The sequence below is a fragment of the Somniosus microcephalus genome, chromosome 33, assembly GCF_052327205.1.
Source record: "Somniosus microcephalus isolate GS21.2 chromosome 33, FLI_Smic_1.0, whole genome shotgun sequence".
Taxonomy (NCBI): domain Eukaryota; kingdom Metazoa; phylum Chordata; class Chondrichthyes; order Squaliformes; family Somniosidae; genus Somniosus; species Somniosus microcephalus.
The window spans coordinates 34,990,582-35,059,205 of record NC_141019.1 but is presented as its reverse complement, the minus strand read 5'-3'; the positions used below and the strand labels follow the sequence as shown (position 1 = coordinate 35,059,205).

The following is a 68,624-nucleotide window of genomic DNA, read 5'->3' as shown; positions in this document are numbered from 1 at the left end:
TCCAATCGCTCCCCCCCCTCCAATCGCCTCCCCCCCCCTCCTCAATCGGCCCCCCCCCTCCAATCGCTCCCCCCTTCCTCCAATCGCTCCCCTCCCTCCTCCAATCGCTCCCCCCCCCTCCAATCGCTCCCCCCTCCTCCAATCGCTCCCCCCCCTCCAATCGCTCCCCCTCCTCCAATCGCTCCCCCCCTCCAATCGCTCCCCCCCTCCTCCAATCGCTCCCCCCCCCTCCAATCGCTCCCCCCTCCTCCAATCGCTCCCCCCTCCTCCAATCGCTCCCCCCCCCTCAATCGCTCCCCCCCCTCCAATCGCTCCCCCCCCTCCAATCGCTCCCCACCCCTCCAATCGCTCCCCCCCTCCTCCAATCGCCCCCCCCATCGCCCCCCTCCTCCAATCGCCCCCCCCTCCTCCAATCGCCCCCCCTCCTCCAATCGCCTCCCCCCCTCCTCCAATCGCTCCCCCCCCTCCTCCAATCGCTCCCCCCCTCCTCCAATCGCTCCCCCCTCCTCCAATCGCTCCCCCCTCCTCCAATCGCCCCCCCCTCCTCCAATCGCTCCACCCCCCTCCTCCAATCGCCCCCTCCATCGCCCCCCCCTCCAATCGCTCCCCCCCCTCCAATCGCTCCCCCCCTCCTCCAATCGCTCCCCCCTCCTCCAATCGCCCCCCCCTCCTCCAATCGCTCCCCCCCCCCTCCTCCATCGCTCCCCCCCCTCCAATCGCCCCCCCTCCTCCAATCGCTCCCCCACCTCCAATCGCTCCCCCCCCTCCAATCGCTCCCCCCCCTCCAATCGCTCCCCCCCTCCTCCAATCGCTCCCCCCCCTCCAATCGCCCCCCCCCTCCAATCGCTCCCCCCCCTCCAATCGCTCCCCCCCTCCTCCAATCGCCCCCCCCCTCCAATCGCCCCCCCCCCTCCAATCGCTCCCCCCCCCTCCAATCGCTCCCCCCCTCCTCCAATCGCCCCCCCCTCCTCCAATCGTCCCCCCCCCTCCAATCGCTCCCCCCCTCCTCCAATCGCTCCCCCCTCCTCCAATCGCTCCCCCCCTCCTCCAATCGCCTCCCCCCTCCTCCAATCGCTCCCCCCTCCTCCAATCGCTCCCCCCTCCTCCAATCGCTCCCCCCTCCTCCAATCGCTCCCCCCCTCCTCCAATCGCTCCCCCCCTCCTCCAATCGCTCCCCCCCCCTCCAATCGCCTCCCCCCTCCTCCAATCGCCCCCCCTCCTCCAATCGCCTCCCCCCTCCTCCAATCGCCCCCCCTCCTCCAATCGCCCCCCCTCCTCCAATCGCCCCCCTCCTCCAATCGCCTCCCCCTCCTCCAATCGCTCCCCCCCTCCTCCAATCGCTCCCCCCCTCCTCCAATCGCCCCCCCTCCTCCAATCGCTCCCCCCTCCTCCAATCGCCCCCCCTCCTCCAATCGCCCCCCCTCCTCCAATCGCCCCCCCTCCTCCAATCGCCCCCCCCTCCTCCAATCGCCGCCCCCCTCCTCCAATCGCCCCCCCTCCTCCAATCGCCCCCCCTCCTCCAATCGCCCCCCCCTCCTCCAATCGCCCCCCCCTCCTCCAATCGCCCCCCCTCCTCCAATCGCCCCCCCTCCTCCAATCGCCCCCCCTCCTCCAATCGCCCCCCCTCCTCCATCGCCCCCACCTCCTCCAATCGCCCCCCCTCCTCCAATCGCCCCCCCTCCTCCAATCGCCCCCCCTCCTCCAATCGCCCCCCCCTCCTCCAATCGCCCCCCCTCCTCCAATCGCCCCCCCTCCTCCAATCGCCCCCCCTCCTCCAATCGCCCCCCCCTCCTCCAATCGCCCCCCCTCCTCCAATCGCCCCCCCTCCTCCAATCGCCCCCCCCTCCTCCAATCGCCCCCCTCACTCGCCCTCCTCCAATCGCCCCCTCCTCACGCCCCTCCAATCGCCCCTCGCCCCCCTCCTCCAATCGCCCCCCCCCCATCGCCCCCTCCTCCAATCGCCCCCTCACGCCCTCCTCCAATCGCCCCCCCTCCTCCAATCGCCCCCCTCCTCCAATCGCCCCCCCCTCCTCCAATCGCCCCCCTCTCCTCGCCCTCCTCCAATCGCCCCCCCCTCCTCCAATCGCCCCCCCTCCTCCAATCGCCCCCCCTCCTCCAATCGCCCCCCCTCCTCCAATCGCCCCTCGCCCCTCCTCCAATCGCCCCCCTCCTCCAATCGCCCCCCCTCCTCCAATCGCCCCCCCTCCTCCAATCGCCCCCCCCTCCTCCAATCGCCCCCCCCTCCTCCAATCGCCCCCCCTCCTCCAATCGCCCCCCCTCCTCCAATCGCCCCCCTCCTCCAATCGCCCCCCCCTCCTCCAATCGCCCCCCCTCCTCCAATCGCCCCCCCTCCTCCAATCGCCCCCCCTCCTCCAATCGCCCCCCCTCCTCCAATCGCCCCCCCCTCCTCCAATCGCCCCCCCTCCTCCAATCGCCCCCCCTCCTCCAATCGCCCCCCCTCCTCCAATCGCCCCCCCTCCTCCAATCGCCCCCCCTCCTCCAATCGCCCCCCCTCCTCCAATCGCCCCCCCTCCTCCAATCGCCCCCCCTCCTCCAATCGCCCCCCCTCCTCCAATCGCCCCCCTCCTCCAATCGCCCCCCCTCCTCCAATCGCCCCTCCACGCCCCTCCTCCAATCGCCCCCCCCTCCTCCAATCGCACCCCTCCTCTCCTCCAATCGCCCCCCCTCCTCCAATCGCCCCCCCTCCTCCAATCGCCCCCCCTCCTCCAATCGCCCCCCCCTCCTCCAATCGCCCCCCCTCCTCCAATCGCCCCCCCTCCTCCAATCGCCCCCCCCTCCTCCAATCGCCCCCCCTCCTCCAATCGCCCCCCCTCCTCCAATCGCCCCCCCCTCCTCCAATCGCCCCCCCCTCCTCCAATCGCCCCCCCTCCTCCAATCGCCCCCCCCCTCCTCCAATCGCCCCCCCTCCTCCAATCGCCCCCCCTCCTCCAATCGCCCCCCCTCCTCCAATCGCCCCCCCCTCCTCCAATCGCCCCCCCCTCCTCCAATCGCCCCCCCCTCCTCCAATCGCCCCCCCCTCCTCCAATCGCCCCCCCCTCCTCCCAATCGCCCCCCCTCCTCCAATCGCCCCCCCTCCTCCAATCGCCCCCCCTCCTCCAATCGCCCCCCCTCCTCCAATCGCCCCCCCCTCCTCCAATCGCCCCCCCTCCTCCAATCGCCCCCCCCTCCTCCAATCGCCCCCCTCCTCCAATCGCCCCCCCTCCTCCAATCGCCCCCTCCTCCAATCGCCCCCCCTCCTCCAATCGCCCCCCCCTCCTCCAATCGCCCCCCCTCCTCCAATCGCCCCCCCTCCTCCAATCGCCCCCCCCTCCTCCAATCGCCCCCCCCTCCTCCAATCGCCCCCCCCTCCTCCAATCGCCCCCCCCTCCTCCAATCGCCCCCCCCCTCCTCCAATCTCTCCCATGCCCCCCTCCTCCAATCGCCCCCCCTCCTCCAATCGCCCCCCCTCCTCCAATCGCCCCCCCTCCTCCATCGCCCCATCCTCCATCGCCCCCCCTCCTCCAATCGCCCCCCCCCTCCCTCCAATCGCCCCCCCCTCCTCCAATCGCCCCCCCCTCCTCCAATCGCCCCCCCCTCCTCCAATCGCCCCCCCCCTCCTCCAATCGCCCCCCCCCTCCTCCAATCGCCTCCCCCCCTCCTCCAATCGCCCCCCTCCTCAATCGCCCCCCCTCCCTCCAATCGCCCCCCCCCCTCCTCCAATCGCCCCCCCCTCCTCCAATCGCCCCCCCCCTCCTCCAATCGCCCCCCCCCTCCTCCAATCGCCCCCCCCTCCTCCAATCGCCCCCCCCTCCTCCAATCGCCCCCCTCCATCGCCCCCTCCTCCAATCGCCCCCCCCTCCTCCAATCGCCCCCCTCCTCCAATCGCCCCCCCCTCCTCCAATCGCCCCCCCCTCCTCCAATCGCCCCCCCCTCCTCCAATCGCCCCCCCTCCTCCAATCGCCCCCCCCTCCTCCAATCGCCCCCCTCCTCCAATCGCCCCCCCTCCTCCAATCGCCCCCCCCTCCTCCAATCGCCCCCCCCTCCTCCAATCGCCCCCCCCTCCTCCAATCGCCCCCCCTCCTCCAATCGCCCCCCCCTCCTCCAATCGCCCCCCCTCCTCCAATCGCCCCCCCTCCTCCAATCGCCCCCCCCTCCTCCAATCGCCCCCCCTCCCTCCTCCAATCGCCCCCCCCTCCTCCAATCGCCCCCCCTCCTCCAATCGCCCCCCCTCCTCCAATCGCCCCCCCTCCCTCCAATCGCCCCCCCCCTCCTCCAATCGCCCCCCCCTCCTCCAATCGCCCCCCCTCCTCCAATCGCCCCCCCCTCCTCCAATCGCCCCCCCTCCTCCAATCGCCCCCCCTCCTCCAATCGCCCCCCCTCCTCCAATCGCCCCCCCTCCTCGCAATCGCCCCCCCCTCCTCCAATCGCCCCCCCTCATCGCCCCTCCTCCAATCGCCCCCCCTCAATGCCCCCCTCCTCCAATCGCCCCCCCTCCTCCAATCGCCCCCCCTCCTCCAATCGCCCCCCCTCCTCCAATCGCCCCCCCGCTCCTCCAATCGCCCCCCCCTCCTCCAATCGCCCCCCCTCCTCCAATCGCCCCCCCTCCTCCAATCGCCCCCCCCTCCTCCAATCGCCCCCTCCTCCTCGCTCTCAATCGCCCCCCCTCCTCCAATCGCCCCCCCTCCTCAATCGCCCCCCCTCCTCCAATCGCCCCCCCCTCCTCCAATCGCCCCCCCCTCCTCCAATCGCCCCCCTCCTCCAATCGCCCCCCCTCCTCCAATCGCCCCCCCTCCTCCAATCGCCCCCCCTCCTCCAATCGCCCCCTCCTCCAATCGCCCCCTCCTCCAATCGCCCCCCCTCCTCCAATCGCCCCCCCTCCTCCAATCGCCCCCCCTCCTCCAATCGCCCCCCCCCTCCTCCAATCGCCCCCCCCTCCTCCAATCGCCCCCCCCTCCTCCAATCGCCCCCCCCCTCCTCCAATCGCCCCCCCCCTCCTCCAATCGCCCCCCCCTCCTCCAATCGCCCCCCCCTCCTCCAATCGCCCCCCCTCCTCAATCGCCCCCCCCTCCTCCAATCGCCCCCCCCTCCTCCAATCGCCCCCCCTCTCCAATCGCCCCCCCCTCCTCCAATCGCCCCCCCCCTCTCCTCCAATCGCCCCCCCCCCTCCTCCCAATCGCCCCCCCTCCTCCAATCGCCCCCCCCTCCTCCAATCGCCCCCCCCCTCCTCCAATCGCCCCCCCCTCCTCCAATCGCCCCGCCCCCCCTCCTCCAATCGCCCCCCCCTCCTCCAATCGCCCCCTCCCTCGCCCCTCCTCCAATCGCCCCCCCCTCCTCCAATCGCCCCCCCTCCCACTCCTCCAATCGCCCCCCCCTCCTCCAATCGCCCCCCCCTCCTCCAATCGCCCCCCCCTCCTCCAATCGCCCCCCCCTCCTCCAATCGCCCCCCCTCCTCCAATCGCCCCCCCCTCCTCCAATCGCCCCCCCCTCCTCCAATCGCCCCCCTCCTCCAATCGCCCCCCCCAATCGCCCCTCCTCCAATCGCGCCCCCCCTCCTCCAATCGCGCCCCCCTCCTCCAATCGCCCCCCTCCCTCCTCCAATCGCCCCCCTCCTCCAATCGCCCCCCTCCTCCAATCGCCCCCCCCTCCTCCAATCGCCCCCCCCTCCTCCAATCGCCCCCCCTCCTCCTAATCGCCCCCCCTCCTCCAATCGCGCCCCCCCCCCTCCAATCGCGCCCCCCCCTCCAATCGCCCCCCCCTCCTCCAATCGCCCCCCCCCCCTCCAATCGCGCCCCCCCCCCCCCCCTCCAATCAAATTCAAATCGCTTTATTGGCATGACAAGGTACATCTTATGTTGCCAAAGCATCGAGAAACATTCATGGTTGTACACAAAAATACAGATCTATCCATACGGTGTACAAACAGATATATCCCTGAGTGTATAAATATACATTCATATAATTTGTATATACTCTTCTTATATTTAGTGGTTGTCCCTCTGTTTATGGAAAGCTGTAACATAGTGTGCCGCTAAGGTTACACAATTTCTCTCTTCCCCTAGTAGGTATGGGAGTTTTTGGTCGTCATTCAAATTTCTGAATTCCGGGCATATTTTTGTGAATTTTGGGTAGAACTTCTCCCTTATGCCCTGATATTTTCTACAAGCTGTGAGGAAGTGCATCTCTGTCTCCACCACTCCCTGACTGCAGTGAGAGCATATCCTGTCCTCTCTTGGTAGCCGGGTCTGCCCGTGTCTACCTTTTTCGATCGCCAGGCTATGTTCACTAAGTCTGTACATTGTCAAGGTTTTTCTCAGTTTGCTATCCTTTACCCTGGTCAGGTAATCAGCCATGTTGTATTGCCTGTTTAGGGCCAAGTAGCAATTGAGTTTGCTTTGGGTTTTTGTTGTTTCTGCCCCTCCTCCAGCCCCTACAACCCTCCCTATCCCTGTAACCTCCTCCAGCCCCTACAACCCTCCCTATCTCTGTAACCTCCTCCAGCCCCCCCTCCCTATCCCTGTAACCTCCTCCAGCCCCTACAACCCTCCCTATCTCTGTAATCTCCTCCAGCCCCCCTCCCTATCTCTGTAACCTCCTCCAGCCCCCTACAACCCTCCCTATCTCTGTAACCTCCTCCAGCCCCTACAACCCTCCCTATCTCTGTAATCTCCTCCAGCCCCCCTCCCTATCTCTGTAACCTCCTCCAGCCACCTACCACCCTCCCTATCTCTGTAACCTCCTCCAGCCCCTACCACCCTCCCTATCTCTGTAACCTCCTCCAGCCCCTACCACACTCCCTATCTCTGTAACCTCCTCCAGCCCCCTTCCACCCTCGCTAGCTCTGTAACCTCCTCCAGCCCCCTACCACCCTCCCTCTCTCTGTAACCTCCTCGAGGCCCGTACAATCCTCCTATCTCTGTCACCTCCAGCCCCATAACCCTCCGAGATCTCTGCGCTCCTCCAATTCTGGCCTCTTGCACATCCCCCGATTTTAATCACTCCACCATTAGCGCTGGAATTCCCTCCCTAAACTTCGCCACCTCTCTCTCCTGCTTTAAGAAGCTCTTTAAAACCTCCCTCTTTGACCAAGCTTTTAATCACCTGTCCTAATATCTCCTTATGGGGCTCAGTCTCGAGCTTTGTCTGATCTACGCTCCTGTGAAGCACCTTGGGATGTTTTACTGTGTTAAAGGCGCTATATAAATGGAGGAGGGGGGGAGGGAGTTGTAACAAAGTGCTTGTTAAACCCTATTTGGTTGACAGAGATGGCGGTTTTACTTTCTGTTTTGTTCTGACTGGGGCATGTTTATCTTGATGTCGAGTGACTGTTCTTTGTGGTGTTTTCAATCCCAGCTGAACTAAGGACAGCCAGCCAGTCAGTCCGTCCAGAATTGTGCGCGATTTCTTCTTTCACGTAACGCCTGATTGCAATTGTGTCTCTCGGAATTAGTCCAGCTGTTGTAATGCAAGCGGGGCGTTGGGTTTAATCTGCGAACATGCTGATTATTTAAAGCAGGACTATGCGCTCTCTGTCATTTTTGATCGCGTAGGCAGATGTCATTATGTGTGTGTCTGGTTTCTTATCCTGCTAACCTGTCGATAAGGCCCTGCTCCCCCCCTCCCAGCCCCAGAGCCAGAAGCTGTGTGTGCCTGGCTTCACTGAATCGTCAAGTTCTTATCCTGTGGAGCGATTAAAGGGACGAAGGGCAGCACCTCTATCCGATGCTGCTGATTCACCGCACGGAACAGTGTTGAAAAAGAAAGATCTGCTTTTACACAGCGCCGTTGTTAAGGAAGTGGTATCAGGGCACTTAGAAAACCATAACATGATTAGACAGAGTCAACATGGTTTTCTGAAAGGGAAATCGTGTTTGACAAAATTGATATTTTTTTGAGGATGTATCTAGCAGGGTAGATAAAGGGGAACCAGTGGATGTAGTATATTTGGATTTCCAAAAGGCATTCGATAAGGTGCCGCATAAAAGGTTATTACACAAGATTAGGGCTTATGGGGTTGGGGGTAATATAGTAGCATGGATAGAGGATTGGTTACCGGACAGAAAACAGAGCAGGGATAAATTGATCTTTTTCAGGTTGGCAGGCTGTAACTAGTGGGGTGCTGCAAGGATCAGTGCTGGGGCCTCAGCTATTTACAATCTATATTAATGACCTAGATGAAGGGACCGAGTGTACTGTGTCCAAGTTTGCTGACAATACAAAGCTAGGTGGGACAGTAAGCTGTGAGGAGAACACAAAGTCTGCAAAGGGATATAGATAGACTGAGTGAGTGGGCAGTAAGGTGGCAGATGGAGTGTAATGTAGGGAAATGTGAGGTTATTCACTTCGGTAGGAAGAATAGAACAACAGAATATTTTTTAAATGGCGAGAAACTTTCAAATGTTGGTGTTCAGCGAGATTTGGGTGTCCTCGTGCAAGAAACACAGAAAGCTAGCATGCAGGTACAGCAAGCAGTAAGGAAGGCAAATGGCATGTTGGCCTTTATTGCAAGGGGGTTGGAGTATAAGAGTGAGGAAGTCTTGCTCCAATTGTACAGGGCCTTGGTGAGACCACACCTGGAGTACTGCGCACAGTTCTGGTCTCCTTATCTAAGGAAGGATATACTTGCCTTGGAGGCGGTGCAACGAAGGTTCACTAGATTGGTTCCTGGGCTGAGAGGGTAGTAGCGAGTTCCACATTCTCACCACTCTCTTGGTAAAGAAGTTTCTCCTGAATTCCCCATTGGATTTATTAGTGACTATCTTATATTGATGGCCCCTAGTTCTGGTCTCCCCACAAGTGGAAACACCTTCTGTATGTCTACCCTATCGAACCCCCTTCATAATTTTAAAGACCTCTATCAGGTCGTGCCCCTCAGCCTTCTCCTTCCTAGATAGGCGGTTATATTTATCGGCCTTTCCTGATAGATATAACCTCTCAGTTCTGGTGACACTCTAGTAAATCTTTTATTGCACCTGCTCCAGTGCCCCTGTATCCTTTTTATATAATATGGAGACCAGAACCGTGCGCAGTGCTCCCAGTGAGAGTTTGGGCGCAAAGCTCTTCTGTAGAATTGCGTGGCGATCAAAAGGTTATGAGGGGGGAGTTCATGGGGCGGAGAGGCTGAATTGGAAGGGCGAGAGAGCTGGTGCCCGTGTCTCGGCCAGTCGAGCCTGAGAATGGTTTAGTGTTTCTACCTTTATGTGGCCAGACTTTGACACGCCTGCAGTTGCTGGGAAATCCCCAAGTCCTGTCCATTGAATTAAAAAAAAAAGTGGCCAGAACTAGCAGAGCACGTTTAAGCTCGAGAAAACAGGATTGGGTAACAAGTGCGGGGCGAGGTGAACCATTTAAAGGGGGGCTGGACCAGCGAGCAAGAGGGAGCTGGGGTTTATCAACAGTCTGTAACAGCTCCATCCCCCGAATCAACTAAACACACAGCGCGAGTCGGTTAGAAGATCCATCCCGTGCTATTTTTGGTGAAACACTATTCTTCCTTCTCGTGTGTTCCTGCCTTTAGAAACGACCTTTATAAAGGGGGGAAAGAAGGAGAATGTTTATTAACGCAGCGAGTTGTTGTGATCTGGAACGCGCTGCCTGAAAGGGCGGTGGGAGCAGATTCAATAACTTTCAAAAGGGGGAATTGGAGAAATACTTGAATAGGAGACTGAAGTAAAAAAAACTCACTACGCACTTGGTTCGAGTATAAAGCAAGGCTTTAATCAACTTGTTTCAGAACATGGAGGTCTAGTTGTACTTCACTAGTTCCTTGTCTTACAAAATGTCCGTGGACAAGCTGGGGCCGACGCCCGAGTATTTATACTCCTTGGACAGCGCCACCAGCTGGCCGTCCAGCGTTATTTCACAAGTAGTTTCTTGATGAATGATGAGATTTATAACAGAGACATTTACAGAGCTGTGGGGAAAGAGCAGGGGAGTGGGACTAATTGGCACAGGCACGATGGGCCGAATGGCCTCCTGTGCTCTAGGATTCTAACCAACGTTCAGTAGAAGTTCAGCACAACTTCTGTACTTTTTCAATGCTATCCCTCCAGAAATGGACCCCAGTGTGTGCTTGCTTTGTGTTTTTAAATGGTCTTATTAACCTGCGTCACTACTGTTAGTGATTTGTACCTCTGGCTCCCTCTGTTCCTCTACCCCACTTCGACACTTATTTTCCAAGGAGTATGTGGCCTTCTTATTCTGACGACCAAATGTAGCACCTCACGCTTGCCTATATTGTGAAAGGGGTTCGATAGGGTGGATGTAGAGATGATGTGTCCACTTGCGAGTGGGGGGGAGACTAGAACTAGGGGCCATCGATACAAGACGGTCACTAATAAATCCAGAACGGAAATGAGGGGGAAATTGCTTCACCCAGGGAATGGTGAGAATGCGGAACTCGCCACCACAGGATGTGGTTGAGGCGAATACCATAGATGCTTTCAAAAGGAAACTAGGCGAGTCTGAGAGAGATGCTGAAAGGCAGATGGAATGGGAGGCGACCCCTATGAGGAGTAGTTGAAGCGACTAGCGTAGATGCATTTAAGGGGAATAGAAGGATAGGGGTAGGAGGAGGCGGCTCGAGTACAGGAACAAGGATGTCTTGCTGCAGTTGTACAGGGCCTTGGTGAGACCACACCTTGAGTATTGTGTGCAGTATCGGTCGCCTTATCTGAGGAAGGATGTTCTTACCATGGAGGGAGTGCAGCGAAGATTCACCAGACTGATACCTGGGATGGCAGGAATGACGTATGAGGAGAGATTGGGTCGATTGGGCTTATACTCACTGGAGTTTAGAAGAATGAGAGGGGATCTCATCGAAACTTATAAAATTCTAACAGGACTAGACAGACTAGATGCAGGAAGGATGTTTCTGATGGCAGGGAGTCCAGAACCAGGGGTCACAGTCTAAGGATAAGGGGTAAGCCATTTAGGACTGAGATGAGGAGGAATTTCTTTACCCAGAGAGTGGTGAACCTGTGGAATTCTCTACCACAGAATGCAGTGGAGGCCAATTCATTAAATGTATTCAAGAAGGAGTTAGATATATTTCTTCAGGCTAAAGGGATCAAGGGATATGGGGAGAAAGCAGGGACAGGGTACTGAGTTTGGATGATCAGCCACGATCTCATTAAATGGCGGAGCAGGCTCGAGGGGCCGAATGGCCTACTCCTGCTCCTATCTTCTATGTTTCTATGTAATAATAAACGTTGGCCCGGGACCCTGGGGAGAAACTCCTCCGCTGTGTGTCCGTCCGATGACACACTTGTAAGCTCAGTCGTACTCTCTCGGGGTGTCTCTTGCCATTCTGTTTTAAATCTGGTGCCCCCACATTAAATGAAAATTGATGAGTGTTTTTTGAGGTTGTATCTAGCAGAATAGATAAGGGGGAACCAGTGGATGTGGTGTATTTAGATTTTCAGAAGGCATTCGATAAGGTGCCCGCGCAAGAGGTTATTAAACAAAATTGGGGCTCATGGGATTGGGGGGTAATATACTAGCATGGATTGAGGATTGGTTAACGAACAGAAAACAGTAGGAATAAACAGGTCATTTTCGGGTTGGCAGGCTGTAACTAGTGGGGTCGGACCGCAAGGATCAGTGCTTGGGCCTCAGCTATTCACAATCTACATCAATGATTTGGATGAGGGGACCAAATGTAATATATCCAAGTTTGCTGATGATACAAAGCTGGGTGGGAATGTAAGTTGTGAGGAGGATGCAAGGAGGCTTCAGGGGGATATAGACAGGCTAAGTGAGTGGGCAAGAACATGGCAAATGGAATATAATGTGGAGAAATGTGAAGTTATCCACTTTGGTAGGAAAAATAGAAAAGCAGAGTGTTTTTTAAACGGTGAGAGATTGGGAAATGTTGGTGTTCAGAGGGACCTGGGTGTCCTTGTACACGAATCACTGAAAGTTAACATGTAGGTACAGCAAGCAGTTAGGAAAGCAAATGGTATGTTGGCCTTTATTACAAGAGGATTGGAGTATAAGAGTAAAGACGTCTTACTGCAATTATATAGGGCCCTGGTGAGATCACACCTGGAGTATTGTGGACAGTTTTGGTCTCCTTACCTAAGGAAGGATATACTTGCCATAGAGGGAGTGCAACGAAGGTTCACCAGACTGGTTCCTGGGAGGAGAGCGTTGTCCTATGAGGAGAGATTGAGTAGACTAGGCCTATATTCTCTAGAGTTTAGAAGAATGAGAGGTGATCTCATTGAAACATACAAGATTCTGAGGGGGATTGACAGGGTAGATGCTGAGAGGCTGTTTCCCCCCCCTGGCTGGAGAGTCTAGAACCAGGGGTCACAGTCTCAGGATAAGGGGTCGGCCATTTAGGACTGAGATGAGGAATTTCTTCACCCAGAGGGCGGTGAATCTTTGGAATTCTCTGCCCCAGAGGGCTGTGGAGGCTCAGTCGTCGAGTATATTCAAGCTGAGATCGATAGATTTTTGGACTCTCGGGGAATCGAGGGATATGGGGATTGGGCGGGAAAGTGGAGTTGAGGTCGATGATCAGCCAGGATCTTATTGAATGGCGGAGCAGGCTCGAGGGGCCGAATGGCTGACTCCTGCTCCTAGTTCTTGTGCAATCTTGCACAGAGCCTGTGCTTTTTAACCAGTGCAAGGGTTAGCGTGGCAGCTGTGTGCTTTATGAAGCTGGTTTGGGGGGGGGGTGCGGGGGGTCCTTAGGTGTTCACACCCCCTCTCCCTCCACCCCCCCCCGCCCCACATTGTGTGAAAGCTTGGAAAAGACACTCTAACGTTTCATTGACATTGTCAGTCATGCCAGGGTGGTTTGAGTTTTGCTGATTTAAAGTTACTGTTTGGTGTAATGTTTAACCGTGCGGATTACTGTAGTGCAAGCAACCTTTGAAACTCGTGACATTTTCAGCCTCCTTGATAAATCAGTCTTTGCGAGACTGCACCCTGTTTCTTTGCGATACGATGACGGACAGGAGAAGACCCTCCATGTCTGTCCCACACAATCCACACGCTCCACAACCTCACGATCATCTCCCGGGAGAAGCAATAAATCAGATTTAAAACCCAGGGCTAATTTCATAGAATGACACAGCACCGGAGGCGGCCATTCGGCCCATCGTGCCTCTGCCAGCTCATTGAAAGAGCTCTCCAATTAGTCCTGCCCCCCCGCCCCCCCCCCACCCTGCTCTTTCCCCCGGAGCCCTGCAAGTTTTTTCCCCCTTCGGGTATTGATCCAATCTCTCTTTTGAAAGTTACTATTGAATCTGCTCCCACCCGCCCTTTCAGGCAGCGCGTTCCAGATCACAACAACTCGCTGCGTTAAAAACAAAATTGGGTCTCTCTTGTCACCTCTGTAGGGCGGAGTGGGGGGGGGGTGATATCTGGGAAACTCCTCTCTGGCCTCTGCCCGTTGCCCAAGTTGTTAATGCACTCAGTAAAGTGGATATGTTGAAACATGTAGCATTGAGTTAATTATTGCCATTAGATTGTGGGACATTTGAGAGGTTACTCCTGCTCCCCTGTGATGCCCTGACCCTCACGTGTTGCTCTGATGGGCGGTGAAATGTACCGCCAGCACGTGGTAATCATTCGGTTTTTCACAATATTTAAAAAAAAAACACAGCTATAGATAATCTGAAGCAATGGACAGAAAATGCTGGAAAGTCTTGCTGTAATTGTACTGGATTTTGGTGGGACCACACCGGGAGTACTGTGCACAGTTTTGGTCTCTTTATTTAAGGAAGGATATACTTGCCTTGGAGGCGGTGCAACGAAGGTTCACTAGATTGATTCCTGCGATGAGAGGCTGTCCTATGAGGAGAGATTGTGTAGAATGGGCCTGTACTCTCTGGAGTTCAGGTGATCTCATTGAAATGTATAAGATACCGAAGGGGGATTGACAGGGTAGATGCTGAGAGGCTGTTTCCCCCCTGGCTGGGGAGTCTCGAACCAGGGGTCACAGTCTCAGGATAAGGGGTCGGCCATTTAGGACTGAGATGAGGAGGAATTTCTTCACTCAGAGGGCGGTGAATCTTTGGAATTCTCTACCCCAGAGGGCTGTGGAGGCTCAGTCGTTGAGTATATTCAAGGCTGAGATCGATAGATTTTTGGACTCTCGGGGAATCGAGGGATATGGGGATCGGGCGGGAAGGTGGAGTTGAGGTCGATGATCAGCCGTGATCTCATTGAATGGCGGAGCAGGCTCGAGGAGCCGTATGGCCTGCTCCTGCTCGAAGGAAAGGAAACCCGGGATGTGTAAGAAGGCAGAATTGGAGGAGCGCAGAGATCTGAGGGCCGGAGGAGAGGCCATGGAGGGATTTGAACAGGAGGATGAGAATTTTACAGTTGAAGTATTGCCGGACCGGGGGCCAGTGTAGGTCAGCGAGCCCAGAGCGGGGAGTGATGGGTGAACGGGACTCGGTGCGAGTTAGGACACGGGGGCCAGCAGAGTTCGGGATGAGCTGGAGTTTACGGAGGGTGGAATGTGGGATGGCCTGCCAGGAGAGAGTTGGAATAGTCGAGTCTGGAGGTAACAAAGGCGGCGGGTGAGCTGAGGCAGGGGGTGGAGACAGGTGATGTTACGGAGGCTGGAAGGTGACCGCACGCTGAAACGTGCAACCCTGGTGTGAAGGACTGTCTGCAGGTATGTCACCACAACACGGACCAGTTTGAGGTAATGAATCAAGAGTATCTCACAGGGAGCATTGTTACACAACAATGGAGCACTTGGGCTCGAGCTCAGTCTGCTGCGAGCGAGCTGCACCCAGTGGCAATGTGACGTGCGCTCTGCGTTCCATCGCTCCACCGTGTTGGTTTATTCCACTGCGGACAAAGTACTGGACCCGCCTTCAACTGCAGCCTTGTGGCCTGAATGGACCGTACTTGTAATGTTTTAGATTGGTTGCTTTGTGAGTCCCGCGTGACGTGCGCTGGGCGGCGGTTTAATTCCAACTTGCATACAATGACCGACCGGGGAGATTTGTTGGATGTGAAAAGGTTGCCAAACTATTCGGCCATATGTTCCGTCTGTTTAGCGCTGGCGGTGGGGGAGGGGAGGGGAGCGGAGAGGGTGTGGCACCGATCTCAGTTGTGCTGTTGGGGGGTGAGGGGGCCACTGGGACGGGGAAACGAGGGCTAGAGATTGCCCGGGGTTGGTGGGGAGTGCTGTGGGGGCAAGTGAACTACAGGGCCAGTCAGTGTTAAACAGTTGGTGGTAGGATGAGTGCGGCTCCAACAACATTGAAGAAGCTCGACACTATCCTGGATGAAGCAGCCCCGCTTGATTGGCACCCCATTCACCACCTTAAACACTCACTCCCTCCACCACCGGCGCACCGTGGCTGCAGTGTGAACCATCTACAAGATGCACTGCAGCAACTCGCCAAGGCTTCTTCGGCAGCACCTCCCAAACCCGCGACCTCTTCCACCTGGAAGGACAAGGGCAGCAGGCGTGTGGAAACACCGCCACCTCCAAGTTCCCCTCCAAGTCACACACACCATCCTGACTTGGAAGTATATCGCCGTTCCTTCATCGTCGCTGGGTCAAAATCCTGGAACTCCCTCCCTAACAGGTGTCCTGGGGCCAATATTTATCCCTCAATCAACATCACTAAAAAACAGATGATCTGGTCATTATTTCATTGGTATTTGTGGGAGCTTGCTGTGTGCAAATTAGCTGCTGCGTTTCCTGCATTACAACAGTGACTATACTTCAAAAAAAAAAGTACTTCATTGGCTGTAAAGCGCGTTGGGACGTCCTGAGGTGGTGAAAGGCGCTGGAGAAATGCAGGTCTTGCTGTCTTTCAAAGAGCCGGCACAGGCCCAATGGGCCGAATGGCCTCCTCCTGTGCTGTGTCGTTGTAATGAGGCGGAAGTGCCACTTGGCACTGTTCCAGGTCGCGGGGTGTCTGGCTTGGTAAAGCCACGTAACCGTTAACAAGAGTTTTGATTTTTGAAGCAACTCCCAGCGCGCCCGGTGCAGCTGAGCCCCACTCTGGGGATCTGTGCGGCCGCTGTTGTTTCAGTGAGGGAGGGGGAAGTGGGCGGGCGTTGTACACGTGTTCTGCAGCAGCGGGCTGCTCGGCTGAAAGGGAATCTGCGAGGAGACGGAAAGCAGCCGGAGGCCGAGGGTGAAACCTCGAGCAGGAGTGTGGCGTCGATCCTTGCGGGCGGCTAGTCCTGTATGTATTAGATCTTCGCTGTTTAATGTTGGCTAGTCAAAGCCCCGGTTTGATGAATGTGACAGCTTGCTTTCTCACACCGTTCTGCAATTCTGCCTCTGACTGAAACAGCTGACTGTGCTGTGCGGGGAATTCTAGGGCAACAGTCGAATCGTAGAACAACACAGCAGAGCGAGGAGGCCATTCAGCCCCCTGTGCCTGTGGTAGAGCTCTCCAATTGCTCCCACTCTTTTCCCCCCCCCCCCCCCCAGCTCTTTCCCCCGTAGCCCTGTGAATTTTTCCCCTTCAAGTAATTCTCCAATTCCACCTTTGAAAGTTACTATTGAATCTGCTCCCACCGCCCTTTCAGGCAGCGCGTTCCAGATCACAACAACTCGCTGCGTTAAAAAAAAATGTTTCCTCCTTTCACCTTTTGGCAGTCGCCTTAAATCTGTGTCCTGTGGTTACCGACGCTCCCAACAGCGGACCCAGGTGTCTGCTTGTTTGCCGAACAGTGGGCGAGTGGGTTGCCTGTTGTTGACCAACTCCCACAGCTGCGGGAACGTCGTGTTCTGCCCTTCGGACCCGCTGCGATGTTCCTCCCATTGGCCAGTTCCGTGACTGAATCCTGCTGATCGGGTATGAAGTGCGCGGGGCTGGGTGTCTCACTGGAGCCTCGCGGACCGGGGGGGTGGGCGGTGAGGGGGGTTCCCCGAGTTGGATGCCCAGGCCCTGCCGAAGATGGTTGATCTCAGATTGGTGGGGAGAGCTAGGATTGCAGTCAGTGCCTCCCCCGCCAGGGGGCTAGAGAGAAGAGAAATCGCCCTGGGATTTGCGCTCGAATCGCTGTCCGGTGTGCGAGAAGCTTCGAGTCGAGCTGCCCTCGCCAATGTTCCCCCCTCCTTTTTTTGAGGGGGGCGGTGTGCGTTTCATTCTCAGTCTCGCACACGCACTAAATTCAACCTTGGGAAAGCCGGTCCCAGACTACGCGGCCACACAGCCTAGAGGGGAACGTTGCTCCTCGCTCCCCTTCACCAGCCACCACCCAGGAGCGATCGCCCCAGCACGAGCTGCCGACTGAGGGTTTAAAAATTGTCGTTGTGGAGTGGTGGTGAAGGAAGTGCCCTCCGTACAGCGAAGGGTCGAGTTAGTCTGTAATATTGCAGTTGCGACTTTGTATGAATTTTATGTAACGCGTTGTACTGTACAGTCCTTCCTCGCCCCGATCATGCTGTCTTAAGTGCAAGATGTTCAGTTTGCTAATTGCAGTCTTTAGGTGCGATTCATCTGTTGGGTCTAAAGGTGTAGCAGGGTTGTATTTTAGAGTACAAAGTAATCGTCTCTACAGACCTGTGGTAAAAGGGAGGGGCTGTGTTTCTGCTTTTCGTCAGCACACCCTTGCGCTGGCTGGGGGGTGGGGGTGGTGAGAGGAGTCGGTCAGGGTTCCTGCTCCTAATCACCGCTGGAGTGTGTCTCACACTACACGGCTCCCCCCCACTCTCTACATAACACAACAGGAGCAGGAGTCGGCCATTCGGCCCCTCGAGCCTGCTCCGCCATTCAGTGAGATCGCGGCTGACCTTCGGCCTCGACGCCACACCTTCCCGCCCTGTCCCCGTACTGACAGCCAACGGACTCTCGTCTGGGCTCGCGGGTGGAGAGTGGCTGCTGGGGGGGAATGAACGTGTGGCACTTGTTGGGAGGGCTGACAGAGTGGGCCAGTACCTGAGCGTACAGCAACGCTGTCAAAAGGGAGAGGAGTGGAGGGGAGGGGAGTCAAAACTTGGAGAATGAAGAAAGGATTGGGGAGGGGAGGGCTTGTTGTACATGGCAGGGAATGAATTGGGTCTTTCCTGGTGCAGATTGGATAGCTGAGGCTGTGACCCAGTGCACGGGAAGGCCCGGTTACAGAGCGACAGTGTCCCCTCCGCTATCGGCACTTTGTGCGTCGCATTGTGGGGCGTAACTCTCCGTTTTAAGGCTAAAGGGATCAAGTGATATGGGGAGAAAGCAGGGACAGGGGACTGAATTTGGATGATCAGCCATGATCTCATTGAAAGGCGGAACAGGCTCGAGGGGCCGAATGGCCTACTCCTGCTCCTATGTTTCTATGTCTTGCACACTCAATCCTTCTGGGGGAAAGTGTAATTTCCGTTGGCACTCCCTTGTTGGTTCTGACCAGCTCCCTTGCGGCCGAGGTCCAGTTTTAATCAATCTTTACCTGTCCTTTGTGCAGCTGGAGACTTGAACTGTACACAGGGAGGGAGGAGGGGAGGGAGGGAGGAAGGGAGGGAGGGGGGAGGGGAGCGGAGCGGCGCGGCGGAACCTCAGTACAAAGGTTCAGACGCTCCTTCGTGCAGTGTTTCGGGCTCCTGTGACTAACTGGATTCCTGTACTCTCGGATGAAGTGCGGTGGGAACAGGGAGTGCCCAGGCCGATAAGTCTGTGGTTAAGCTTTTGTTTTCACACAGCATTTACAGCACAGAAACCGGTCCGACTGGTCCGTGCCGGTGTTTCTGCTCCACGCCAACCTCCTCCCACCCCTACTCCATCTCACCCTATCACCATACCCTTCTATCCCTTTCTCTCTCGTGTGTTTATCCAGCTTCCCCTTAAATGTATCTGTACTATTCACCTCCACCACTCCCTGTGGTAGTGAGTTCCACATTCTCACCACTCTCTGGGGAAAGAAGTTTCTCCTGAATTCCCCATTGGATTTATTAGTGACTGTCTTATATTGATGGCCCCTAGTTCTGGTCTCCCCCACAAGTGGAAACATCTTCTCTACGTCTATCCTAATCAAACCCTTCATAATCTTAAAGACCTCCATCAAGTAATTCATCAGCATTCTCTTTGCAAGAGAAAAGAGTCCCAGCCTGTTCAATCTTTCCGGATCGATATAATCTCTCCGTTCTGGTATTCTAGAAAATCTTGTTTTGCACATTCCCCAGTGCCTTTATATCCTTATAATACGGAGATCAGAACTGTGCACAGTGATGCAAGTGTGGTCTAACCAAGGTATATGGAGACCAGAACTGTGCACAGTACTCCAAGTGTGGTCTAACCAAGGTATACGGAGACCAGAACTGTGCACAGTGCTCCAAGTGTGGTCTAACCAAGGTATACGGAGACCAGAACTGTGCACAGTGCTCCAAGTGTGGTCTAACCAAGGTATACGGAGACCAGAACTGTGCACAGTGCTCCAAGTGTGGTCTAACCAAGGTATATGGAGACCAGAACTGTGCACGGTGCTCCAAGTGTATCTAACCAAGGTATACGGAGACCAGAACTGTGCACGGTGCTCCAAGTGTGGTCTAACCAAGGTATACGGAGACCAGAACTGTGCACAGTGCTCCAGGTGTGGTCTAACCCAGGTATATGGAGACCAGAACTGTGCGCAGTGCTCCAAGTGTGGTCTAACCAAGGTATATGGAGACCAGAACTGTGCACAGTGCTCCCAGTGTGGTCTAACCAAGGTATATGGAGACCAGAACTGTGCACAGTGCTCCCAGTGTGGTCTAACCAAGGTATATGGAGACCAGAACTGTGCACAGTGCTCCCAGTGTGGTCTAACCAAGGTATATGGAGACCAGAACTGTGCATGGTGCTCCAAGTGTGGTCTAACCAAGGTATATGGAGACCAGAACTGTGCACAGTGCTCCAAGTGTGGTCTAACCAAGGTATACGGAGACCAGAACTGTGCACAGTGCTCCAAGTGTGGTCTAACCAAGGTATACGGAGACCAGAACTGTGCACGGTGCTCCAAGTGTGGTCTAACCAAGGTATACGGAGACCAGAACTGTGCACGGTGCTCCAAGTGTGGTCTAACCAAGGTATACGGAGACCAGAACTGTGCACAGTGCTCCAAGTGTGGTCTAACCCAGGTATATGGAGACCAGAACTGTGCGCAGTGCTCCAAGTGTGGTCTAACCAAGGTATATGGAGACCAGAACTGTGCACAGTGCTCCCAGTGTGGTCCAACCAAGGTATATGGAGACCAGAACTGTGCACAGTGCTCCCAGTGTGGTCTAACCAAGGTATATGGAGACCAGAACTGTGCACAGTGCTCCCAGTGTGGTCTAACCAAGGTATACGGAGACCAGAACTGTGCACAGTGCTCCAAGTGTGGTCTAACCAAGGTATATGGAGACCAGAACTGTGCACGGTGCTCCAAGTGTGGTCTAACCAAGGTATACGGAGACCAGAACTGTGCACGGTGCTCCAAGTGTGGTCTAACCAAGGTATACGGAGACCAGAACTGTGCACGGTGCTCCAAGTGTATCTAACCAAGGTATACGGAGACCAGAACTGTGCACGGTGCTCCAAGTGTGGTCTAACCAAGGTATACGGAGACCAGAACTGTGCACAGTGCTCCAAGTGTGGTCTAACCCAGGTATATGGAGACCAGAACTGTGCACAGTGCTCCAAGTGTGGTCTAACCAAGGTATATGGAGACCAGAACTGTGTACAGTGCTCCAAGTGTGGTCTAACCAAGGTATATGGAGACCAGAACTGTGTACAGTGCTCCAAGTGTGGTCTAACCAAGGTATACGGAGACCAGAACTGTGCACGGTGCTCCATGTGTGGTCTAACCAAGGTATATGGAGACCAGAACTGTGCACAGTGCTGCAAGTGTGGTCTAACCAAGGTATATGGAGACCAGAACTGTGCACGGTGCTCCAAGTGTGGTCTAACCAAGGTATATGGAGACCAGAACTGTGCACGGTGCTCCAAGTGTGGTCAAACCCAGGTATACGGAGACCAGAACTGTGCACGGTGCTCCAAGTGTGGTCTAACCAAGGTATATGGAGACCAGAACTGTGCACAGTGCTCCAAGTGTGGTCTAACCAAGGTATATGGAGACCAGAACTGTGCACAGTGCTCCCAGTGTGGTCTAACCAAGGTATATGGAGACCAGAACTGTGCACAGTGCTCCAAGTGTGGTCTAACCAAGGTATACGGAGACCAGAACTGTGCACGGTGCTCCAAGTGTGGTCTAACCAAGGTATACGGAGACCAGAGCTGTGCACAGTGCTCCAAGTGTGGTCTAACCAAGGTATACGGAGACCAGAACTGTGCACAGTGCTCCCAGTGTGGTCTAACCAAGGTATACGGAGACCAGAACTGTGCACGGTGCTCCAAGTGTGGTCTAACCAAGGTATACGGAGACCAGAACTGTGCACAGTGCTCCCAGTGTGGTCTAACCAAGGTATACGGAGACCAGAACTGTGCACAGTGCTCCAAGTGTGGTCTAACCAAGGTATATGGAGACCAGGACTGTGCACAGTGCTCCAAGTGTGGTCTAACCAAGGTATATGGAGACCAGAACTGTGCACAGTGCTCCAAGTGTGGTCTAACCAAGGTATACGGAGACCAGAACTGTGCACAGTGCTCCAAGTGTGGTCTAACCAAGGTATATGGAGACCAGGACTGTGCACAGTGCTCCAAGTGTGGTCTAACCAAGGTATACGGAGACCAGAACTGTGCACGGTGCTCCAAGTGTGGTCTAATTCGGGTTTGATCGTGGAACCTTGTGAGGGAGAGGTATTATGTGCTTGTACTCTGAGCACAGTTGGCACTAAATGCTGGTCGTTCCGTTATGTCCAAACTTATCCTTGTGGATACACGCAAGGAGCATCATAGGTTTAAAAAAAAAAGCGAGAACTTGCCTTTCTCCAGCCCCTTCCGCCACCTCAGGACGTCCCAAAGCACTTTACTGCCAATGAAGTACTTTTCTTGAAGTGTGGTCACTGTTGTAATGTAGGAAACGCAGCAGCCAGTTTGCGCACAGCAAGCTCCCACAAGCAGCAATGTGATAATGACCGGATAATCTGTGTGTGACCTTGGCTGAGGGATTAATATTGTCCCAACCCGGAGCTCTGCTCTTACCAGTGATGGAACTCGGAATCTACCTCCACCGCCGTCTCCTTTCCCTCACCTCCGACTCCATCCCTCTCCCTGGCCACTGTCTGAGGCTGAACCAGACCGCTCGCGACCGCGCCGTCCTATTTGACCCTGAGTGGAGCGTCCAACCCCATCACCAAGACCGCCTACATCCACCCCCCCCTAACATCGCCCGTCTCCGCCCCGCCTCAGCTCATCCGCTGTTGAAACCCTCATCCAGGCACTTGTTACCTCCAGACTCGACTATTCCAACGCACTCCTGGCCGACCTCCCACATTCCACCCTCCGTAAACTTCAGCTCATCCAAAACTCTGCTGCCCCCTGTGTCCTAACTCGCACCGAGTCCCGTTCACCCATCACCCCCACTGTGCTCACTGACCCACACTGGCTCGATTTCAAAATTCTCATCCTTGTGTTCAAATCCCGCCATGGCCTCCCTATCTCTGTAACCTCCTCCAGCCCCCTACAACCCTCCCTATCTCTGTAACCTCCTCCAGCCCCCTACAACCCTCCCTATCTCTGTAACCTCCTCCAGCCCCTACAACCTTCCCTATCTCTGTAACCTCCTCCAGCCCCCTACAACCCTCCCTATCTCTGTAACCTCCTCCAGCCCCTACAACCTTCCCTATCTCTGTAACCTCCTCCAGCCCCCTACAACCCTCCCTATCTCTGTAACCTCCTCCAGCCCCCTACAACCCTCCCTATCCCTGTAACCTCCTCCAGCCCCCTACAACCCTCCCTATCTCTGTAACCTCCTCCAGCCCCTACAACCTTCCCTATCTCTGTAACCTCCTCCAGCCCCCTACAACCCTCCCTATCTCTGTAACCTCCTCCAGCCCCCTACAACCCTCCCTATCCCTGTAACCTCCTCCAGCCCCCTACAACCCTCCCTATCTCTGTAATCTCCTCCAGCCCCTACAACCCTCCCTATCTCTGTAACCTCCTCCAGCCCCTACAACCCTCCCTATCTCTGTAACCTCCTCCAGCCCCCTACAACCCTCCCTATCTCTGTAACCTCCTCCAGCCCCCTACAACCCTCCCTATCTCTGTAACCTCCTCCAGCCCCTACAACCCTCCCTATCTCTGTAACCTCCTCCAGCCCCTACAACCCTCCCTATCTCTGTAACCTCCTCCAGCCCCCTACAACCCTTCCTATCTCTGTAACCTCCTCCAGCCCCTACAACCCTCCCTATCTCTGTAACCTCCTCCAGCCCCTACAACCCTCCCTATCTCTCTAACCTCCTCCAACCCCCTACAACCCTCCCTATCTCTGTAACCTCCTCCAGCCCCCTACAACCCTCCCTATCTCTGTAACCTCCTCCAGCCCCCTACAACCCTCCCTATCTCTATAACCTCCTCCAGCCCCTACAACCCTCTGTATCTCTGTAACATCCTCCAGCCCCCTACAACCCTCCCTATCTCTGTAACCTCCTCCAGCCCCCTACAACCCTCCCTATCTCTATAACCTCCTCCAGCCCCTACAACCCTCTGTATCTCTGTAACCTCCTCCAGCCTCCTCCAACCCTCCGAGATATCTGCACTCCTCCAAATCTGACCTCTTGCGCATCTCCCCCCACACCCACCCCCCCCCCCCCCCCTATTTCCTTCGCTGCACCATTGGCGGCCGTGCCTTCAGCCGCCGGGGCCCTAAGCTCTGGAATTCCCTCCCTAAACCTCTCCGCCTCGCTCTCCCCTCCTTAAAACCTGCCTGTTTCAGCAAGCTTTGGGTCACCTGTCCTAAGATCTCCTTGTGTGGCTCTGTGTTAACGTTAAAGGCGCTGTATAAATGTAATGTAGTTTGCCTGGGTCTGCCGATTACTTCATACACTTAAAATCGATGTCTGCACTTGCCCCCTCCTCCTCCTCCTCTCCCTCTTGCACCCCCCTCCCCGGACCCAATATGCAGAGGCTCCGTCCAGAGCCATCCAGCCCTAAAAGGTCACAGGTTGCAGTGCCAGATTTGAGTGATTGGCTTTCTGCCAGGGAAGCTATAATAAGCTACAAGCGCTCGAGAGATGGGGAGAGCAGCCAGAGCTCCTGCTCACTGCCCAGTGACCGTGCACGTTTTCAGGTGTGTCGGCCTGGAGCTTGACTGCGACACTGACCCTGGTTGACTGGCCCATGGTCATTGTCTGGGCAAGAATGGCCACTTGAGCAATGGTAGGAGAGGGAGAATTGGCTTAACGCTTTAAAAAAAATTAAAGTGGCTCCTGTAAGCGGCGTTCGGTCCGCTGTTATCTCATTGCAAAAACAGCGTCCTTGAAAACATTGTGCAGTGGGGGACTAGTCCCCGAGCAGCAGATGGCATTTATTCATCCGAGTAAACGGTCTTGGTTGTAGAGGTGTTCCTGATATGGCCGGGCTGGCCGTGAGCGATCCTTCATTCACCGGTTGGGATCCAGCAATCCGATTGTCTGAATGCAACCGGACTGTAATGTTTCTACAAAAGCAAAATACCGGAATCTTTTTTCAATCCGGCACCGACGGGACCGATGTGGTGCTAGTTCATCAAAAATTCTGGATCACCGAGCGCTTTAGTAAAAGATACGGAGCTGAGAGCTCCGTATAAAGCAACCAACCCTGTTGGTTCAGAACAATGGCCACAAGTTGCAAGTGTCTCTGTAGCTTAGCAACAGCTGCAGCCACACCCCTTGCACAGCAACACATGGAGGAAGGCAAGTAATAAAACTTACCTGAACCTACTCCTGAATTTTGCCGGTTAACCGACATTTCCGGTTATTTAGGTGCCCGGTAAATCGAAAGTTTCCTGTACTGCAGATGCTGGAAGTCTGAAATAAAAACAGAAAATGCTGGAAATACTCAGCAGGTCAGTCAGCGTCTGTGGAGAGAAACACAGAGTTAACGGTTCAGGTCGATGACCCTTCGTCAGAACTGGAAAAAGCTGGAGATGGAACAGGTTTTTAAGCAAGCGCAGGGGCAGGGAAAGGGGGGAAGAACCAAAGGGAAGGTCTGTGATAGGATGGAAGGCCGGAGAGATTAAGAGACAAAAGGGATGATGGTGCGAGGCAGAAGGAGATGGTAACGGGACAGGTTAAGAAACAAAAGATGACTCTAGCTGAAGTGTAAATGGCTCTCGTCGTGCGTTCTACGTTGGGACACAGGGCAGGGGGCTGCTAACACAAACGTTGTAGGGGCTTTACGCGCTGTCTCACCGCCTTCGTGAATGGTAAATGAAGCTCCCGTGGAAATCTCAGATGTTTATAGGGGCAGCAACACTTGAGGAATGTTGACATATTCACAATATATATTAATGATCTAGACGAGGGAACTAGATGTAATATCTCCAAGTTTGCAGACGACACAAAGCTGGGTGGGCGTGTGTGCTGTGAGGAGGATGCCGAGAAACTCCAGTATGATTTGGACAGGTTGGGTGATTGGGCAGATGCAGTATAATGTGGATAAATGCGAGGTTATCCACTTTGGTGGCAAAAACAGGAAGGCAGATTATTATCTGAACGGCAATAGATTGGGAAAAGGGGAAGTGCAACGTGACCTGGGTGTCCTTGTGCACCAGTCGCTGAAGGTAAGCATGCAGGTGCAGCAGGCGGTTAAGAAGGCAAATGGTATGTTGGCCTTCGTAGCGAGAGGATTCGAGTACAGGAACAAGGATGTCTTGCTGCAGTTGTACAGGGCCTTGGTGAGACCACACCTTGAGTATTGTGTGCAGTTTTGGTCGCCTTATCTGAGGAAGGATGTTCTTGCCATGGAGGGAGTGCAGTGAAGATTCGCCAGGCTGATACCTGGGATGGCAGGAATGACGTATGAGGAGAGATTGGGTCGATTGGGCTTGTACTCGCTGGAGTTTAGAAGAATGAGAGGGGATTTCATTGAAACTTATAAAATTCTAACAGGACTAGACAGACTAGATGCAGGAAGGATGTTCCCGATGGCAGGGGAGTCCAGAACCAGGGGTCACAGTCTAAGGATAAGGGGTCGGCCATTGAGGACTGAGATGAGGAGGAATTTCTTCACTCAGAGGGCGGTGAATCTTTGGAATTCTCTGCCCCAGAGGTCTGTGGCGGCTCAGTCGTTGAGTATATTCAAGGCTGAGATCGATAGATTTTTGGACTCTAGGGGAATCGAGGGATATGGAGATCAGGCGGGGAAGTGGGGCTGAGGTAGAAGATCAGCCACGATCTTATTGAACGGTGGAATAGGCTGGTGGGGCCGAATGGCCTACTCCTGCTTAAAGGAAAGGAAATCTGGGACGGGGAAGAGGCCAGAGTTGGAGGAGCGCAGAGATCTGAGGGTCGTAGGGCTGGAGGAGGGATTTGAACAGGAGGATGAGAATTTTACAATCAAGGTATTGCCAGACCGGGAGCCAGTGTAGACGAGGTAGAAGATCTTACTGAATGACGGAGCAGGGCCGAGTGGCCGACTCCTGCTGCTATCCCTTATGATCAGCTCACAGTTGGTAGGCAGCTGTTGTTGGCTGGGCGGGGTGGATGAGTGATTGCACTCTCTCTGTTGGTAACTGCAGCGACCCTGAATTACTGCGCCGTCTGCGTGGCCTGTGGGGATCCTATGGTAGGAGACGTCTCGCTGCAAGAAACCGTTCCCGATCAGTTTTAAAGACGTTCGTTTTGCTGAAACCGTTTCTCTTTGTTTTAAGATGCCGCCCCTTTGACGAGGCACCTTTTGCCGTTTAATGTTTCTAACTCTTCAAATCTGTCCCCTAGGTGCCTGATTTTTTTTTGTTCAACGTCTAAGAGGAATCGGACGAGTCTTCCCCCGGAGCAAGATGAACGTCTTTGACCGGAACCTCAACATGGATGGGCTGTTTAAATTCTCCCAGATGTAAGGAGTCCCGGCTTAGAAGCTGGTTTTAACTCGCTGTGGGTGTGAGGGGGTGGGAAGAGAATGCAAGGAAAGGAAATGTTACGGTTGGAGCGGCACTGATTCCTGAGTGAGGTCTGCAGTCTGGAGGGGGAGTGACGAGTGTTGGAGGCTGTACATTGTGGACTGGTGGTGTTGCGGGGACCCAGTGAGACTGAGTTCGGATCGCCGTGACAGGACCTTTCTGTTTTCAGTTTCTACTGTAAATTACTGTCCCCCGCCCAAATAGCTTTTGTTTTTTATTTCCTCCAACGTTTTAGAAGCATAGAAGATAGGAGCAGGAGTCGGCCATTCGGCCCCTCGAGCCTGCTCTGCCATTTAATGAGATCATGGCTGATCATCCAAATTCAGTACCCTGTCCCTGCTTTCTCCCCATATCCCTTGATCCCTTTAGCCTTAAGAAATATATCCAACTCCTTCTTGAATATATTTAATGAATTGGCCTCAACTGCTTTCTGTGGTAGAGAATTCCACAGGTTCACCACTCTCTGGGTGAAGAAATTCCTCCTCATCTCAGTCCTAAATGGCTTACCCCTTATCCTTAGACTGTGACCCCTGGTTCTGGACTCCCCCGCCATCGGGAACATCCTTCCTGCATCTAGTCTGTCTAGTCCTGTTAGAATTTTATAAGTTTCAATGAGATCCCCTCTCATTCTTCTAAACTCCAGCGAATATAAGCCCAATCGACCCAATCTCTCCTCATACGTCATTCCTGCCATCCCAGGTATTAGTCTGGTGAATCTTCGCTGCACTCCCTCCATGGCAAGAACATCCTTCCTCAGATAAGGCGACCAAAACTGCACACAATACTCACGGTGCGGTCTCACCAAGGCCCTGTACAACTGCAGCAAGACATCCTTGCTCCTGTACTCGAATCCTCTCGCTACGAAGGCCAACATACCATTTGCCTTCTTAACCGCCTGCTGCACCTGCATGCTTACCTTCAGCGACTGGTGCACAAGGACACCCAGGTCTCGTTGCACTTCCCCTTTTCCCAATCTATTGCCGTTCAGATAATAATCTGCCTTCCTGTTTATGCCACCAAAGTGGATAACCTCGCATTTATCCACATTATACTGCATCTGCCCAATCACCCAACCTGTCCAAATCATACTGGAGTTTTATTATCTTCTGATATTTTAAAAGGCAACCCCCACCCCTCTTGTTTATTTATTTTCCCTGGATTTGAACTGTGAATGCTGCTTTCCCCAAAGGAAAACCGCAACATGCTCTCCTCCTGTCTGGTTATTTAGGAATCCTAGTGTAAGAGATTTTACACACACGGGGAGCACACTGGGAACGCATGCGCATGCTCTATAGTGGGGACGGATACCAGACACCTGAAGGAGCACATACTCGCATAAACACGCACGCACTCATTTTGATTTGCATGAGACATGTTGTAATCTGACATAAGAATTAGGAGCAGGAGTCAGCCACTCCAGCCTGCTCCGCCATTCAATAAGATCACGGCTGATCATCGACCTCAACTCCACTTTCCCGCCCGATCCCCATATCCCTCGATTCCCCTAGAGTCCAAAAATCTATCGATCTCGGCCTTGAATATACTCAACGACTGAGCCTCCACAGCCCTCTGGGGTAGAGAATTCCAAAGATTCACCGCCCTCTGAGTGAAGAAAGTTACTATTGAATCTGCTTCCACCGCCCTTTCAGGCAGCGCGTTCCAGATCACAACAACTCACTGCGTAAAATTTAAATTATCTTCAATCTGTGTCCTCTGGTTACCGACCCTCCTGCCACTGGAAACAGTTTCTCCCTCTCTACTCTCATCAAAAACCCTGTATAATTTTGAGCTCCTCTATCAAATCTCCCCCATAACCTTCTCTGCTCTAAGGAGAACAATCCCAGCTTCTCCAGTCTCTCCACGTCACTGAAGTCCCTCATCCCCTGGTACCATTCTGGTCAATCTCCCCCTTAACCTTCTCTGCTCTAAGGAGAACAATCCCAGCTTCTCCAGTCTCTCCACGTAACTGAAGTCCCTCATCCCCTGGTACCATTCTGGTCAATCTCCCCCTTAACCTTCTCTGCTCTAAGGAGAACAACCCCAGCTTCTCCAGTCTCTCCACGTAACTGAAGTCCCTCATCCCCTGGTACCATTCTGGTCAATCTCCTCCTTAACCTTCTCTGCTCTAAGGAGAACAACCCCAGCGTCTCCAGTCTCCATGTAACTGAAGTCCCTCATCCCCTGGTACCATTCTGGTCAATCTCCCCCTTAACCTTCTCTGCTCTAAGGAGAACAATCCCAGCTTCTCCAGTCTCTCCACGTCACTGAAGTCCCTCATCCCCGATACCATTCTGGTCAATCTCCCCCTTAACCTTCTCTGCTCTAAGGAGAACAATCCCAGCTTCTCCAGTCTCTCCACGTCACTGAAGTCCCTCATCCCCGATACCATTCTGGTCAATCTCCCCCATAACCTTCTCTGCTCTAAGGAGAACAATCCCAGCTTCTCCAGTCTCTCCACGTCACTGAAGTCCCTCATCCCTTGGTACCATTCTGGTCAATCTCCCCTAAACCTTCTCTGCTCTAAGGAGAACAATCCCAGCTTCTCCAGTCTCTCCACGTCACTGAAGTCCCTCATCCCTTGGTACCATTCTGGTCAATCTCCCCCATAACCTTCTCTGCTCTAAGGAGAACAACCCCAGCGTCTCCAGTCTCTCCACGTCACTGAAGTCCCTCATCCCTGGTACCATTCTGGTCAATCTCCCCTTAACCTTCTCTGCTCTAAGGAGAACAATCCCAGCTTCTCCAGTCTCTCCGTGTAACTGAAGTCCATGTGCTGCAGGTTCCGAGTGCGAGACGTCTCGTAAATGTTTTTTTTTGCTATACAACAAATTAACGCATTTTAAATTTAAACTCCACTGAGCTGAGCTGCCATGGGGTGGGGAGCAGGAGCAGGCTAAAATAAGGCATACCAATTTCAGTCGTTGAAGTTATTTCTGATGAAGTTCGAGAGTTTTGTCTGCGGGAGTGGGATAAAATCACAAACGTACAGCACAGAAGGAGGCCACTCGGCCCATCGAGCCTGTGCCGGCTCTTTGAAAGAACTGTCGTGCTTAGCCCCACACGCCCCGGTTTTTGCCGGTAACCCTGTCAGCTCCTCGTCCTCCAGCGCCCGTTCAACTCCCTTTTAAAGTTACTGATGGAATCAGCTTCCACCACCTCTTCAGGTCGGGCGTTCCCGATCCCCCACAACTCTCGGAGTGAAAACACTTCTCCTCGTCTCCCCTCTCGATCTGCTGATGTGTCTTAAATGTTATATTCCCCATTGAGATTTGTTAAATGTCTGTGTTCTCCCTCTCTCTCTAATACAGATCCTGCTCCACCCAGCAGCACCTCAAGAAGGTGTACTCCACCCTGGCCATCTGCATGTTTGTGGCAGCAGCTGGTGCTTATGTTCATGTTGTAACGAGAGTCTTTCAGGTAAAGCTCCCTCGGGGCCGTCGCTCGCTCGGGGCCCCCCCCCCCCTTCCGCCGCTCGCTCGGGGCCCCCCCCTTCCGCCGCTCGCTCGGGGCTCCCCCCCCCCCCCCCCGCCGCTCGCTCGGGGCCGCCCCCCTCCGCTGCTCACTCGGGGCCCCCCCTCCTCCTCCGCTCGCTCGGGGCCCCCCCTCCTCCTCCGCTCGCTCGGGGCCCCCCCTCCTCCTCCGCTCGCTCGGGGCCCCCCCCTCCTCCTCCGCTCGCTCGGGGCCCCCCCTCCTCCTCCGCTCGCTCGGGGCCCCCCCTCCTCCTCCGCTCGCTCGGGGCCCCCCCTCCTCCTCCGCTCGCTCGGGGCCGCCCCCCTCCGCTGCTCACTCGGGGCCGCCCCCCAGGTGCGGCAGCCTAGATTTTGTGCCGAAGTCTCTGGAGTGGGGGCTCGAGCCCACGACTCCGAGGCCCAGGTGCTACCCACTCTCCTGGCTGTGTCTTTCCCTCCACAGCCAGCCCCGGGGGAAGCTGAATCCACTTGTCGCGCCCCGACCGCTTTGGCTGGGATTTGGGTTCGGCCATTTAGGCCCGTTTGGGGGGGGGTGCGGGTGGCAGCGAGGAAGTGCTCGCTGCCGGTTTCCGAACAGTGAGTGACGTTAATGGTCTGTTTCAGGGTGGCTTGATGTCCATGCTGCTCTCACTTGGGCTGGTCCTGTGGCTGTCGTTCACCCCGCACACTCTCGAGAACGAGAAGAAGAGGCTCTGTATCCTGGTAGGATTTGCCTTTTTCACAGGTAATTGTGCATGGCTCAGCCTTGGCGTCAAGCTGTCTGCTATCGGCGTAACACCATGCGTGGAAAGGAGTGATCAACAGTGGGAAACATGCCAGGTTTTTTAAAGCAACGTCTTGTGATGGGTTTAGGTTCCCTGTATCAGATTTGATCCATAAATTCTTCAAGTTTAGTGGTTTGGTTGCTCGCCAACAACAGCAACTCCCATTGATCCCACACCTTTCATGTAGTAAAACGTCCCAAGGCCCTTCACAGGAGCGTAAATCAGACAGAATCTGACCCCGAGCCACATCAGGAGATATTAGGACAGGTGACCAAGAGCTTGGTTAAAGAGGGAGGTTTTAAGGAACGTCTTAAAGGAGGAGAGAGAGGGAGGCGGAGAGGTTTAGGGAGGGAATTCCAGAGCTTAGAGCCCAGGTGGCTGAAGGCACGGCCGCCAATGGTGGAGCGATGGAAATCGGGGGATGCGCAAGAGGGCAGAATTGGAGGAGGTTACAGAGATAGGGAGGGTTGTAGGAGGTTACAGAGATAGGGAGGGTTGTCGGGGGCTGGAGGAGGTTACAGACATAGGGTTGTGGGGGCTGGAGGTGGTTACAGAGATAGGGAGGGTTGTAGGGGGCTGAAGGAGGTTACAGGGATAAGGAGGGTTGTAGGGGGCTGGAGGAGGTTACAGAGATAGGGAGGGTTGTAGGGGGCTGGAGGAGGTTACAGAGATAGGGAGGGTTGTAGGGGGCTGGAGGAGGTTACAGAGATAGGGTTGTAGGGGGCTGGAGGAGGTTACAGAGATAGGGAGGGTTATAGGGGCTGGAGGAGGTTACAGAGATAGGGAGGGTTGTAGGGGGCTGGAGGAGGTTACAGAGATAGGGAGGGTTGTAGGGGGCTGGAGGAGGTTACAGAGACAGGGAGGGTTGTAGGGGGCTGGAGGAGGTTACAGAGATAGGGAGGGTTGTAGGGGGCTGGAGGAGGTTACAGAGATAGGGAGGGTTGTAGGAGGCTGGAGGAGGTTACAGAGATAGGGAGGGTGTAGAGATAGGGAGGGTTGATGAGGCTGGAGGAGGTTACAAAGATAGGGAGGGTTGTAGGGGGCTGGAGGAGGTTACAGAGATAGGGAGGGTTGTCGGGCTGGAGGAGGTTACAGAGATAGGGAGGGTTGTAGGGGGCTGGAGGAGGTTACAGAGATAGGGAGGGTTGTCGGGGGCTGGAGGAGGTTACAGAGATAGGGAGGGGTGTAGGGGCTGGAGGTGGTTACAGAGATAGGGAGGGTTGTAGGGGCTGGAGGAGGTTACAGAGATAGGGAGGGTTGTCGGGGGCTGGAGGAGGTTACAGAGATAGGGAGGGCTGTAGGGATTGGAGGAGGTTACAGAGATAGGGAGGGTTGTAGGGGGCTGGAGGAGGTTACAGAGATAGGGTGGGTTGTAGGGGGCTGGAGGAGGTTACAGAGATAGGGTTGTAGGGGGCTGGAGGAGGTTACAGAGATAGGGTGGGTTGTAGGGGGCTGGAGGAGGTTACAGAGATAGGGAGGGGTGTAGGGACTGGAGGAGGTTACAGAGATAGGGAGGGTTGTCGGGGGCTGGAGGAGGTTACAGAGAGGGAGGGTTGTAGGGGGCTGTAGGAGGTTACAGAGATAGGGAGGGTTGTAGGGGGCTGGAGGAGGTTACAGAGATAGGGAGGGTTGTAGGGGGCTGGAGGAGGTTACAGAGATAGGGAGGGGTGTAGGGGCTGGAGGAGGTTACAGAGATAGGGAGGGTTGTAGGGGGCTGGAGGTGGTTACAGAGATAGGGAGGGTTGTCGGGGGCTGGAGGAGGTTACAGAGATAGGGAGGGTTGTAGGGGGCTGGAGGAGGTTACAGAGATAGGGAGGGTTGTAGGGGGCTGGAGGAGGTTACAGAGATAGGGAGGGTTGTAGGGGGCTGGAGGAGGTTACAGAGATAGGGAGGGGTGTAGGGGCTGGAGGAGGTTACAGAGATAGGGAGGGTTGTAGGGGGCTGGAGGTGGTTACAGAGATAGGGAGGGTTGTCGGCTGGAGGAGGTTACAGAGATAGGGAGGGTTGTAGGGGGCTGGAGGATTTTACAGAGATAGGGTTGTCGGGGGCTGGAGGAGGTTACAGAGATAGGGAGGGTTGTAGGGGGCTGGAGGATTTTACAGAGATAGGGAGGGTTGTCGGGGGCTGGAGGAGGTTACAGAGATACGGAGTGTTGTAGGGGCTGGAGGAGGTTACAGAGATAGGGAGGGTTGTCGGGGGCTGGAGGAGGTTAGAGAGATAGGGAGGGTTGTAGGGGGCTGGAGGAGGTTACAGAGATAGGGAGTGTTGGGGCTGGAGGAGGTTACAGAGATAGGGAGGGTTGTAGCGGCTGGAGGAGGTTACAGAGATAGGGAGTGTTGGGGCTGGAGGAGGTTACAGAGATAGGGAGGGTTGGGGCTGGAGGAGGTTACAGAGATAGGGAGGGTTGTAGGGGCTGGAGGAGGTTACAGAGATAGGGAGGGTTGTGGGGGCTGGAGGAGGTTACAGAGATAGGGAGGGGTGTAGGGACTGGAGGAGGTTACAGAGATAGGGAGGGTTGTCGGGGGCTGGAGGAGGTTACAGAGATAGGGAGGGTTGGGGCTGGAGGAGGTTACAGAGATAGGGAGGGTTGTAGGGGCTGGAGGAGGTTACAAAGATAGGGAGGGTTGTGGGGGCTGGAGGAGGTTACAGAGATAGGGAGGGGTGTAGGGACTGGAGGAGGTTACAGAGATAGGGAGGGTTGTCGGGGGCTGGAGGAGGTTACAGAGATAGGGAGGGTTGTCGGGGGCTGGAGGAGGTTACAGAGATAGGGAGTGTTGTAGGGGCTGGAGGAGGTTACAAAGATAGGGAGGGTTGTAGGGGCTGGAGGAGGTTACAGAGATAGGGAGGGTTGTAGGGGGCTGGAGGAGGTTACAGAGATCGGGAGGGTTGTTGGGGCTGGAGGAGGTTACAGAGATAGGGAGGGGTGTAGGGACTGGAGGAGGTTACAGAGATAGGGAGGGTTGTCGGGGGCTGGAGGAGGTTACAGAGATAGGGAGGGTTGTCGGGGGCTGGAGGAGGTTACAAAGATAGGGAGGGTTGTCGGGGGCTGGAGGAGGTTACAGAGATAGGGAGGGTTGTCGGGGGCTGGAGGAGGTTACAGAGATAGGGAGGGGTGTAGGGGCTGGAGGAGGTTACAGAGATAGGGAGGATTGTAGGGGCTGGAGGAGGTTACAGAGATAGGGAGGGTTGTAGGGGGCTGGAGGAGGTTACAGAGATAGGGAGGGTTGTAGGGGGCTAGAGGAGGTTACAGAGATAGGGAGGATTGTAGGGGCTGGAGGAGGTTACAGAGATAGGGAGGGTTGTCGGGGGCTGGAGGAGGTTACAGAGATAGGGAGGGTTGTAGGGGGCTGGAGGAGGTTACAGAGATAGGGAGGGTTGTAGGGGCTGGAGGAGGTTACAGAGATAGGGAGGGTTGTCGGGGGCTGGAGGAGGTTACAGAGATAGGGAGGGTTGTCGGGGGCTGGAGGAGGTTACAGAGATACGGAGTGTTGTAGGGGCTGGAGGAGGTTACAGAGATAGGGAGGGTTGTAGGGGCTGGAGGAGGTTACAAAGATAGGGAGGGTTGTGGGGGCTGGAGGAGGTTACAGAGATAGGGAGGGGTGTAGGGACTGGAGGAGGTTACAGAGATAGGGAGGGTTGTCGGGGGCTGGAGGAGGTTACAGAGATAGGGAGGGTTGTCGGGGGCTGGAGGAGGTTACAGAGATAGGGAGTGTTGTAGGGGCTGGAGGAGGTTACAAAGATAGGGAGGGTTGTAGGGGCTGGAGGAGGTTACAGAGATAGGGAGGGTTGTAGGGGGCTGGAGGAGGTTACAGAGATCGGGAGGGTTGTTGGGGCTGGAGGAGGTTACAGAGATAGGGAGGGGTGTAGGGACTGGAGGAGGTTACAGAGATAGGGAGGGTTGTCGGGGGCTGGAGGAGGTTACAGAGATAGGGAGGGTTGTCGGGGGCTGGAGGAGGTTACAAAGATAGGGAGGGTTGTCGGGGGCTGGAGGAGGTTACAGAGATAGGGAGGGTTGTCGGGGGCTGGAGGAGGTTACAGAGATAGGGAGGGGTGTAGGGGCTGGAGGAGGTTACAGAGATAGGGAGGATTGTAGGGGCTGGAGGAGGTTACAGAGATAGGGAGGGTTGTAGGGGGCTGGAGGAGGTTACAGAGATAGGGAGGGTTGTAGGGGGCTAGAGGAGGTTACAGAGATAGGGAGGATTGTAGGGGCTGGAGGAGGTTACAGAGATAGGGAGGGTTGTCGGGGGCTGGAGGAGGTTACAGAGATAGGGAGGGTTGTAGGGGGCTGGAGGAGGTTACAGAGATAGGGAGGGTTGTAGGGGCTGGAGGAGGTTACAGAGATAGGGAGGGTTGTCGGGGGCTGGAGGAGGTTACAGAGATAGGGAGGGTTGTCGGGGGCTGGAGGAGGTTACAGAGATACGGAGTGTTGTAGGGGCTGGAGGAGGTTACAGAGATAGGGAGGGGTGTAGGGACTGGAGGAGGTTACAGAGATAGGGAGGGTTGTCGGGGGCTGGAGGAGGTTACAGAGATAGGGAGGGTTGTCGGGGGCTGGAGGAGGTTACAGAGATGGTGTTTATGTTGGTGGTTTGCTGCCCTGTCCTGGTCCTGTGTGTTTAATGGCGGCTGCTCCTTTCCCGTTGCAGGTACCGGGCTGGGACCGCTGATGGATTTTGTCATTTCTATCAACCCTACGTAAGTCTTCGATCTTTGGGCCTTTGTGGGGGCGGGGGTGGAGGGTGTGATCCTGAACTCGGGGGTGTGTCATCGAATCATAGAAAGTTACAGGACAGGAGGAGGCCGTTCAGCCCATCGTGTCCGTGCCGGCCGACCAAGAGCTCTGCAGCCTAATCCCACTTTCCAGCTCTTGGTCCGTAGCCCTGTAGGTTACGGCACTTCGAGTGCATATCCAAGTACTTTTTAAATGCCATGAGGGTCTCTGCCTCTCCCACCCTTTCAGGCAGTGAGTTCCAGACCCCCACCACCCTCTGGGTGAAAAAAGTTCTCCTCAACTCCCCTCTAAACCTCCGACCAATTACTTTAAATCTATGCCCCCTGGTTATTGACCTCTCTGTGAAGGGAAATAGGTCCTTCCTATCCACTCTATCTAGGCCCCTCATAATTTTATACACCTCAATTAGATTCCCCCCCTCAGCCTCCTCTGTTCCAAAGAAAACAACCCCAGCCTACCCAATCTTTCCTCATAGCTAAACTTCCCCAGCCCAGGCAACATCCTCGTAAATCTCCTCTGTAGTGCAATCACATCCTTCCTGTAAGTCTGAGCCCTTCACCACCCCATTTCGCCGTTTCCTCGGAGACTTTTGTAATTCCACCCCCCCCCCGGTCGCAAGAGTGCTGCCTTTGTTCTGGGGAGGGGCCTCCGCAGCCCTGTGGTATCCTGTCCACACGGTGCGGGTCTGCTGTTTGATGCAGGAGGAATGGCAGATCCTGTTTCCCCCCCCAGCACCGGCACATCCAGCAGGGTGTCTTGTTGCGGGCAGGAACTCTGGCTGTTTCTTTCCCACCCCCCGCCACCCTATCCCAGGGGGGAAATGAGGAGGCCAGTTCATGCCTGTGTCAGTCCTGTCAGCTTGGCTGAAATCTGGACAGTTTGGGATCTGGTGGTCTGTGTGATTGTGCCTGAGGTCTTGAGAATGGGGCGGGGAGCGATTTAATTAATTTTTTTTAGAACGGATTCGCGCTCCCACCCGACGGATTGGCGAGTTTTCTTCTGTGAAGGAGCTGCTGTGGAGTGCAGCAAAGGCCCGGATTCCCATCCACAGTCTGCGCTGGGGTGGCTGCTACATGGGTGGGGGTGCGTCCAGCGCGCGTGCCTCTCTCTCGTGGCACGCCGCTGAGCGGTCTCTGCCCCAGCACGAGTCCGCGCCTTCCCGTCGAGGAGAGCAGAGAGAGGGGGTTGGGGTTGCCACAGGGTGGCTGGTACCGCACGGATAACCCTTGGGCTGTTGTAACACGACATGTTTGTCTCCGCAGCATCATCCCCACCGCCTTCCTGAGCTCAGCCCTCATCTTCTGCTGCTTCTCACTGAGTGCCTTGTACGCAAAACGCCGCAGTTACCTCTTCCTCGGAGGTGAGATATCGGGGACAGGACTTTGTTAACAGCCAGGCCCCCCACGTGCCTTCCATGCGCAGTCCTGCCTGTTTAGTGTTAACTCCCGCCAGCGTTGATCTGCCACGGTACATGGCGGGTTTCGGGTGTAGTTCGTGTACGGACGGCAGAGTGCGCAGGCCAAGCGCAAAGTACTCTCTAACTCGAGCTGCCTTCCCATCTAGCGGAGCGAAATGTTCACTCTCCGCGCCGCCACCTCCATTCACAGAAACGCAGCAGCCAATTTGCGCACAGCAAGTTACCACAACCAGCAGTGTGATCACAGACCATATCTGTGCTTTTTAGTGATGTTGGTTGAGGGATAAATATTTGACACCAGACACCGGGGAGAACTCCCTGGCTCCTCTTCAAAGGTAGTGGTCGTGGGATCCGATGGTGCGGCGCTCCCTCAGTGCCGCCCCTCCGACGGCGCGGCGCTCCCTCAGTGCCGCCCCTCCGACGGCGCGGCGCTCCCTCTGCGCCGCCCCTCCGACAGCGCGCCGCTGGATTATGGGGCTCAAGTCTCTGAATTGGGAGTCGAACTCGCATCTCTCTGACTCGGAGGTGAGAGTACTACCCACTGAGCCACGCCTGACACCTTAGATGGCGATAACACAAGGTCGGCTATAGTGTTGTTTCTTTCTGGAGGATGGGTAGTTACGGAATGGTTTATGTGGGTTAAACAGCAAGGCTCCCTGTTTGCTTCCTTTCTCCTGTGACTTTGGCCTGTTAATTTTTATCCTCTGCCCCTCCCTCTCCTAGGTATCCTGATGTCTCTCCTCACCGTGCTGTGTTTGCTTCCCCTGGTCAACCTCATGTTCGGATCGGTCCTGCTGGTTAAGGTAAACCTTCAGTGAACTGTGCAGTTATTTTTTTGTTCATGGGATGTGAGCATTTATTGACCATCCCCCTAATTGCCCTCGAGAAGGTGGCGGTGAGCCGCCGCCTTGAACCACCGCAGTCCCGTGTGGTGAAGGTGCTCCCACAGTGCCGTTAGGGAGGGAGTTCCAGGGTTTTGACCCAGCGACGCTGAAGGAACGGCCGATATATTTCCAAGTCAGGATGGTGTGAAACTTGGAGGTGGTGGTGTTCCCATGCACCTGCTGCCCTTGTCCTTCTAGGTGGAAGAGGTCGCGGGTTTGGGAGGTGCTGCCGAAGAAGCCTTGGTGAGTTGCTGCAGTGCATCTTGTAGATGGTACACACTGCAGCCACGGTGCGCCGGTGGTGGAGGGAGTGAATGTTTAAGGTGGTGGATGGGGTGCCCATCAAGCGGGGCTGCTTTGTCCTGGATGGTGTCGAGCTTCTCGAGTGTTGTTGGAGCTGCACTCATCCAGGCAAGTGGAGAGTATTCCATCACACTCCTGACTTGTGCCTTGTAGATGGTGGAAAGGCTTTGGGGAGTCAGGAGGTGAGACACTCGCCGCAGAATACCCAGCCTCTGACCTGCTCTTGCAGCCACAGTATTTATGTGGCTGGTCCAGTCAGAAGCAGCAGTAAAGTGGAGTCTGGAGGTCATCAGTGGAGTTTGTGAAGTGGCCAATGGGGAGTGGGGCGCGAGTGTCCAAGAGGGTGATTAGGGGTGTGGGTGTGCGAGAGGTGGGGACGAGGGAGGGGGCGCGGGCAGGTGACGCTGGGGCGGGAAACACAGACTCTATGCTGCCACCCTGGGGGTGTGAACAGATGTACGCGATTTGGCCGCAGCGTTTGCCGTGCCCACATTGGGATAACGTCTGAAGTCGGGAGATTTAAAACCGGGCGCCGTCGGGATTGACAGCTCCAGCGGGAAAGGGGGGGTGCGCCGGGGCTGGTGGTCAGGGAGCAGCGCCTTAAGTTCTGGTGTAACGGTGCCGTCGCTCTCGAGCGGCCGCTGGCGCTAGCCACATTTAACCGGCCTTGTTTCCACTCGCAGGCTCAGCTGTACATCGGTCTCCTGGTCTTCTGCGGATTTATCCTGTTTGACACCCAGCTCATCATCGAGAAAGCAGAGAACGGTGACAAGGACTATATCTGGTGAGTGCGGCTGTGTCTCTGCTCTCTGGCGTTTGGAATGATGAGAGGTGATCTCATTGAAACGCATAAGATTCTTGGAGGGCTTGACAGGTAGAGGCTGTTCATAACATAAGAAATAGGAGCAGGATTCGGCCCCTCGAGCCTGCTCCGCCATTCAATGAGATCATGGCTGATCATCTGCCTCAACTCCATTCACCGGCCCTATCGCCGTATCCCTTGATGCCCTTACTAGTCAGAAATCTATCGACTTCTGTTTTGAATATACCCAATGACTGAGCCTCCACAGCCCTCTGGGGTAGAGAATTCCAAAGATTCGCCGCCCTCTGTGTGAAGAAATCCCTCCTCATCTCAGTCCTGAATGGCCGACCCTTTATCCTGAGGCTGTGGCCCCTGGTTCTAGACTCCCCAGCCAAGGGAAACATTCTCCCAGCATCCACCCTATCGAGCCCTGTAATAATTTTGTATGCTTCAATGAGATCCCCTCTCATTCTTCTGAATTCAAGAGAATACAGGCCTAGTTTACTCAATCTCTTCTCATACGACAGTCCCGCCATCCCAGGAATCAATCTCGTTGCACTCCCTCTATGGCAAGTATATCCTTCCTTAGGTTCACCCCCTGGCTGGAAATAATGTCATGAAAACTTCGATCAAATCACCCCCTAAACCTCCAAAATTCCAGGGAATACAACAGTAGTTTGTACCGAGGTCGCTCTTGAGACCTGCCCTGCTGAGATTCCCCTGACGCTCCACCTGTGGTTAAGTAGCCCGCAAGCACTCGGAGTTGAGGTTCCCACAGGCCACCGCTGCCCACAGGTGTATGGGGTGCCATCTCGGGGCGTGTTTCACCGCCCATGAACCCAGTGGGGCACCAGATCTAGGATCGTACACGTTGACCTCTCGGGGGAGGGCCTGTAGTTTATCTTCGCTTGCTTTCTCCAGGGCCCCTCGTGTATCTTTCTCTCGTCGGCCGTGGGTCGCACTCTGTCACCTCCGAGTCCGAAGGTTCATGCCCCACTCCAGAAACGGGAGCGCAATAATCCAGGCTGACACTCCAGTGCAGTACTGAGGGTGCGCAGCACTATCGGAGGGGCAGTACTGAGGGTGCGCAGTACTGAGGGAGTGCGGCACTGTCGGAGGGGCAGTACTGAGGGAGCGCCGCACTGTCGGAGGGGCAGTACTGAGGGAGCGCCGCACTGTCGGAGGGGCAGTACTGAGGGAGCGCCGCGCTGTCGGAGGGGCAGTACTGAGGGAACACCGCACTGTCGGAGGGGCAGTACTGAGGGAGTGCGGCACTGTCGGAGGGGCAGTACTGAGGGAGCGCCGCGCTGTCGGAGGGGCGGTACTGAGGGAGAGCCGCACTGTCGGAGGGGCAGTACCGAGGGAGCACCGCACTGTCGGAGGGGCAGTACCGAGGGAGCGCCGCACTGTCGGAGGGGCAGTACCAAGGGAGCGTCGCACTGTCGGAGGGGCGGTACTGAGGGAGCACCGCACTGTCGGAGGGGCGGTACTGAGGGAGAACTGCACTGTCGGAGGGGCGGTACTGAGGGAGCGTCGCACTGTCGGAGGGGCAGTACTGAGGGAGCGTCGCACTGTCGGAGGGGCGGTACTGAGGGAGAGGCACACTGTCAGAGGGGCAGTACTGAGGGAGCGCCGCACTGTCGGAGCGGCGGTACTGAGGGAGCGCCGCACTGTCGGAGGGGCGGTACTGAGGGAGGGCTGCACTGTCGGAGGGGCGGTACTGAGGGAGCGCCGCACTGTCGGAGGGTCGGTACTGAGGGAGGGCCGCACTGTCGGAGGGGCGGTACTGAGGGAGCGCCGCACTGTCGGAGGGTCGGTACTGAGGGAGCGCCGCACTGTCGGAGATGCAGTACTGAGGGAGCGCAGTACTGGGGGAGAGGCACACTGTCGGAGGGGCAGTACTGAGGGATCGCCGCACTGTCGGAGGGGCAGTAGTGAGGGAGCGCCGCACTGTCGGAGGGGCAATGCTGAGGGAGCGCCGCACTGTCGGAGGTGCCGTTTTTCGGATGAGACATTAAACCAAGGCCCCGTCTGCCCCCTCAGGTGGATGTAAAAGATCCCACGGTCACTATTCCGAAGAAGAGCAGGGGGGAGTTCTCCCCGGTGTCCTGGGGCCAATATTTACCCCTCAACCAACATCACTAAAACAGATGATCTGGTCATTTATCACATTACTGTTTGTGGGAGCTTGCTGTGCGCAAATTGTCTGCCTCGTTTCCCACATTACAACAGTGACTACACTTCAAAAAGTACTTCATTGGCTGTAAAGCGCTTTGTGACGTCCTGAGGTGGTGAAAGGGTGCTGTATAAATGCAACTTTTGTCTCCCCTCAGGCACTGTCTGGATCTTTTCATGGATTTCATTGCAGTCTTCAGAAAGCTCATGTTGCTTCTTGCCATGAATGAGAAGGTAAGGCTTTCGCTCTGTCGGCCCTTTGTACATCCGTATGTCGTCACTACCCCGTGAGAAGGCTAAATTTAGGTGTTCAAAATTACAAGGGGTTGAGAGTAGAAAGGGAGAAATTGTTTCCTGTAGCAGGAGGGTCGGTAACCAAAGGGGTGAGATACAGAGTAAAGCTCCCTCTACATTCTCCCATCAAACACTCCCAGGGCAGGTACAGCACAGGTTAGATACAGAGTAAAGCTCCCTCTACACTGCCCCATCAAACACTCCCAGGGCAGGTACAGCACGGGGTTAGATACAGAGTAAAGCTCCCTCTACACTGTCCCCATCAAACACTCCCAGGGCAGGTACAGCACGGGGTTAGATACAGAGTAAAGCTCCCTCTACACTGTCCCATCAAACACTCCCAGGACAGGTACAGCACGGGGTTAGATACAGAGTAAAGCTCCCTCTACACTGTCCCATCAAACACTCCCAGTGCAGGTACAGCACGGGGTTAGATACAGAGTAAAGCTCCCTCTACACTGTCCCATCAAATACTCCCAGGGCAGGTACAGCACGGGTTAGATACCGAGTAAAGCTCCCTCTACACTGTCACATTAAACACTCGCAGGACAGGTACAGCACGGGGTTAGATACAGAGTAAAGCTCCCTCTACACTGTCCCCATCAAACACTCCCAGGACAGGTACAGCACGGGGTTAGATACAGAGTAAAGCTCCCTCTACAGTGTCCCCCATCAAACACTCCCAGGGCAGGTACAGCATGGGTTAGATACAGAGCAAAGCTCCCTCTACACTGTCCCATCAAACACTCCCAGGGCAGGTACAGCACGGGTTAGATATAAGTAAAGCTACCTCTACACTGTCCCATCAAACACTCCCAGGGCAGGTACAGCACGGTATTAGATACAGAGTAAAGCTCCCTCTACACTGTCCCATCAAACACTCCCAGGGCAGGTACAGCACGGGGTTAGATACAGAGTAAAGCTCCCTCTGCACTGTCCCCATCAAACACTCCCAGGGCAGGTACAGCACGGGTTAGATACAGAGTAAAGCTCCCTCTACACTGTCCCATCAAACACTCCCAGGGCAGGTACAGCACGGGGTTAGATACAGAGTAAAGCTCCCTCTACACTGTCCCCATCAAACACTCCAAGGGCAGGTACAGCACGGGTTAGATACAGAGTAAAGCTCCCTCTGTACTGTCCCATCAAACACTCCCAGGGCAGGTACAGCACGGGTTAGATACAGAGTAAAGCTCCCTCTACACTGTCCCCATCAAACACTCCCAGAACAAGTACAGCACGGGGTTAGATACAGAGTAAAGCTCCCTCTACACTGTCCCATCAAACACTCCCTGTGCAGGTACAGCACGGGGTTAGATACAGAGTAAAGCTCCCTCTACACTGTCCCCATCAAACACTCCCAGGACAGGTACAGCACGGGTTAGATACAGAGTAAAGCTCCCTCTACACTGTCCCATCAAACACTCCCTGTGCAGGTACAGCACGGGGTTAGATACAGAGTAAAGCTCCCTCTACACTGTCCCATCAAACTCTCACAGGGCAGGTACAGCACGGGGTTAGATACAGAGTAAAGCTCCCTCTACACTGTCCCATCAAAAACTCCCAGGGCAGGTACAGCACGGGGTTAGATACAGAGTAAAGCTCCCTCTACGCTGTCAAATCAAACACTCCCAGGGCAGGTACAGCACGGGTTAGATGCAGAGTAAAGCTCCCTCTACACTGTCCCATCAAACACTCCCAGAACAAGTACAGCACGGGGTTAGATACAGAGTAAAGCTCCCTCTACACTGTCCCATCAAACACTCCCTGTGCAGGTACAGCACGGGTTAGATACAGAGTAAAGCTCCCTCTACACTGTCCCATCAAACTCTCACAGGGCAGGTACAGCACGGGGTTAGATACAGAGTAAAGCTCCCTCTACACTGTCCCAACAAACACTCCCAGGGCAGGTACAGCACGGTTTAGATACAGAGTAAAGCTCCCTCTACACTGTCCCATCAAACACTCCCAGGGCAGGTACAGCACGGGGTTAGATACAGAGTAAAGCTCCCTCTACGCTGTCAAATCAAACACTCCCAGGGCAGGTACAGCACGGGTTAGATGCAGAGTAAAGCTCCCTCTACACTGTCCCATCAAACACTCCCAGGGCAGGTACAGCACGGTATTAGATACAGAGTATAGCTCCCTCTACACTGTCCCATCAAACACTCCCAGGGCAGGTACAGCACGGGGTTAGATACAGAGTAAAGCTCCCTCTACACTGTCCCCATCAAACACTCCCAGGGCAGGTACAGCACGGGTTAGATACAGAGTAAAGCTCCCTCTACACTGTCCCATCAAACACTCCCAGGACAGGTACAGCACAGGTTAGATACAGAGTAAAGCTCCCTCTACACTGTCCCATCAAACACTCTCAGGGCAGGTACAGCATGGGTTAGATACAGAGTAAAGCTCCCTCTACACTGTCCCATCAAACACTCCTGGGGCAGGTACAGCACGGGTTAGATACAGAGTAAAGCTCACTCTACACTGTCCCATCAAACACTCCCAGGGCAGGTACAGCACGGGTTAGATACAGAGTAAAGCTCCCTCTACACTGTCCCATCAAACACTCCCAGGGCAGGTACAGCGTGGGTTAGATACAGAGTAAAGCTCCCTCTACACTGTCCCCATCAAACACTCCCAGGGCAGGTACAGCACGGGTTAGATACAGAGTAAAGCTCCCTCTACACAGGAGTAGGCCGCCATTCAGCCCCCTCGAGCCTGTTACATTAGGAACAGGAGGAGGCCATTCACCCCACGAGCCTGTTACATTAGGAACCCCCGTGTGGAAGGCGCTGAGATGAACTCCCGGCCTGTTTGTGTCTCTGCAGGACAAGAAGCGGAAGAGCGACTCCAAGTAATGTGAAGAAAGCATTACTGAAGAACTTTTTTTTTTCTCCTCCCTGCTTACTTTGCACTCATTAAAAAGAATGATTGAGAAGCTGAAGATTATCAAATGCTCTGGTGCTTGCTGTTATTCTTCCCTACCCTCGATAATCTGAATAGGAGATATTAATAATAGGAGCGGGCAGCGCCAGCACGAACTGAGGCAGCTTTGCTGTTTCCTTGTTTCTTCTACTTCCCATCTTTGCTTTGCTTTTTTTTCCCCTCTTTCTGTCGCAGAGCTTCCCCTGGAGACGCGGGGAGGGGGTTTGTGTGCAGTCTGGGTGTCCTGGAGTGTGCGCGCACTTCACCATCGCTTGGCTCTGTGAGGGAGTCCAGCTCCTGCAGTGATCAGCCTGTGGGCTTCCCTGCTTTTATTCCTTCCTTCCCTCCCTCCCTTCCTTTCTTTCACGCTTTCTCCTTCCTCCTCTCCTTGCCTCCTTCCCCTCTCTCCTTCCTCCCCTCTCTCTCTCTCGCCCTCCCCCGACCCAATCGCACGCATTGAGAATTTTTGTGCGCTCTTTCCCTCCCTCCCCCTTCTCTCCCCGCACCCCCCCCCCCCCCCCCTCCCCTGCTCAGAGGTTATGCCCAGACCTGGTGAAAGATGTCGATAATGCAGGGCAGGGGGAGAAAGGCTGGCTGGTGGGTCACTGTTCTGGATAGGGGAGAGGGTGTCCACTTTGCGGCGGCCCTCTATTGCCGGTGTCTTAAGCACTTGGGGTGAGGTGCCTTCGGGACTTGGGGAACTTCAACCCAGTTGCAGGTTGGGTGGGGGGGGGGGGGGGGCGCTGGGCTTGCTGGTCACCTCGGCCGCCGAGTTCTCCGCTGCGTTTGCTTGAGTCGTGACTTTGGTTAACCTTTAGTGTTGAATTGTCCTGGTCTGGGGGAGGTGATGCCGGCCGTGAGATTCCACGAGTTTTGCAGCCAATTTTTTTTTTTTCCCCCCTCCCATCTTGAGGTTGATCTTAGCGCTGTGGTGGTGGGAAGGTGGTCCCGTACAGCCGCCCCCCCCCGCCGCAGGCATGGTCCTGCCAATGGCCAGGGAACTAACTCCTCGTGTGTGCAGTGGGAGCTCATCGTAAAGCTGATTAACGTCGGCGCCGATAGCGCACCTCCCGGGTCAATCAAAATCCGAGAATTTACAGAGGGGCGGGGGCTCTGTATAGCGAGCAAAATGATTTTGAGGGCGGTGGGGGTGGGAGATGCGCAAGAAGAGAGGGGGGCAGCCACGAGAACTTTTTGTTAGGCTTTTGAACGCGGAGGAAGACTGTGAATTTTTGAAGAGTTCCAAAGGGTTGGAGTCATGGTGACTGAGACCAGAGACGTGCGAAGTACGTCACTCGACCGCTGGTTAAATGTGTGCCCCTCCATCCCGTCCCACTCTTACCCGCAACCCCCCCCCCCACATCTCAAACTCTGCAAGATTCAAGCAGCTGAGCATTAATTTAAGTGCAGAATTAAACCCATCGTTCCCTTTGTAATGGCGATGCGACCACCTGCATTTTTGTTTCTGATAAAACTTTGTGCTGTACAAATGATTGGAATCCCTATGCTTATGAGTGGGGGGGGGGCTGATAAATCACTGGTTTCCCCAAGTACCATGTCCGTAAGTAACATATCATCACTCAACCGCCCCAGCCTCCCCTTCGTTTGAATGTTGGTGCACTTAGTAAGCTCAGAGGCTGTGCTCACGTTAAAGTCGTGCGACACTCCCGGTTCGTCCACGTCCGGATTGCGCCCCCCCCCCCCCCCCCACCGTCGCTGTGCGTGGCGGATCTGTAACCGCCGGCACTTCAGCCGCCTTCCTCACCCTCCTCTCCCGCAATGTGCAGCAGCAGCACCTGGGTCCCAGTTTCAGCAGGACAAGGGTCGATAGTTGTACTGCTGGGTGATTCTCCGCAGTTGCGTGGCTAACGTAGTAACTCTCCGGCCGTTCTAACTAACGCACCCAGCACGAGCCAGAAAGACGCGCGAGCCACCGCGGCCATCACCTTTGATCGCAGCCCATTCACGGCGAATTTGCGGGTGTCCGCCGTGGCTCAGTGTGGGTAGCTCGCTCTCTCCCCTCTGATTCAGAAGGTCGTGGGTTCGAGCCCCCACTCCAGAGACTTGAGCCCCGCATGATCCAGGCCGACACTCCTGGTGCCAGTACTGAAGGAGCGCCGCAGTACTGAGGGAGCACCGCACTGTCGGAGGGTCGGTACTGAGGGAGCGCCGCACTGTCGGAGGGTCGGTACTGAGGGAGCGCCGCACTGTCGGAGGGTCAGTACTGAGGGAGCGCCGCACTGTCTGAGGGGCAGTACTGAAGGAGTTCTCCCAGGCGTCCCAGCTGACATATTCCCCAATCCCCACACTGCCCCCCTCTTTCCCCGCACTCAAACAAACGCAAGCTCGCTCTCATTTGCTGCTTTTACGTTGCTGCGTCTGACTGCATAAGAGTGACTGCACTTGAGAAGTAATCAGTTAGTTTCAAAGCACTTTGCAACCTCCTAATGGTGTGATAAGATGCTGTGTGTCTGTCTCTCTCTTTACAAGGCCAGCTATCTCTCTGACACGGCTATCTCTGCGAGCCCCTACCCTTTAGAAGTGCCATGTTCGAAGGTTTATCTTGTTTTAACTGCCCACTTTAACTAATGATGATTTCGTACTGAAGAATCGCGACTGTGAATCGGCAGATCAGAGGTTCACGCTGTGATTGCTTATTGTGAAGATACTTTTGAAACAAACAATTAATTAATTGCTGTACTGGTTTCTAATAAATAAAGTCTTAACTTTGTATTAATTTCTGGGTTTTTGATTTGATGGAATAAAAATACAAACACACCAAACCGCCCCTTAATTTCAGTTTATCCCCACCCCCCTTTCGGGGCGGTGATTCAGTGGGTGCCAGGCGCACTCGGGGCCTTCCTTCACGCTCTAGTCTGAACAGGGTATCAGTGCGATATTCGGCAATGGGTGGCCTCGGTGCTCACAGTTTACAAATGCACTGTCCAGCGGGAGTCACTGGATAATGGTTTTCGCACTCTATATGTCTCTCTCCACCCCCATGTGTGCATTTCTGTCCTCTCTCCCCTTCCTCCCTCCGCCCATGTCTGCATTGTGCTCTCGCACACGCTCTCGTTCTTTCTCCTTCCCTCCATCTGTCTTCCCCACCCATGTTGCACCCTTTGTGTCTGCATTGTACTTCTGCTCTGTCTCTCTTTAGTCCTCTTTCTCTTGCCCTCATTTTCTATTTCTTCCCCTCTCCTACCCTCATTTTCCTCTTTCTCCCTCTTCCCCTTTCTCCTTCCCCTTCCTCCCACCCTCTTGCCCTTCCTCCCACCCTCTTGCCCGCCCTTCCTCCCGCCCTCTTGCCCGCCCTTCCTCCCGCCCTCTTGCCCTCCCGCCCTCTCGCCCGCCCTTCCTCCCTCCCGCCCGCCCTCCCTCCCTCTGCCCCTGGCTCTCAGCCCCTCTCCTTTCTTTTTTTCTTCCCGCCCTGGGCACAGTGACCAGCTCTGTCTCTCGGGCCCTGATTGTTGCCCGGGCTAACTGAGCCTAGGCCAGGGACGGAAGCGTGATCCATCCTGGTGGATGTGGCTCTTTGACGTGATGGGCCAGTGCCCTGGGCGGGGGCGGGAGGCAGGGGCCAGTCATTGTACATCCATTGAAAACTTCAAAAGGGCGTTTGATATTGGAGCGCCCAGACACAGGTTGGATGAGGGATTCACACCCGTGCTTCCCTCGCGCACCGTTCCTGCCCAGTCTTGGAGTTGAAATGGAGAGACGCGGAGGTGAGTGATGCAAGGTGGAATCCTGCGCGAGGTACAGGTAACGCCTTGATCAGAATGACCTGCAATGCACCTTGTAACTTTTCCAACCTTCGCTGTAATCTTGGGCTTTGGTTGATTTTAACATGGAATTTACAACACAGAAACAGGCCATTCGGCCCACCGAGTCAATGCTGGTGTTTATGCTTCACACACTCCACCTCACCCCATCACCATAACTACCTATTCCTTTCTCCCTCATGTGCTTAGCCAGCTTCCCTTTAAATACATCTGTGCTATTCACTTCAGGCATTCCCTATAGAAGTGAGTTCCACGTTCTCCCCACTCTGGGTGAAGAAGTTTCTCCTGAATTCCCCATTGGATTTATTAGTGACTGTCTTATATTGATGACCACCCGCCCCCACCAGTGGAAATGTCTTCATGTCAACCCTATTGAAGCCCTTCATAATCTTCAAGTCCTCAATCAGGTCACTGTTGACATTTAACTGTTAGTCAAGCTCGTTCTCTGGTTCACAGCGACGTGTTTCAAGTCAGGACCAGACACTGAGGGTGCTGTAGGCGGACCAGACTTTAATCGTACAGTGTGGGTTTCTGCTTCTATAAGCCATGACACCGAGGTAGAACCCTCGCCTGAGCCAGAAGGCCGTGGCTTCAAGTCCCACTCCAGAGACTTGAGCACAAAAATCTAGGCTGACACTCCAGTGCAGTACTGAGGGAGCGCCGCACTGTCGGAGGGGCAGTACTGAGGGAGCGCCGCACATTCGGAGGGTCAGTACTGAGGGAGCGCCGCACAGTTGGAGGGGCAGTACTGAGGGAGCGCCGCACTGTTGGAGGGGTGGTACTGAGGGAGCGCCGCACTGTCGGAGGGGCAGTACTGAGGGAGCGCCGCGCTGTCGGAGGGGCAGTACTGAGGGAGCGCCGCGCTGTCGGAGGGGCGGTACTGAGGGAGCGCCGCGCTGTCGGAGGGGCGGTACTGAGGGAGCGCCGCGCTGTCGGAGGGGCGGTACTGAGGGAGCGCCGCGCTGTCGGGGGGGGGGTGGTACTGAGGGAGCGCCGCACTGTCGGAGAGGCGGTACTGAGGGAGCGCCACACTGTCGGAGGGGCAGTACTGAGGGAGCGCCGCGCTGTCGGAGGGGCAGTACTGAGGGAGCGCCGCGCTGTCGGAGGGGCAGTACTGAGGAAGCGCCGCGCTGTTGGAGGGGCGGTACTGAGGGAGCGCCGCACTGTCAGAGGCGGTACTGAGGGAGCGCCGCGCTGTCGGAGGGGCGGTACTGAGGGAGCGCCGCGCTGTCGGAGGGGCGGTACTGAGGGAGCGCCGCGCTGTCGGAGGGGTGGTACTGAGGGAGCGCCGCACTGTCGGAGTGGCAGCACTGAGGGAGCGCCGCACTGTCGGAGAGGCGGTACTGAGGGTGCGCCACACTGTCGGAGGGACAGTGCTGAGGGAGCGCTGCACTGTCGGAGGGGCGGTACTGAGGGAGCGCCGCACTGTCGGAGGGGCAGCACTGAGGGAGCACCGCACTGTCGGAGGGGCAGCACTGAGGGAGCGCCGCACTGTCGGAGGGGCAGCACTGAGGGAGCGCCGCGCTGTCGGAGGGGCAGCACTGAGGGAGCGCCGCACTGTCGGAGGGGCAGCACTGAGGGAGCGCCGCACTGTCGCTGGGGCAGTACTGAGAGAGCACCGCACTGTCGGAGGGGCAGCACTGAGGGAGCACCGCACTGTCGGAGGGGTGGTACTGAGGGAGCGCCGCACTGTCGGAGGGGCAGCACTGAGGGAGCACCGCGCTGTCGGAGGGGCAGCACTGAGGGAGTGCCGCACTGTCGCTGGGGCAGTACTGAGGGAGCACCGCACTGTCGGAGGGGCAGCACTGAGGGAGCACCGCACTGTCGGAGGGGTGGTACTGAGGGAGCGCCGCACTGTCGGAGGGGCAGCACTGAGGGAGCACCGCACTGTCGGAGGGGCAGCACTGAGGGAGCGCCGCACTGTCGGAGGGGCAGCACTGAGGGAGCACCGCACTGTCGGAGGGGTGGTACTGAGGGAGCGCCGCACTGTCGGAGGGGCAGCACTGAGGGAGCACCGCACTGTCGGAGGGGCAGCACTGAGGGAGCGCCACACTGTCAGGCTGCCACATTTCCTACATCACAACAGTGACTACACTTTAAAAAGTACTTCATTGGCTGTAAAGCGCATTAAGACGGCTGCTGGTCGTGAAAGGCGCCATATAAATGCAAGTCTTTCTTTATCTTTCATACCCTCTGAAGACCTGATGAAAACTGCTATATTGAAATAGGAGCAGGAGTCGGCCCTACGGCCCCTCGAGCCTGCTCCGCCATTCAATGCGCTCATGGCTGATCTTCTGCCTGAACCCCACTTTCCCGCCCGATCCCCATATCCATCAATTCCCTTAATATCCAAAAATCTCTCGACCTCAGCCTTGAATATACTCAACGACTGAGCCTCCACAGCCCTCTGGGGTAGAGAATTCCAAAGATTCACCGCCCTCTGAGTGAAGAAATTCCTCCTCATCTCAGTCCTAGATGGCCGAGCCCTTATCCTGAGACTGTGACCCCTGGTTCTAGACTCTCCAGCCAGGGGGGGAAACAGCCTCTCAGCATCTACCCTGTCAATCCCTGTAAAAGTGTTGTATGTTTCAATGAGGTGTCCTTGTGCACCAGTCGCTGAAGGTAAGCATGCAGGTGCAGCAGGCGGTTAAGAAGGCAAATGGTATGTTGGCCTTCGTAGCGAGAGGATTCGAGTACAGGAACAAGGATGTCTTGCTGCAGTTGTACAGGGCCTTGGTGAGACCACACCTTGAGTATTGTGTGCAGTTTTGGTCACCTTATCTGAGGATGGATGTTCTTGCCATGGAGGGAGTGCAGTGAAGATTCACCAGGCTGATACCTGGGATGGCAGGAATGACGTATGAAGAGAGATTGGGTCGATTGGGCTTATACTCGCTGGAGTTTAGAAGAATGAGAGGGGATCTCATCGAAACCTATAAAATTCTAACAGGACTAGACAGACTAGATGCAGGAAGGATGTTCCCGATGGCCGGGGAGTCCAGAACCAGGGGTCACACTCTAAGGATAAGGGGTAAGCCATTTAGGACAGAGATGAGGAGGAATTTCTTCACCCAGAGAGTGGTGAACCTGTGGAATTCTCTACCACAGAGGGCGGTGGAGGCCAGTTCATTAAATATATTCAAGAAGGAGTTAGATATATTTGTTAAGGCTAAAGGGATATGGGGAAACATAGAAGATAGGAGCAGGAGTCGGCCATTCGGCCCTTCGAGCCTGCTCCGCCATTCAATGAGATCATGGCTGATCATCCAAATTCAGTACCCTGTCCCTGCTTTCTCCCCATATCACTTGATCCCTTTAGCCTTAAGAAATATATCCAACTCCTTCTTGAATATATTTAATGAACTGGCCTCCACCGCCCTCTGTGGCAGAGAATTCCACAGGTTCACCACTCTCTGGGTGAAGAAATTCCTCCTCATTTCAGTCCTAAATGGCTTACCCCTTATCCTTAGACTATGACCCCTGGTTCTGGACTCCCCCGCCATCGGGAACATCCTTCCTGCATCTAGTCTGTCCAGGCCTGACAGAATTTTATAGGTTTCGATGAGATCCCCTCTCAATCTTCTAAACTCCAGTGAGTATAAGCCCAATCGACACAATCTCTCCTCATACGTCATTCCTGCCATCCCAGGTATCAGCCTGGTGAATCTTCGCTGCACTCCTTCCATGGCAAGAACGTCCTTCCTCAGGTAAGGCGACCAAAACTGCACACAATACTCAAGGTGCGGTCTCACCAAGGCCCTGTACAACTGTAGCAAGACATCCTTGTTCCTGTACTCGAACCCTCTTGCTACGAAGGCCAACATACCATTTGCCTTCTTAACCGCCTGCTGCACCTGCATGCTTACCTTCAGCGACTGGTGCACAAGAACACCCAGGTCTCTTTGCACTTCCCCTTCTCCCAATCTATTGCCATTCAAATAATAATCTGCCTTCCTGTTTTTGCCACCAAAGTGGATAACCTCACATTTATCCACATTATAGTGCATTTGCCATGTTTCTGCCCAATCACCCAACCTGTCCAAATCGTACTGGAGTTTCACAACATCCTCCTCACAGCTTACCCTCCCACCCAGCTTTGTGTCGTCTGCAAATTTGGAGATATTACATCCAATTCTCTCGTCCAGATCATTAATATATATTGTGAACAGCTGGGGTCCTAGGACCGATCCTTGCGGTACCCCACTAGTCACTGCCTGCCACTCGGAAAACGACCCGTTTATTCCAACTCTTTGCTTTCTGTCCGCCAACCAGTTCTCTATCCAAGTCAGTACCTTGCCCCCAATCCCATGTGCCTTAATTTTGCACGCTAATCTCTTGTGTGGGACCTTATCAAAAGCCTTCTGAAAGTCCAAATACACCACATCCACTGGTTCTCCCTTATCTATTCTACCAGTTACAGCAGGGACAGGGTACTGAATTTGGATGATCAGCCATGATCTCATTAAATGGCGGAGCAGGCTCAAGGGGCCGAATGGCCGACTCCTGCTCCTATCTTCTATGTTTCTATGAGATTGCGCTTCTAAACTGCAGCGAATATTCTCCCAGGTATCCACGTTCTCACACAATCGCTGACTCGCTCACCTGTACAGCCACGCACTCTCTTAAAGACACGCACGCTGGCAGGGACCAGGGATTGAAGCCGTGCATTTGCTTCCACCACCCCCCGGGCCGGCAGGGGCACTGCGGAACCCTTTCATTTCTGCTTGAGGTGACAGAGGTAAGAAGATAATACCTTCCGCGATGCCTTATTGCCTTCCAGCAGCAGCCGCATTATTCTTGGCTGGTGTGATTTGGGGAAGTGTTAATCCTGCACGCACAATCCATTTAAAGGTTCCAACCCAGGAGTCTGAAGCCGAGCTGAGCAGCTTTACTCTACACGGGCGCACAGATCTGGAAGACAATTAATGGACCTTTCACCGATGCTCGAGAGTTGGCACGTCTGAAAGTAATTGCCGCTGACTTGCAACAGCGCGACGGTCCCCAGCTCATTAAAGAGCAGGCTTTATGCAAGGTTATCAGCACTGTCGGGAGAATTCCCTTCATGCACTTCAGTCTGTTGATAAGGTGGCACTTTCATTAGGCTGGACTGTGCCATCTGTTTCTCTCCTTCCCCCGCACCGCCCCAGCCTACGTCTTCGCTGCTTGCAAAGCGAGTCTCCCCAGTGCCAGTGCTGAGGGAGCGCCGCACTGTCGGAGGGGCGGTACTGAGGGAGCGCCGCACTGTCGGAGGGGCAGTACTGAGGGAGCGCCGCACTGTCGGAGGGGCAGTACTGAGGGAGCGCCGCACTGTCGGAGGGGCGGTACTGAGGGAGCGCTGCACTGTCGGAGGGGCGGTACTGAGGGAGTGCCGCACTGTCGGAGGGGCAGTACTGAGGGAGCGCCGCACTGTCGGAGGGTCAGTACTGAGGGAGCGCCGCACTGTCGGAGGGTCAGTACTGAGGGAGCGCCGCACTGTCCGAGGGGCAGTACTGAGGGAGCGCCGCACTGTCGGAGGGGCTGTACTGAGGGAGCGCCGCACTGTCGGAGGGGCAGTACTGAGGGAGCGCCGCACTGTCGGAGGGGCAGTACTGAGGGAGCGCCGCACTGTCGGAGGGGCAGTACTGAGGGAGCGCCGCACTGTCGGAGGGGCAGTACTGAGGGAGCGCCGCACTGTCGGAGGGGCAGTACTGAGGGAGCGCCGCACTGTCGGAGGGGCAGTACTGAGGGAGCGCCGCACTGTCGGAGGGGCAGTACTGAGGGAGCGCCGCACTGTCGGAGGGGCAGTACTGAGGGAGCGCCGCACTGTCGGAGGGGCAGTACTGAGGGAGCGCCGCACTGTCGAAGGGGCAGTACTAAGGGAGCGCTGTACTGTCGGAGGGGCGGTACTGAGGGAGTTTTTCGGTTGAGACATTAAACCGAGGCCCGTCTGCCCTCTCAAGTGGACGTAAAAGATCCCACGGCCACTATTTCGAAGACGAGCGGGGGGGCGGTGTTCTCCCCGGTGTCCTGGGCCAATATTTATCCCTCAACCAACATCACTAAAACAGATGAACTGATCATTTATCACATTGCTGTTTGTGGGAGCTTGCTGTGCGCAAATTGGCTGCCGCGTTTCCTACATTACAACAGTGACCACACTTCAAAGAAAAAGTACTTCATTGACTGTGAAAGGGGTTCGGGACATCCTGAGGTGGTGAAAGGGGCTGGAGAAATGCGAGATCTTGAATTCTTTGTAACTTCAATGGTAGTCCTTCGCGGTGCCCAGCAACGGGTCCGATTTTATTTATTTGAAAACAGAAAATGAAACACTTGGGACCATATTAAAGTCAGATGATGCTGATTGGAGAATCTTTGTGCAGGTGCAGCAGGCGGTTAAGAAGGCCAATGGTATGTTGGCCTTCGTAGCGAGAGGATTCGAGTACAGGAACAAGGATGTCTTGCTGCAGTTGTACAGGGCCTTGGTGAGACCACACCTTGAGTATTGTGTGCAGTTTTGGTCGCCTTATCTGAGGAAGGATGTTCTTGCCATGGAGGGAGTTCAGCGAAGATTCACCAGACTGATACCTGGGATGGCAGGAATGACGTATGAGGAGAGATTGGGTCGATTGGGCTTATATTCGCTGGAGTTTAGAAGAATGAGAGGGGATCTCATTGAAACTTATAAAATTCTAACAGGACTAGACGGACTAGATGCAGGAAGGATGTTCCTGATGGTCGGGGGAGTCCAGAACCAGGGGTCACAGTCTAAGGATAAGGGGTAAGCCATTTAGGACTGAGGTGAGGAGGAATTTCTTCACCCAGAGAGTGGTGAACCTGTGGAATTCTCTACCACAGAAGGCGGTGGAGGCCAGTTCATTAAATATATTCAAGAAAGAGTTGGATATATTTCTTAAGGCTAAAGGGATCAAGGGATATGGGGAGAAGGCAGCGACAGGGTACTGAATTTGGATGATCAGCCATGATCTCATTAAATGGCGGAGCAGGCTCGAGGGGCCGAATGGCCTACTCCTGCTCCTATCTTCTATGTTTCTATGAGACTGCCCTGGGAGAGTTGGAGAAGGATGGGGCGGGGGGTGGCGGGTGGGGAAGGTCGTGAGATTGGTTTTTTGCTGTAACTGGGTCCCACTGGGTGACAGCGGCTGTGGTTGCGGAGCGGGGCTACATGAGCGCCACCCAGGAGTATATCAAAGGGATGGCAGGGGCCGCGTAGAGCCACGGGCACAGATCGGAGATGGAGGAGGGGGAGGAATTCATCTTCCTGGCAGCCCGTGGCCCATTGCAGAGCGGAGTGTTGCAGCAGCTGATGCAGATGGAGCCCAGCTTGCCGGGGGAGCAGAAAGCTTGGTAGCCAGCTGAGGTCAACAGGCAGGTGGAGAAGGACGCACAGGCTTTGCGGAAAAAGATCCCTGCGGAGAGACACAGAGAGAGAGAGAACCAAGGGTTAGCCGGGGGCTGTAGAAGGCCGCCACCCACCCCCCCACTGTGGGTGCCGCTGGATAGCGATTCCTCGCCTTCGATAGCGGGAGCAGCATGCAAGCGCGGTGCCTCCCTTCACACATCTCCCTTCTCGATCCGCCCGTACCTTTCGCAGGCTGTGACTCATTCCGTAGGCTGACCCACCCCCGAAGATTTCCCACCGCCATGTCCACTGGACCCGTTGGGATTCCGTACGATGTGAGTGAATGGGAAGGGGATGGGCCCATTGGGATTCTGTACAGTGGGAGTGAATGGGAAGGGGTTGGGTCCATTGGGATTCTGTACAACGGGAGTGAATGGGAAGGGGTTTGGGTCCATTGGGATTCTGTATAGTGGGAGTGAATGGGAAGGGGTTGGGTCCATTGGGATTCTGTACAACGGGAGTGAATGGGAAGGGGTTTGGGTCCATTGGGATTCTGTACAGTGGGAGTGAATGGGAAGGGGTTGGGTCCATCGGGATTCTGTACAGTGGGAGTTAATGGGAAGGGGTTGGGTCCATTGGGATTCTGTACAACGGGTGTGGATGGGAAGGGGTTGGGTCCATTGGGATTCTGTACAACGGGAGTGAATGGGAAGGGGTTGGGTCCATCGGGATTCTGTACAGTGGGAGTTAATGGGAAGGGGTTGGGTCCATTGGGATTCCGTACAACGGGTGTGAATGGGAAGGGGTTTGGGGCCATTGGGATTTCAAACTGTACATTTCCATCGCACACACTGGCCTCTACCCAATTACTGCCAATTAGTGTGAAAATCTACCGAGTGCTCTGCCGTGGACTCGACTCCACTGGGGATTGATGTTCAACACTACATATTTGTTCTTGCTAAAGCTCCTCGGAGCTGTCTGAGAAAGGAAACATTCATGTTATTAGTGTCAGTTGGGCCTGATCCCAAGTCACCGAGGTGAAAGAATAGTTCTAGCTCACTGCACCATTCAACCTCCTCCTAACATCTGCAGAGTTTACCCAACGCAATACTCTTTCCTGTAAATTATTTCTGGAAAAGGCAAAGCTCCAATGGATCTTATGAGGGAAGTGGGCCGAGGCGGAATGGGGGAGATGTGAGGGCGGCGGAACATTCTAGAGTTTTCCTCGACTACCTTTATGGAACAGAGGGAATTTACACAGAATTTTATTCATGATAGGGGAGAGTGTACATGGGCTGTGGGAGGAGATTAAATGGGTGGGTAGAGTCTGTGATAGGGGAGAGTGTCCATGGGCTGTGGGAGGAGATTAAATGGGTGGGTAGAGTCTGTGATAGGGGAGAATGTACATGGGCTGTGGGAGGAGATTAAATGGGTGGGTAGAGTCTGTGATAGGGGAGAGTGTACATGGGCTGTGGGAGGAGATTAAATGGGTGGGTAGAGTCTGTGATAGGGGAGAATGTACATGGGCTGTGGGAGGAGATTGAATGGGTGGGTAGAGTCCGTGATAGGGGAGAGTGTACATGGGGTGTGGGAGGAGATTAAATGGGTGGGTAGAGTCCGTGATAGGGGAGAGTGTACATGGGCTGTGGGAGGAGATTAAATGGGTGGGTAGAGTCCGTGATAGGGGAGAGTGTACATGGGGTGTGGGAGGAGATTAAATGGGTGGGTAGAGTCAGTGATAGGGGAGAGTGTACATGGGCTGTGGGAGGAGATTAAATGGGTGGGTAGAGTCCATGATAGGGGAGAGTGTACATGGGCTGTGGGAGGAGATTAAATGGGTGGGTAGAGTCCGTGATAGGGGAGAGTGTACATGGGCTGTGAGAGGAGATTAAATGGGTGGGTAGAGTCCGTGATAGGGGAGAGTGTACATGGGCTGTGGGAGGAGATTAAATGGGTGGGTAGAGTCAGTGATAGGGGAGAGTGTGCATGGGCTGTGGGAGGAGATTAAATGGGTGGGTAGAGTCCATGATAGGGGAGAGTGTACATGGGCTGTGGGAGGAGATTAAATGGGTGGGTAGAGTCCGTGATAGGGGAGAGTGTACAGGGGCTGTGGGAGGAGATTAAATGGGTGGGTAGAGTCTGTGATAGGGGAGAATGTACATGGGCTGTGGGAGGAGATTAAATGGGTGGGTAGAGTCTGTGATAGGGGAGAATGTACATGGGCTGTGGGAGGAGATTAAATGTGTGGGTAGAGTCTGTGATAGGGGAGAGTGTACATGGGCTGTGGGAGGAGATTAAATGGGTGGGTAGAGTCTGTGATAGGGGAGAGTGTACATGGGCTGTGGGAGGAGATTAAATGGGTGGGTAGAGTCTGTGATAGGGGAGAGTGTACATGGGCTGTGGGAGGAGATTAAATGGGTGGGTAGAGTCCGTGATAGGGGAGAGTGCACACGGGCTGTGGGAGGAGATTAAATGGGTGGGTAGAGTCTGTGATAGGGGAGAGTGTACATGGGCTGTGGGAGGAGATTAAATGGGTGGGTAGAGTCTGTGATAGGGGAGAGTGTACATGGGCTGTGGGAGGAGATTAAATGGGTGGGTAGAGTCTGTGATAGGGGAGAGTGTCCATGGGCTGTGGGAGGAGATTAAATGGGTGGGTAGAGTCCGTGATAGGGGAGAGTGTACATGGGCTGTGGGAGGAGATTAAATGGGTGGGTAGAGTCTGTGATAGGGGAGAGTGTCCATGGGCTGTGGGAGGAGATTAAATGGGTGGGTAGAGTCTGTGATAGGGGAGAGTGTACACGGGCTGTGGGAGGAGATTAAATGGGTGGGTAGAGTCTGTGATAGGGGAGAGTGTACACGGGCTGTGGGAGGAGATTAAATGGGTGGGTAGAGTCTGTGATAGGGGAGAGTGTACATGGGCTGTGGGAGGAGATTAAATGGGTGGGTAGAGTCCGTGATAGGGGAGAGTGTACATGGGCTGTGGGAGGAGATTGAATGGGTGGGTAGAGTCTGTGATAGGGGAGAGTGTACATGGGCTGTGGGAGGAGATTAAATGGGTGGGTAGAGTCTGTGATAGGGGAGAGTGTACATGGGCTGTGGGAGGAGATTAAATGGGTGGGTAGAGTCCGTGATAGGGGAGAGTGTACATGGGCTGTGGGAGGAGATTAAATGGGTGGGTAGAGTCCGTGATAGGGGAGAGTGTGCATGGGCTGTGGGAGGAGATTAAATGGGTGGGTAGAGTCTGTGATAGGGGAGAGTGTACATGGGCTGTGAGAGGAGGTTAAATGGGTGGGTAGAGTCCGTGATAGGGGAGAGTGTACACGGGCTGTGGGAGGAGATTGAATGGGTGGGTAGAGTCTGTGATAGGGGAGAGTGTACATGGGCTGTGGGAGGAGATTAAATGGGTGGGTAGAGTCAGTGATAGGGGAGAGTGTGCATGGGCTGTGGGAGGAGATTAAATGGGTGGGTAGAGTCCGTGATAGGGGAGAGTGTACATGGGCTGTGAGAGGAGATTAAATGGGTGGGTAGAGTCAGTGATAGGGGAGAGTGTACATGGGCTGTGGGAGGAGATTAAATGGGTGGGTAGAGTCCATGATAGGGGAGAGTGTACATGGGCTGTGGGAGGAGATTAAATGGGTGGGTAGAGTCCATGATAGGGGAGAGTGTACATGGGCTGAGGGAGGAGATTAAATGGGTGGGTAGAGTCCATGATAGGGGAGAGTGTACATGGGCTGTGGGAGGAGATTAAATGGGTGGGTAGAGTCTGTGATAGGGGAGAGTGTACACGGGCTGTGGGAGGAGATTAAATGTGTGGGTAGAGTCTGTGATAGGGGAGAGTGTACACGGGCTGTGGGAGGAGATTAAATGGGTGGGTAGAGTCTGTGATAGGGGAGAGTGTTCACGGGCTGTGGGAGGAGATTAAATTGGTGGGTAGAGTCTGTGATAGGGGAGAGTGTCCATGGGCTGTGGGAGGAGATTAAATGGGTGGGTAGAGTCCGTGATAGGGGAGAGTGTACAGGGCTGTGGGAGGAGATTAAATGGGTGGTTAGAGTCTGTGATAGGGGAGAGTGTACGTGGGCTATGGGAGGAGATTAAATGGGTGGGTAGAGACCGTGATAGGGGAGAGTGTACATGGGCTGTGGGAGGAGATTAAATGGGTGGGTAGAGCCCATGATAGGGGAGAGTGTACATGGGCTGTGGGAGGAGATTAAATGGGTGGGTAGAGTCTGTGATAGGGGAGAGTGTACACGGGCTGTGGGAGGAGATTAAATGGGTGGGTAGAGACCGTGATAGGGGAGAGTGTACACGGGCTGTGGGAGGAGATTAAATGGGTGGGTAGAGTCTGTGATAGGGGAGAGTGTCCATGGGCTGTGGGAGGAGATTCAATGGGTGGGTAGAATCCGTGCTAGGGGAGAGTGTACGCGGGCTGTGGGAGGAGATTAAATGGGTGGGTAAAGTCTGTGATAGGGGAGAGTGTACATGGGCTGTGGGAGGAGATTCAATGGGTGGGTAGAGTCTGTGATAGGGGAGAGTGTACATGGGCTGTGGGAGGAGATTAAATGGGTGGGTAGAGTCCATGATAGGGGAGAGTGTACATGGGCTGTGGGAGGAGATTAAATGGGTGGGTAGAGTCCGTGATAGGGGAGAGTGTACACGGGCTGTGGGAGGAGATATAATGGGCGGGTGGAGTCCATGATAGGGGAGAGTGTACACGGGCTGTGGGAGGAGATTAAATGGGTGGGTAGAGTCTGTGATAGGGGAGAGTGTACATGGGCTGTGGGAGGAGATTAAATGGGTGGGTAGAGTCTGTGATAGGGGAGAGTGTACACGGGCTGTGGGAGGAGATTAAATGGGTGGGTAGAGTCCGTGATAGGGGGGAGTGTACATGGACTGTGGGAGGAGATTAAATGGGTGGGGAGAGTCTGTGATAGGGAAGAGTGTACATGGGCTGTGGGAGGAGATTAAATGGGTGGGTAAAGTCTGTGATAGGGGAGAGTGTACACGGGCTGTGGGAGGAGATTAAATGGGTGGGTAGAGTCCATGATAGGGGAGAGTGTACATGGGCTGTGGGAGGAGATTAAATGGGTGGGTAGAGTCCATGATAGGGGAGAGTGTACATGGGCTGTGGGAGGAGATTAAATGGGTGGGTAGAGTCCGTGATAGGGGAGAGTGTACATGGGCTGTGAGAGGAGATTAAATGGGTGGGTAGAGTCCGTGATAGGGGAGAGTGTACATGGGCTGTGGGAGGAGATTAAATGGGTGGGTAGAGTCAGTGATAGGGGAGAGTGTGCATGGGCTGTGGGAGGAGATTAAATGGGTGGGTAGAGTCCGTGATAGGGGAGAGTGTACATGGGCTGTGAGAGGAGATTAAATGGGTGGGTAGAGTCAGTGATAGGGGAGAGTGTACATGGGCTGTGGGAGGAGATTAAATGGGTGGGTAGAGTCCATGATAGGGGAGAGTGTACATGGGCTGTGGGAGGAGATTAAATGGGTGGGTAGAGTCCATGATAGGGGAGAGTGTACATGGGCTGAGGGAGGAGATTAAATGGGTGGGTAGAGTCCATGATAGGGGAGAGTGTACATGGGCTGTGGGAGGAGATTAAATGGGTGGGTAGAGTCTGTGATAGGGGAGAGTGTACACGGGCTGTGGGAGGAGATTAAATGGGTGGGTAGAGTCTGTGATAGGGGAGAGTGTCCATGGGCTGTGGGAGGAGATTAAATGGGTGGGTAGAGTCCGTGATAGGGGAGAGTGTACAGGGCTGTGGGAGGAGATTAAATGGGTGGGTAGAGTCCATGATAGGGGAGAGTGTACATGGGCTGTGGGAGGAGATTAAATGGGTGGGTAGAGTCCATGATAGGGGAGAGTGTACGCGGGCTGTGGGGGGAGATTAAATGGGTGGTTAGAGTCTGTGATAGGGGAGAGTGTACGTGGGCTATGGGAGGAGATTAAATGGGTGGGTAGAGACCGTGATAGGGGAGAGTGTACATGGGCTGTGGGAGGAGATTAAATGGGTGGGTAGAGCCCATGATAGGGGAGAGTGTACATGGGCTGTGGGAGGAGATTAAATGGGTGGGTAGAGTCTGTGATAGGGGAGAGTGTACACGGGCTGTGGGAGGAGATTAAATGGGTGGGTAGAGACCGTGATAGGGGAGAGTGTACATGGGCTGTGGGAGGAGATTAAATGGGTGGGTAGAGTCCATGATAGGGGAGAGTGTACGTGGGCTGTGGGAGGAGATTAAATGGGTGGGTAGAGACCGTGATAGGGGAGAGTGTACACGGGCTGTGGGAGGAGATTAAATGGGTGGGTAGAGTCTGTGATAGGGGAGAGTGTCCATGGGCTGTGGGAGGAGATTCAATGGGTGGGTAGAATCCGTGCTGGGGGAGAGTGTACGCGGGCTGTGGGAGGAGATTAAATGGGTGGGTAAAGTCTGTGATAGGGGAGAGTGTACATGGGCTGTGGGAGGAGATTCAATGGGTGGGTAGAGTCTGTGATAGGGGAGAGTGTACATGGGCTGTGGGAGGAGATTAAATGGGTGGGTAAAGTCTGTGATAGGGGAGAGTGTACACGGGCTGTGGGAGGAGATTAAATGGGTGGGTAGAGTCCATGATAGGGGAGAGTGTACATGGGCTGTGGGAGGAGATATAATGGGCGGGTGGAGTCCATGATAGGGGAGAGTGTACACGGGCTGTGGGAGGTGATTAAATGGGTGGGTAGAGTCTGTGATAGGGGAGAGTGTACAGGGGCTGTGGGAGGAGATTAAATGGGTGGGTAGAGTCTGTGATAGGGGAGAGTGCACACGGGCTGTGGGAGGAGATTAAATGGGTGGGTAGAGTCAGTGATAGGGGAGAGTGTACATGGGCTGTGGGAGGAGATTAAATGGGTGGGTAGAGTCCGTGATAGGGGAGAGTGTACATGGGCTGTGGGAGGAGATTAAATGGGTGGGTAGAATCCGTGCTAGGGGAGAGTGTACACGGGCTGTGGGAGGAGATTAAATGGGTGGGTAGAGTCCGTGCTAGGGGAGAGTGTACACGGGCTGTGGGAGGAGATTAAATGGGTGGGGAGAGTCCGTGATAGGGGGGAGTGTATACGGGCTGTGGGAGGAGATAAAATGGGTGGGTAGAGTCTGTGATAGGGGAGAGTGTACATGGGCTGTGGGAGGAGATTAAATGGGTGGGTAGAGTCCGTGATAGGGGAGAGTGTACATGGGCTGTGGGAGGAGATTAAATGGGTGGGTAGAGTCTGTGATAGGGGAGAGTGTACATGGGCTGTGGGAGGAGATTAAATGTGTGGGTAGAGTCCGTGATAGGGGAGAGTGTACACGGGCTGTGGGAGGAGATTAAATGGGTGGGTAGAGTCCGTGATAGGGGAGAGTGTACATGGGCTGTGGGAGGAGATTAAATGGGTGGGTAGAGTCTGTGATAGGGGAGAGTATACATGGGCTGTGAGAGGAGATTAAATGTGTGGGTAGAGTCCGTGATAGGGGAGAGTGTACACGGGCTGTGGGAGGAGATTAAATGGGTGGGTAGAGTCCGTGATAGGGGAGAGTGTACACGGGCTGTGGGAGGAGATTAAATGGGTGGGTAGAGTCCGTGATAGGGGAGAGTGTACAGGGGCTGTGGGAGGAGATTAAATGGGTGGGTAGAGTCTGTGATAGGGGGGAGTGTACATGGGCTGTGGGAGGAGATTAAATGGGTGGGTAGAGTCTGTGATAGGGGAGAGTGTACACGGGCTGTGGGAGGAGATTAAATGGGTGGGTAGAGTCTGTGATAGGGGAGAGTGTACACGGGCTGTGGGAGGAGATTGAATGGGTGGGTAGAGTCTGTGATAGGGGAGAGTGTACACGGGCTGTGGGAGGAGATTAAATGGGTGGGTAGAGTCAGTGATAGGGGAGAGTGTACACGGGCTGTGGGAGGAGATTAAATGGGTGGGTAGAGTCAGTGATAGGGGAGAGTGTACACGGGCTGTGGGAGGAGATTAAATGGGTGGGTAGAGTCTGTGATAGGGGAGAGTGTACATGGGCTGTGGGAGGAGATTAAATGGGTGGGTAGAGTCAGTGATAGGGGAGAGTGTACACGGGCTGTGAGAGGAGATTAAATGGGTGGGTAGAGTCTGTGATAGGGGAGAGTGTCCACGGGCTGTGGGAGGAGATTAAATGGGTGGGTAGAGTCTGTGATAGGGGGGAGTGTACACGGGCTGTGGGAGGAGATTAAATGGGTGGGTAGAGTCAGTGATAGGGGAGAGTGTACATGGGGTGTGGGAGGAGATTAAATGTGTGGGTAGAGTCCGTGATAGGGGAGTGTGTACACGGGCTGTGGGAGGAGATTAAATGGGTGGGTAGAGTCAGTGATAGGGGAGAGTGTACACGGGCTGTGGGAGAAGATTAAATGGGTGGGTAGAGTCCGTGATAGGGGAGAGTGTACACGGGCTGTGGGAGGAGATTAAATGGGTGGGTAGAGTCAGTGATAGGGGAGAGTGTACACGGGCTGTGGGAGAAGATTAAATGGGTGGGTAGAGTCCGTGATAGGGGAGAGTGTACACGGGCTGTGGGAGGAGATTAAATGGGTGGGTAGAGTCCGTGATAGGGGAGTGTGTACACGGGCTGTGGGAGGAGATTAAATGGGTGGGTAGAGTCTGTGATAGGGGGGAGTGTACATGGGCTGTGGGAGGAGATTGAATGGGTGGGTAGAGTCTGTGATAGGGGAGAGTGTACACGGGCTGTGGGAGGAGATTAAATGGGTGGGTAGAGTCAGTGATAGGGGAGAGTGTACACGGGCTGTGGGAGGAGATTAAATGGGTGGGTAGAGTCAGTGATAGGGGAGAGTGTACACGGGCTGTGGGAGGAGATTAAATGGGTGGGTAGAGTCTGTGATAGGGGAGAGTGTACATGGGCTGTGGGAGGAGATTAAATGGGTGGGTAGAGTCAGTGATAGGGGAGAGTGTACACGGGCTGTGAGAGGAGATTAAATGGGTGGGTAGAGTCTGTGATAGGGGAGAGTGTCCACGGGCTGTGGGAGGAGATTAAATGTGTGGGTAGAGTCCGTGATAGGGGAGTGTGTACACGGGCTGTGGGAGGAGATTAAATGGGTGGGTAGAGTCAGTGATAGGGGAGAGTGTACACGGGCTGTGGGAGAAGATTAAATGGGTGGGTAGAGTCCGTGATAGGGGAGAGTGTACACGGGCTGTGGGAGGAGATTAAATGGGTGGGTAGAGTCAGTGATAGGGGAGTGTGTACATGGGCTGTGGGAGGAGATTAAATGGGTGGGTAGAGTCCATGATAGGGGAGAGTGTACACGGGCTGTGGGAGGAGATTAAATGGGTGGGTAGAGTCAGTGATAGGGGAGTGTGTACATGGGCTGTGGGAGGAGATTAAATGGGTGGGTAGAGTCCATGATAGGGGAGAGTGTACATGGGCTGTGGGAGGAGATTAAATGGGTGGGTAGAGTCAGTGATAGGGGAGAGTGTACACGGGCTGTGGGAGGAGATTAAATGGGTGGGTAGAGTCCGTGATAGGGGAGAGTGTACATGGGCTGTGGGAGAAGATTAAATGGGTGGGTAGAGTCTGTGATAGGGGGGAGTGTACACGGGCTGTGGGAGGAGATTAAATGGGTGGGTAGAGTCTGTGATAGGGGAGAGTGTACATGGGCTGAGGGAGGAGATTAAATGGGTGGGTAGAGTCTGTGATAGGGGAGAGTGTACACAGGCTGTGGGAGGAGATTGAATTGGTGGGTAGAGTCTGTGATAGGGGAGAGTGTCCATGGGCTGTGAGAGGAGATTAAATGGGTGGGTAGAGTCTGTGATAGGGGAGAGTGTCCACGGGCTGTGGGAGGAGATTAAATGGGTGGGTAGAGTCTGTGATAGGGGGGAGTGTACACGGGCTGTGGGAGGAGATTAAATGGGTGGGTAGAGTCAGTGATAGGGGAGAGTGTACATGGGGTGTGGGAGGAGATTAAATGTGTGGGTAGAGTCCGTGATAGGGGAGTGTGTACACGGGCTGTGGGAGGAGATTAAATGGGTGGGTAGAGTCAGTGATAGGGGAGAGTGTACACGGGCTGTGGGAGAAGATTAAATGGGTGGGTAGAGTCCGTGATAGGGGAGAGTGTACACGGGCTGTGGGAGGAGATTAAATGGGTGGGTAGAGTCAGTGATAGGGGAGAGTGTACACGGGCTGTGGGAGAAGATTAAATGGGTGGGTAGAGTCCGTGATAGGGGAGAGTGTACACGGGCTGTGGGAGGAGATTAAATGGGTGGGTAGAGTCCGTGATAGGGGAGTGTGTACACGGGCTGTGGGAGGAGATTAAATGGGTGGGTAGAGTCTGTGATAGGGGGGAGTGTACATGGGCTGTGGGAGGAGATTGAATGGGTGGGTAGAGTCTGTGATAGGGGAGAGTGTACACGGGCTGTGGGAGGAGATTAAATGGGTGGGTAGAGTCAGTGATAGGGGAGAGTGTACACGGGCTGTGGGAGGAGATTAAATGGGTGGGTAGAGTCAGTGATAGGGGAGAGTGTACACGGGCTGTGGGAGGAGATTAAATGGGTGGGTAGAGTCTGTGATAGGGGAGAGTGTACATGGGCTGTGGGAGGAGATTAAATGGGTGGGTAGAGTCAGTGATAGGGGAGAGTGTACACGGGCTGTGAGAGGAGATTAAATGGGTGGGTAGAGTCTGTGATAGGGGAGAGTGTCCACGGGCTGTGTGTGGGTAGAGTCCGTGATAGGGGAGTGTGTACACGGGCTGTGGGAGGAGATTAAATGGGTGGGTAGAGTCAGTGATAGGGGAGAGTGTACACGGGCTGTGGGAGAAGATTAAATGGGTGGGTAGAGTCCGTGATAGGGGAGAGTGTACACGGGCTGTGGGAGGAGATTAAATGGGTGGGTAGAGTCAGTGATAGGGGAGTGTGTACATGGGCTGTGGGAGGAGATTAAATGGGTGGGTAGAGTCCATGATAGGGGAGAGTGTACACGGGCTGTGGGAGGAGATTAAATGGGTGGGTAGAGTCAGTGATAGGGGAGTGTGTACATGGGCTGTGGGAGGAGATTAAATGGGTGGGTAGAGTCCATGATAGGGGAGAGTGTACATGGGCTGTGGGAGGAGATTAAATGGGTGGGTAGAGTCAGTGATAGGGGAGAGTGTACACGGGCTGTGGGAGGAGATTAAATGGGTGGGTAGAGTCCGTGATAGGGGAGAGTGTACATGGGCTGTGGGAGAAGATTAAATGGGTGGGTAGAGTCTGTGATAGGGGGGAGTGTACACAGGCTGTGGGAGGAGATTAAATGGGTGGGTAGAGTCTGTGATAGGGGAGAGTGTACACGGACTGTGGGAGGAGATTAAATGGTGTGGGTAGAGTCTGTGATAGGAGAGAGTGTACACGGGCTGTGGGAGGAGATTAAATGGGTGGGTAGAGTCTGTGATAGGGGAGAGTGTACATGGGCTGAGGGAGGAGATTAAATGGGTGGGGTAGAGTCTGTGATAGGGGAGAGTGTACACAGGCTGTGGGAGGAGATTGAATGGGTGGGTAGAGTCCGTGATAGGGGAGAGTGTACATGGGCTGTGGGAGGAGATTAAATGGGTGGGTAGAGTCCGTGATAGGGGAGAGTGTACATGGGCTGTGGGAGGAGATTAAATGGGTGGGTAGAGTCTGTGATAGGGGAGAGTGTACACGGGCTGTGGGAGGAGATTAAATGGGTGGGTAGAGTCTGTGATAGGGGGGAGTGTACACGGGCTGTGGGAGGAGATTAAATGGGTGGGTAGAGTCAGTGATAGGGGAGAGTGTACACGGGCTGTGGGAGGAGATTAAATGGGTGGGTAGAGTCCGTGATAGGGGAGAGTGTCCATGGGCTGTGGGAGGAGATTAAATGGGTGGGGGAGAGTCTGTGATAGGGGAGAGTGTACATGGGCTGTGGGAGGAGATTAAATGGGTGGGTAGAGTCTGTGATAGGGGAGAGTGTACACGGGCTGTGGGAGGAGATTAAATGGGTGGGTAGAGTCTGTGATAGGGGAGAGTGTACATGGGCTGTGGGAGGAGATTAAATGGGTGGGTAGAGTCTGTGATAGGGGAGAGTGTACACGGACTGTGGGAGGAGATTAAATGGGTGGGTAGAGTCTGTGATAGGGGAGTGTGTACACGGGCTGTGGGAGGAGATTAAATGGGTGGGTAGAGTCTGTGATAGGGGAGAGTGTACACGGACTGTGGGAGGAGATTAAATGGGTGGGTAGAGTCCGTGATAGGGGAGAGTGTACACGGGCTGTGGGAGGAGATTAAATGGGTGGGTAGAGTCCGTGATAGGGGAGAGTGTACACGGGCTGTGGGAGGAGATTAAATGGGTGGGTAGAGTCCGTGATAGGGGAGAGTGTACACGGGCTGTGGGAGGAGATTAAATGGGTGGGTAGAGTCTGTGATAGGGGGGAGTGTATTCTGAAGCATGGTAGGAAGGGTTTGTGTTACTCACCATCACTCCGCACAATCACTTCATTCTGACAGGCGTCCTGGATATTGGCTGTGCAATTAACGATGAATTGTGGCTGTGAGCAGTCATTGTCGAGTTGGAATTCCTCGCAGTGGTAGCACTGCATCTGTATCAACCAGCTGCAGAAAGATCGGTGGGAGACATGTCCATCACTGGGTCAAAGACAGGAGAGAGGCAGAGGGAGGGAGAGAGAGTGGGAGGGAGACAGAGGGAGAGGGAGGGAGAGGGAGGGAGAGAGGAGGGGGAGAGGGAGAGAGAGAGAGAGAGAGGGGAGAGAGAGAGGGAGGGAGACGAGAGAGAGAGGGAGAGAGAGAGAGAGAGAGGGAGAGAGGAGG

General features: G+C 54.9%; 1 protein-coding gene and 1 long non-coding RNA gene across 2 annotated transcripts; one reads left to right on the top strand and one right to left on the bottom strand.

Annotated features, from left to right (window-relative positions):
- Positions 1–16,098: 16,098 nt before the first annotated feature.
- tmbim6 (transmembrane BAX inhibitor motif containing 6) lies at positions 16,099–47,434 on the top strand. Its single transcript, XM_085973029.1, has 10 exons — positions 16,099–16,169; positions 26,753–26,870; positions 30,243–30,351; positions 31,008–31,128; positions 35,812–35,860; positions 37,160–37,257; positions 38,038–38,117; positions 39,185–39,285; positions 41,637–41,712; positions 44,607–47,434. The coding sequence occupies exons 2-10, from the start codon at positions 26,815–26,817 to the stop codon at positions 44,634–44,636; spliced, it is 720 nt and encodes a 239-aa protein (XP_085829155.1). The 5' UTR covers positions 16,099–16,169; positions 26,753–26,814; the 3' UTR covers positions 44,637–47,434.
- Positions 47,435–54,732: 7,298 nt separating this feature from the next.
- LOC147097154 (uncharacterized) lies at positions 54,733–68,454 on the bottom strand. Its single transcript, XR_015074439.1, has 2 exons — positions 68,272–68,454; positions 54,733–55,891 (listed from the first exon to the last, which is right to left on the bottom strand). It is a non-coding gene; the product is annotated as an uncharacterized LOC147097154 (long non-coding RNA).
- Between the last annotated feature and the right edge of the window lie 170 nt (positions 68,455–68,624).

Coding starts and splice junctions, on each gene's coding strand:
- tmbim6 (XM_085973029.1), top strand. CDS start 26,815: ATGAACGTCTTTGACCGGAACCTCAACATGGATGGGCTGTTTAAATTC. Junction 35,861..37,159: donor GTCATTTCTATCAACCCTAC/GTAAGTCTTCGA, acceptor TTGTCTCCGCAG/CATCATCCCCACCGCCTTCC. Junction 39,286..41,636: donor GGTGACAAGGACTATATCTG/GTGAGTGCGGCT, acceptor GTCTCCCCTCAG/GCACTGTCTGGATCTTTTCA.